The sequence below is a fragment of the Lycium ferocissimum genome, unplaced genomic scaffold (genome assembly GCF_029784015.1).
Source record: "Lycium ferocissimum isolate CSIRO_LF1 unplaced genomic scaffold, AGI_CSIRO_Lferr_CH_V1 ctg1445, whole genome shotgun sequence".
Classification (NCBI taxonomy): Eukaryota; Viridiplantae; Streptophyta; class Magnoliopsida; order Solanales; family Solanaceae; genus Lycium; species Lycium ferocissimum.
Window position 1 is genome coordinate 27,896 of NW_026715463.1, and position 72,089 is coordinate 99,984.

Below are 72,089 nucleotides of genomic sequence, written 5' to 3' on the forward strand. Positions count from 1 at the left end.
GTTATGGATGTTGTGCATGATGTAGTGTGCAAAATGGTGAAATTCTTGAGGAACAAGAATATGTGGGTGTGGCCGTGCATGCCTATAGGTGTGTATGAGATCATGTTTTAATTATTTTATTTAGTAATTGGTTGTTATTGTTGTAAATATTATGTTGATAATGGAAGTTGAATGATTTTTGAGAGGTTGTAGGTTGTGAATGATGTTGGCCGTGAGGTAGGTGTTGTGTGGCCGTGTAAGTGCAATTGTTGAGTGTGGAAGAAAATGAATAATTTTATTTAGTGTTTTGGTTGTTGTTGTGTGAGGATTTTATATTACCTATAAAAGCTTAATAATTTTGTGAAATGGTAGAAGTTGGAGACTTGTGATTGGAGTATCTAAATTGAATATTATGTTCTTACATGTATGGTAGACAATGATATTGGTACGGTGTTGTCGGAATATATATATTATAAAGTTATTATTGTTTTATTGGAAGTTGGAAAGACTTGAAGGAAGTAGTATGTTGATTGAAGTGTTAGAATGTATTTTGATTAAATATGGAAATTGTTAGTATGGTTATTGTCATTGTGTTGTTAGTTTGGCCGGGTTGAATTCCCGGATTGTTGTTGATTAAATTGGCCAAGTTGAACTTGGTGGAATGGAGTATTTATAGGGGAGGTGCTTTGCCGAAATTTCGGTAGCCAAGTATTATTTTAAGAATTCAATCCTAAAGGCACTAACCATGTTTGGTAAACATGACCAATTTGTAGATTCTGGCGGATTTGCGACTTGAATTTGAAGTGGCATAAGGAGCGAAAAGAGGTATGTAAGGCTTCACCCTCCTTCTTTGGCATGTCTTAGACCCAATAGGCTTGAATACGTGTCTCGGGGATGATTCCATTCCGAGAAATCCGAATTTGAAATGTCCTCTATTTCATTCAATAGAATTGAATTAAATTGGTGTGTTTTATTGAAATAAACGCTTAAACATCTCCAACATGCCCAAATGGAACCAAGTGACCCTTAGACTTTCATAAATGATCCCCATGAAGCTCAACATACGTGTAAATTGTGTATGTCACCTCCGTTGACACGAGGTGGGCCCACTATCCCTGAATTCTCTCTTATCGTTCGTTTGGTCTATTTTCGCATTATAATTAAAGGAAACTTTTGGGTTATCATTTTGACTACTAAAAATAGTTGTTTTAACTAGTCCATTGATTCCAAAGCTTGTTTCCCTATCTAAAAGTTTATAAATGTTTTTCCAGAATATTTATTCTTCTCCAATTAAAGTTTTACAATTTTTGAAAGTCTTTATAACTAAAATGACGACTATGATTCTATAGTGGAAATAATGATGCTGAAGATGAGGAAATGTCTATGACACTACATAACATGACATGAAATAATCTGATATGATATATGTATACGAAATATGTATATGTACATGGGGACGTGGGGGAAGGGACATATGGGAATTGGAAAGGGAACTATGCTTCATTGCCACCTGGTCAGCTGGCTTATCATCCCGGACGCGGGATGCCGGACGCGGGATATATGGGCGAGCCGATGTATTTCGGTGCTATGTGGGCGAGCCGACATTGCTCGGTGCTATGCTATGACTTACTATGCTATGACCAGCTATGCTATGACTTACTATGCTATGACCGGCTATGCTATGACTTACTATGCTATGACCGCCTACGGACCGGCTATGACTTACTATGCTATGACTTATGACTTACTATGCTATGACCAGCTATGCTATGACTTACTATGCTATGATCAGCTATGCTATGACCTTCTATGCTATGGCCTGCTATGCTATGACCCAATATGCTATGACTTGATATGATAAGACACGATACAACCCAGGTTCTATTTTCTATGTCTATGAAAAAGAAATGTTTTCCAAGAACAGACAAGCGTGCATGCTATCTGCCCTGAAAGGGCATTCCTCTGTACAGGTTACTTTCTTCTTATCTCGGATATATCCATGACCCCCGATATTGTTATTTATAACCTATGCTCTTGTTTATGTTATTTTCCATGTCTTACATACTCGGTACACTATTCGTACTGACGTCCCTTCTTGTGGACGCTGCGTTTCATGCCGCGCAGGTCAGCAGATAGGCGGACTTGATCCCTAGGAGTTACTCAGCAGTATTGCAGCAGCGCTCCAGTTGTGCCGGAGCCTTAGTTCCTTGGTACTATTTTGTGTATATTTGGGCCGGCAGTATTCGGCCCTCCCTATGTATATATGTACTATGTTAGAGGCTCGTAGATAGCTATGCACGAGAGATGTTTTGTACTTCTAGTTGTCATTGTCGCTGTATAAAAGTCCGGCAAAGATTATTAGACCAAGCTTATAATTACGCTATTAATGTTACTGTTGAAAAAAAAATATATCGTATAGTTCATATGGCCCACATAGTAATAAAAGCAACATGGTAGACAAGGGGTGCTCGGTACAAGTATCGGGTACTCGTCACGGCCCTAGTTGGGTCGTGACAGAAGTGGTATCAGAGCAGGCGGTCCTAGGGGTTTGTCTACGAGCCGTGTCCAGTAGAGTCCTGTTTAGGGGTGTGTAGCGCGCCACACTTATAAACGGAGGGTCGCAGGCATTTAGGAAAAATGACCTTCTTTGTACTCTAAATCGTGCGATAGAGCTATGCTATCAGGTTTCCATGTTATTCTCCTAATCCTATGTTATGGTTTCAGTAATCCGGTGAAGAGAAAAGCTACAGTAGCCCAGAAGGGCAAGACGGTGGCCTAAAGAGGAATCGAACGGAAGCCACCGGCGGAATTAGAAGAAGGCGAGTCTCATAACGAGGCTCCTTCCCGGCCTCCCATGCTCCCCCGTGTCGGCGGCGCGGAGAGGGCCCCCGGCTCCGGCCCCGGCACCCCGGTCCCCCGCCGGCGGCTCGGGCCGGCGGATGGCGGGGGCCATCCGGTTATTGACCCGGTTGGTCGCCGCACGGGCTCGGCGGCGGGATACGGACCGGGGAGATAGGGCGGTGAGTGCGAGGGCCCGTGACTTTATCACCCTGAGACCTCCGGAGTTCTATGGATCAAAACCGAAGGAGGACCCGCGAGTTTCATAGATGAGATGCGAGGACTGCGAGGATCATACATGCTTCGGATACGGAGTCCGTAGAGTTGGCTTCATACGGTGCGGGATGTGGCGGTTCGTGGTATAATAATCGGGTATCTTCGAGGGGAGCGAATGCACCCCTCCGGTTTGGCAGGAATTCACTGAGGCATTTCTGCGACATTTCTTGCCGCCAGAGGTTCGGCGGGCTCGAGCCGATATGTTTTGAATCTTAGGCAGGGAAATATGAGCGTCAGAGAATATAGTCTTCGCTTTAACTCATTAGCCAGGTATGCCCCTGCTATGATAGCTGATATGGGAGATCACGTACATCGGTTTGCGAGTGGGCTGGGGCCACACATAATTAAGGAGTGCTTGACGGCTTCACTCCAGGATGGGATGACTATTGCTCGCATCCAGGCCCATGCCCAAAACTTGGAGGAACAATATCAGTACGCGGAGAGGGGAGCGTTACCCAGATAGGGGTTCCAGAAAAAGAGGCCGATCTTTCGGGGCTAGAAGTGAATATAGAGGGGGGCAGGCGCAGGAGCAATTTGAGTATTCAGGCCAATCAGTGGCCAGTGCACCACCTCGATTTGCGGATAGGGGATTTGACCGCTCCGCCTATTCGGGACCAGATCAGGGTACTAGAGCTTCAGGGTCCCAGTATAGAGCTGATTCTAGCAGGACAGGGCAACCCCCACTACGGTGTGCTCGGTGTGGCAGGCCACACTCTGGGCGTTGTTACCGCGATACGGGTGCATGTTATGCCCGCGGACGGATGGACCATTTGATGCGAGATTGTCCGCTAAGGAATGAAGGAAGCGAGCTCGGCCGCCGGGTCGGCAGTGGGTTCGTCACCGTCCGTGCGCCCTCCGGGGCAGGCCTCCCAGACTCCCGCGGGTCGTGGTCGAGGCAGAGGAGGGGCATCCAGTTCAGCCGGCCCTCCACACCGTATATATGCATTAGCAGGACGGCAGGATCCTGAACCCTCCCCAGATGCTGCTACAGGTACGTTATCAGCATATTCCTATTACATGCATACGTTAAATTGACCCTGATTCTACTATATTATATACCGCTCATTGTATCATTGAGTATAGGAGGAATTCGGAGACTTAGGATGAAAACAGTCGTGCACCTAGGTACAAGGTGAATGTTAGTGATTGCAAAGGTTAAAATGGTAATTAAAAGAAAAGATGCGTCACGAAAATGCTTCAGAAATTTGTCAAGACACCACTACGCCCCAGATTACGTGATAAAGATAGTCCGGGAAGTGGAAGCGAAATTACCAGCGTTAGAACGCCGAAATGTACTAAAGGTTCGAAGTTAAGCGTGCTAAAGTGAGAGCGATCCTGCGATGGGTGACCCCCCTGGGAAATATGTTGAAAATTTCATGAATAAGGGAACTGGGGACGAATGTGAAAGTAAGTAGTTTAAAGTAAATTAGAGTGTGTGGGTATTTGAAGTTCTATAGAAGCGTGTAGGTTGGGGCGAGTTAGACTAGCAAAAAGGGAGAACGTGCTGAAATGGATATGCTAAGCGATATGTGGGATATCTACGAAGGAGACTCCCCCGAACATCATAATACGCCACGAGGCCAGTTTAACATTCGAGGACGAATGTTCTAAAGGGGGGGAGGATGTTATATCCCGCATTTTTGAGCAATCGGGTAATTCAAGACAATTGCGGGAGGACGACAAGCAAGGCCATACCTTCATCTTGTTAAGCATATGAATGGCTTATGAAGAATTTAGAAGCGGAATTATTAAGAGAGTCTAGGGGTAAAGTCGGAATTTTTGGAAACGATTTTATGAATTATTACTTGTCATGAAACACAATTGGGCTTGGATTAATTTTTTGGAAACAAAAGAGAGGCCCAACCGGCCATGGCATGGGCTAGGCCCATGAAGGGGTTTGATTTACACTAATAAAAGATGACTAAGTCATCCTTGACTCATAATTTTCTAGAAATTTCAAGAAGTGGAAGAACAAAGAACAAGGAGGAGAACCCTCAAGGGCCATTCGGCCAAGAGAAAAATTCCAAGAAAAATTACAAAAATTTTCCAAAAATCATTTCCTACCTATTCAAGAGTCCCTAGCAAGGTGGAGAGGTCTTTGGAGCAAGAAGCACATATATTCATACAAGTTGGAAATTCTAGTTAAGTGAAGAATCAAGAAAAAGGTGAGGATTCATTCTTTTATATGTTATGGATGATTTTTGTTGTGCATGTGTAGTGTAAAAATGATGAAATTCATGGAAGAGAAAAGAATATAGTGGCATGGCCGTGCATGCCTATAGGTGTGTGAGAATCATGTTTTAATTATTTTATCTAGTAATTGGTTGTTATTGTTGTAAATATTATGTTAATAATGGAAGTTGAATAATTTTGGAGAGGTTGTAGTTATGTGTGTATGATGTTGGTAGTGAGTTGCATGATGTATGCATGGCCGTGTAAATTGTTGTGTAGTGGAAGAAAATGAATTAATTTTATTTAGTATATTGGTTGTTGTTGTGTGTGGATTTTATATTGCCTATGAACTTAATAATTTTTGTGAAATGGTAGAAGTTGGAGACTTGTGATTGAAGTATGTAAATTGAATATTATGTTCTTACATGTATGGTAGACAATGATATTGGTACGGTGTTGTCGGAATATATATTATAAAGTTATTATTGTTTTATTGGAAGTTGGAAAGACTTGAAGGAAGTAGTATGTTGATTGAAGTGTTAGAATGTATTTTGGATTGAATATGGAAATTACTAGTATGGTTATTGATCATTGTTGTTGATAGTTTGGCCGGGTTGAATTCCCGGATTGTTGTTGATTAAATTGCCTAAGTTGAAGTCTTGGAGATGGTACACTTATAGGGGAGTGTCTTTGCCGAAATTTCGGTAGCCAAGTATTATTTTAAGAATTCAATCCTAAAGGCACTAATCATGTTTGGTAAACATGACCAATTTGTAGATTCGCGGATTTGCGACTTGAATTTGGAGTGGCATAAGGAGCGAAAAGAGGTATGTAAGGCTTCACCCTTCTTCTTTGGCATGTCTTAGACATAATAGGCTTGAATACGCGCCTCGGGGATGATTCCATTCCTAGAAATCCGAATGTGAAATTTCCTATTTTTCATTCAATAAAATTGAATTAAGTTTGGTGTGTTTTATTGAAATAATCGTTTAAACATCTCCAACGCGCCCCAAATGGAACCAAGTGACCTTAGACTTTTATAAATGATCCATGAAGCTCAACGTACGTAAAATTGTGTATGCCACCTCCGTTGACCTGAGGTGGGCCCACTATCCCTGAATTCTCTCTTATCGTTCGTTTGGTCTATTTTCGCATTATAATTAAAGGAAACTTTTGGGTTATCATTTTGACTACTAAAAATAGTTGTTTTAACTAGTCCATTGATTCCAAGGCTTGTTTTCCTATCTAAAAGTTTATAAATGTTTTTCCAGAATATTTATTCTTCTCCAAATTAAAGTTTTACAATTTTTGAAAGTCTTTATAACTAAAATGACGACTATGATTCTATAGTGGAAATAATGATGCTGAAGATGAGGAAATGTCTATGACACTACATAACATGACATGAAATAATCTGATATGATATATGTATACGAAATATGTATATGTACATGGGGACGTGGGGGAAGGGACATATGGGAATTGGAAAGGGAACTATGCTTCATTGCCACCTGGTCAGCTGGCTTATCATCCCGGACGCGGGATGCCCGGACGCGGGATATATGGGCGAGCCGATGTATTTCGGTGCTATGTGGGCGAGCCGACATTGCTCGGTGCTATGCTATGACTTACTATGCTATGACCAGCTATGCTATGACTTACTATGCTATGACCAGCCATGCTATGACTTACTATGCTATGACCGGCTATGACTTACTATGCTATGACCGCTATGACTTACTATGCTATGACCGGCTATGCTATGACTTACTATGCTATGATCGGCCTATGCTAGGACCTTCTATGCTATGGCCTGCTATGCTATGACCCAATATGCTATGACTTGATATGATAAGACACGATACAACCCAGGTTCTATTTTCTATGTCTATGAAAAAGAAATGTTTTCCAAGAACAGACAAGCGTGCATGCTATCTGCCCTGAAAGGGCATTCCTCTGTACAGGTTACCTTCTTATCTCAGCATATATCCATGACCCCGTGATATTGTTATTTATAACCTATGCTCTTGTTTATGTTATTTTCCATGTCTTACATACTCGGTACACTATTCGTACTGACGTCCCTTCTTGTGGACGCTGCGTTTCATGCCGCGCGGAGTCGGCAGATAGGCGGACTTGATCCCTAGGAGTTACTCAGCAGTATTGCAGCAGCGCTCCAGTTGTGCCGGAGCCTTAGTTCCTTGGTACTATTTTGTGTATATTTGGGCCCGGCAGTATTCGGCCCTCCCTATGTATATATGTACTATGTTAGAGGCTCGTAGATAGCTATGCACAGTAGATGTTTTGTACTTCTAGTTGTCATTGTCGCTGTATAAAAGTCCGGCAAAGATTATTAGACCAAGCTTATAATTACGCTATTAATGTTACTGTTGAAAAAAAAAATATATATATCGTATAGTTCATATGGCCCACATAGTAATAAAAGCAACATGGTAGACAAGGGGTGCTCGGTACAAGTATCGGGTACTCGTCACGTGACTATGATTTTCGTAGGTAGGCCCGGATTGGGTTGACGCTCGTCCGTGGGTCCCGCGATCTTCTTCTGTATAGTTCTGATGGCTTTTGAAAGAACTTAATATGACTGCTTTTCTGACCCCCGAGTATGATTATATATTTGTCTGTTGAGTCTGAAATAATGATTTCGGTACGTGACTATGGTTTCTGAAGTTCGGTTTGATATATTCCCGAGTGATATTCGAGGAAATTTGATTTGGCTATTGTCTTGGTTTGGAAATTATAGTTCGCTTTGGTTATTCTATTGGGTTTGTAATAATGATTTGTATGCCTAAGTATGTGATATTACCGCCGGGTATTTGGCCACGGTATGTTCTCGGATATTGCCGCCCCGGTATTTGTCCGCAGATGTTACAGGATATTGCGCCGAGTATTTGGCTGCGGTATGTTTCGTGATATTGCCGCCGGGTATTTGACCGCGGTATGTGACGTGATATTGCCGCCGGGATTTTGGCCGCGGTATGTGATGTGATACGAGTCCTATACACAATTTGTTTTATTAAAAAAAAAAAAAAGGGGGTGAATAAATAAACATTTTAAGGCATTTTTGGATATGTACTTACTTTAAGTACTTTTGTCTCGATTATGACTGGATTTGATTACGTATTTTTTGCTTTGCATACTCGGTACATATTCGCATCGACCCCCTTTCTTCGGGGGCTGCGTTCATGCCCGCAGGTACAGACGCGCAGTTCGGTGATCCGCCGGTCTAGGATACCTACTTTGCTGTTGGAGCGCTCCCTTTTGTTCCGGAGCCCACGCCTTGGTATATATGTTCTTCCGTTGTATATGTGTTTGTGTATTCAGGGGTACGGCGGGGCCCTGTCCCGTCATATGATTCTGTTGTTCTGTCTAGAGGTCTGTAGACATAGATGTGGGTTATGTACAGTTTTGTTCGGACGCGTTGTGTGAGCTGTGTTTGGGCGGCCCATCCGCCGTGGCAGCCTTATCGGCTGCGTGTATGTATGCTTTGATACGTTATGTATATTACGACAGCCTTGTCGGCCTCTGTGCAGTATATATATATATATATATTTGTATGCGTCAGTTTGAAGCCACGCCTAATATTATATAGATATGAGTTGTTTGTATCCGAATGCACGAATGAGCGAACGGCGCCCGGCTCGGCGCGCTAGTCACGGCCTACGGGGTTGGGCCGTGACAATACCCTAATTCAAAGAATGCCTGCACGCAGAAAAGGCCCAACACAGAAATATCCAATAATGCAACATATATATTCATATGCGAACCGACAAGATCGCTACAACATCACGAGTATCACAAAGCCGGCAAGGCTATCAGAAAAGTATCAAGAGCTCAAAATAAGGCCGACAAGGCCATACATATTATTTACATACCCCACTGTGTCCATGAGCCTCTAAGAGTAGTGGCACTTGCTAACACCGCTGAAGCTGGAAAATCCTGTTGCGGTTGCTCTTCAATAACCCTGTCGGAGCCTGCAAAGACGAAATGCAGCGTCCCATGCAATGGGACATCAGTACGGATAAAAGTACTGAGTATGTAAGGCAGGAAAGTAATAACATAATTAAGATATAATGTAACATTAATAAGGGCAAAAGAAAATTGAACATCTAGAAGTTGCACGAGATACAATGCATGATAAAATCATTTGTATGCATATATATAAATACATAACAGATAGTATCCATGCCCGGCCGTAAGGCTCAGTGTTATATGTGTAAAATCATGGCCGGCCGTTAAGGCTCAGTGTCATACATAATATCATGCCCGACCATTTAGGCTCGGTGTTATCATCATTAGCCCGCGTCCGGGCCTCCCGCATCCGTGGCAATATCATAACATGCCCAATACAGTGGTGTGCGCATCTATGCGCCATGCTCGGCCGACTATAGCGTGGAACGGTGTAATAAAATATTGCAATACATTTATCTATATACAATGCATGAGAAGTCAATAATCTGACCTTGGACTTTCGGAGTGACATAAGGTCGATAGCCTCCGAATAACTTATTGAATTCATATCAAGTCCAAAGAAGTAATCGATGATGATAAGTAAATAATATTTTAAGAATCAATCAAATAACAAGACATTAAGATTTGAAATACCAAGCATGGGAATGGAGTGGATTTGTTATGGAACGCTCGTGTTTATGTTCCAGTTGGATTCGTGCCAAAGAATGAGGGAAACGAACACCTTGCATACCTTATTCGTCAAGCCACCACATAAAGTATCCTTTACTCCAATGTTCTCCCTTCACCCAAACCTATATAGCGAGAAACATATCTTTAATCATACTTCCATCATATTCCTATCTCAACTTAGATGTACTAGTTATTGAAGACTAACTTTGGGTTACGAAAATTTGGGCAGCATTTTCCCTATATTATCTACTTCCTCCAAATACCAAAACAACTCCCAAACAATACCAACAACATCGAAAACAATATCATCAAGATTCTATGAGATAAATATGCACAATTTCATCCAAAACTTTCTTCAAACCTCAATCCATACGCTAACAATACCAAAGCAATAATTATAACTCTTATTCTTGTAAATATTCCTAAATCAATATTAATAAAAAGAGATTCATACCTTACTTTTGATAGAATAGCAAAATCTTCAATTTTTACTTGAATCCAAGTCAACTCCAACACAAAACAAAACTATAATCACAACTATACGTTACCCGAACCTCGATTAATACTCCGTCACTTGAAAATTATGTAAAATCCTCACTTTGTGGTGTATATAAGCTCTCCTATGTGGGCTGAGCTTTCTAGAATATTTGGGAAATTTATTATGGAGGAAAAGAGGGGTTTTAGCCCTTATATAGTGGGTTAGAGTCAGTTCGCACTGTAGCACTGTAGCAGCGCGCCCTGCTCTACCCGCCTAACTTGTAACGTCTATAATTCTCTACTCTGACATCGTATCGACGAGCGGTTTGTTGCGTTGGAAACTAGACTTCATGAACTTCAATCTAGGCTTTTGCCTTTCTTCAAAACTGTCACACCCTTAATCCGATAGGGTGTGATGGGCACTCGACCCTTACCTAGGGCCGAGCGAACCCGCTGACTCCTGTGACATTCATAATCATGCTGGGCCTTTAGTCATAACATAATTACAAAACGGAAATTTTTCAGAAAGTCAAACATAATTTTCATCTTGTTCAGGTCAAATAAAACTTGTAACATATGGAACGTATAATACAACACATAATAATACGTCGGCTTACATAGCCGCTGACATAATCGACATCTTATACCCACGACACTGTCTGCAAAGTCTCTAGCACAGAACATGAAACCATAACATAATAATCTGACTCGGCGACACTAGACCGAGAAAATGGAGCTCGCCAACCCCGCCGGAACATCTTCTACTAATGTCTTCAGCTCACACAGGGAGTACTACGCGCATGAAACGCAGCCCCCGAAGAAAGGGGGTCAGTACGGAATATGTACTGAGTATGTAAAGCATGCAATACAGAAATGAAATCACAACCGAAATAAGGAGTACAGAAAATGTACATGGTAGTCAGAATATCGAAGTGCATGCCTCGGTAATACATTTAGTGCATAAGGGGTTCAGAAGACAGATATAATAATCAGAATGCTCAAAATACTTAGCCTTCTTTTGAAAAACATTTCTATCTCATGTGTGTGTGTAAAATAAAACATATCATAGCAAATGTGTCCGACATTAACCGATGTGGGATTCGCCTAAACCAATGTGGGATTCGCCTAAACCAGCGCGGAATTTCGCCTCGCCACTGGGTTTGCCCCACCACTGGGTTTGCCCCACCACCGGTTCTGAAACCAGCCAACTGATTATATTCCAGATTACAGATACATAACATGTAACGTGTCCCGACCCTCCAGCGAGGGACTCGGTGAACAGATTCATCAGATTATCATATCGTCACATCAGACAGATTCATCACATTATCGTATCATCACACTAAACAGAATCATCATATTATCATATCATCAGATTGTCACATTATCAGATTATCGCATCATCAGAACAGACTCATTATATTGTCAGATTACCACATTATCAGGTTATTATATCATCAGATCAAACAGATTATCATATCATAGAGCCTATGCGGTCCATAACGGGACCCGGCGGACGGAATGTGGTCGCCCCTCCTGCCTTGGGCGCCACAACTCATCATACTTCGAAAGCTTTCAGATCTTCTGCATCTCCGGCACACATCATCACATTATATCATATCATATCAGAAACTCATCATACTTCGCATGGTACGCACGATAATAACTGGCCCGGGACTCGGCGAAGGGAATAACAAAAATGTGCACGAGCAGAATCGTGGGATCTATATGACATTCAAACATTCATACAGACTTAACGGAACAATCAGACAATTTATCTTTCACAATCCAATAGCATTAATCATAGCAACTCTCTTGCGGATATTATTCGAAAACATATCAAATAAAACTTTATCAATCATAGTTATATCTCAAAATCATATGCATACGGATTCTCATTTCATACATTTACACAGACTTAACGGAATAGTCAGGCAAATTATCATTTACAAGCCGACTGTCCAAATCAAATCTTTTCCAGATATTATCCGGACTTATCAAATAGAACTTTAGGCGTCATAATCACGTACCAGAATCATATATATACGAGTTCTTATTTCAGACTTAACAGATAAATAAGTGATCACATACGGGGGTCGGATTGTTAACTATATTAGGTTCTTTTAATAAATTGTCAGAACTACATAACAGAATATCTTGCGGGCCCACGGACAATTATCCACCGAACCGGGCCCACCTATGAACATTATAATCTTAGCACGCTATAGAACCTCCTACGGACGAATCGAAGCGATCCGAGCCTTCCTATGGAAGTTACGAACGTTCGTAGTTTCAAACTCTTTTATGATCAAATCTTTTCACGCATATTCATTTTTAATCATACAAAGGCATATAGACCACAATTTGATTACTTTATAAATACTATATCGAGAAACAAATAAGAATCACGGACATGCTCGGATCGCGTGAGTAGAGTTACCTCGAGGGATCATATCATAGCCTAATTTAACTAGGACATGCCAAAGAAAGAAAGGTGAGCTTTACATACCTTGGCCGCCCTCTAAGCTAATCCAAACTTACGCCTCAGCTTCTCACGATCCACGATAATGTCATTAGACATCCGACATTAGCCATAGACATTGAAGGACCCAATTCCAAGCCATCACTTTATCTACAAAGATTCCGGCACCATTTCCCCTATATATTCACCAACCCCGAGAATTCAACTCGGCCAATTCAACAAAGAACCAAACCAACAATCATAATAACAACATCGATAGGTAATTCAAGATGTCCAAACCAACATCTAATCTTATCCGAAGCCTTCCAACTCAACTAGAACAATAACAACACACTTCTCTTTTTCAAATCCATAAACTATATCACAATTCTATATGTTAGCAACATTATTTTCATCAAGACAAGAAGCCATATTAAAATTACATTGGCTCCCCCAAACAGCCCACACGACATCACCACCTCAACATAAGTCATTAAACTTTCATTCTCACCATATAATTCACCATACGACAACCAAATTATATCAAATAAAATTAGCCCATCTCTTCCATACAAACAGCCACCATTCGGTCAGCCCCTCAACACACACAACTTCATGCATTTCATCCATTTCAACACATTACGACATGCTCAAAACGCCCATAACAATATCAACCAAACACTAAATAAAATTTATTCAACATGCCTCCATCAACAACATGCACACGGCTACACTTCAATATCCACATATTCATGATTTTCATTCATTTCCATATACTACAATATCCACAAACCATGCACCACACATGAAAAATAAGATTGAACCATACCTTGTTCCTTCACCTCCTCTTCTCGGCTAGGCCTTGCTCTTGCAAAACGAATGGTTTTCTTCTTCCAACAACTACTCCACGTCGACGAGGACCCTCCAATTAGTAGAAAACTAGAAGAAAATAATTTTTCCATGATCACCTTCTGCGGGCAACACTTTGGCCGTGACTCTCTCTCTCTCTCTCTCTCCCCTCTTTCTTGAATTTTCTAGAACTTAAAATGATGAAAGCTTGCCCTCTTTGATCATCTCTCCATATATATATATTAATATGGCACATGACCATGCACATGGCCAAGCACATGGCCGGCCATGTGCTCTCCTTTCCTCTTTTTTTTTTCTTTTCCCTCCAAATTTCTTCAAATTTCTAGAGTTTTCCTTAGGTAATAAAAGATGAATTTGCTCACTTAGTCATCTTTTTAATCACATGTATGTTGCATCATGTGGGCCATAATCCACTCCAACTTGGATGGCCACAAGACTTCTTCCACAAGTCATGAATAATAATTTTCAAATTCCAAGTTTGCCCTTAATGCTCCATGCCAATAATGTCTACAAGCAACTTACGCCTTAAAGCAAACCGGAGAATGGCCTCGCCTTAACTTCCCGCGATTGACTCGGAATATTCCAATGTACGAAATGCGAGGTATAACATCCTTCCCCCCTTTGGAACATTCGTCCTCGAATGTTCAACTAGTCCTGCGGGGTCGCATAAGCACCTCGGGGGAGCTCCCTTTTCATAGCTATCGCCATCCTCCATACTATCTCCTAAGCTACCCAATACCATTCTCTTGTCATACTCTTTTTCTTCATACACGCCCATTTTCTGGCGTCGTATTATTCAAAGTCTGTGCAAACTTTTCACACTACCTTAAACATTATCCGGACTTTTATACACTTATTGTCGGTTTTCCCGACCTTACTAACTCACTTCAATAAAGGATCTCATTTGTAGCCCAAGCGTTCATTTCAGACACACTACCGTATCAACTGTCTCTATCTCATCCTTACATTTCTCTCACCTGCTTCCCCCCTTTTGGGGCGTACCTATACCATTATCCGTTTATACTTCGCCTCATATCCTTATTTCCAATCTCCATTAGACAACACTTTTATTCCGACGGTAAGTATCCAAGGTCCCCTTAAAATATTATCCTTATCTCAACCTACCTCGGGTGCTTTCTTTGATATTCCCTTATCATTTCTCCCACTCATGCCTATTCCTTATTCTTCGCGTGAGGGATCTTATGCTACCTTTGTGTCACTCAGAACACATTTCTTCTACATAGTCCTTCTCTCGTTTTCAAAACGTACTCTATTCCCTCACATTCATCCGTATCGTCCCAGTCATTTTCTAACGTTCGTTCTACTTCGTTTCCCATCTTTCTATAACTTGGCCCTTCACAGTCCCGTCACTTGTGGTACTTATGCCCTCCGTTACACACATCATAACCTATTACTACACCATTGTCTCGCTTCCTTCTTTTCCTTCTTTCCATTAACTCCTCTTCTTTACCGACCTGATCCGCCCGTCCTATGCGACTTTTTATGGTTTTTGTTCACTCCGTAAATTCTTATTCTCCTTAAATTAATCTAACTTCTCATTTGCCTCTTACGTCTGAATTTGTGAGACTTTTCAAAAAACTTCCCGGGGGGGTCACCCATCCTGGAATTGCTCTCACGCCAGCACGCTTAACTTTGGAACTTTGATGGAATACGACGCTTTAACGCTTTTCTGACTACGTCTATCTCACCGCACGGCCTTCTACACATAATATTAAGTATGTCGGAATCTCATCATGTTCCCAAAACGCCCTCACGACACATCCCGGCAGCTGTCTTATTAACACATTCCTATTCGTCACAATTCTTTTTCCTCCGTACCCTCGTCTTAATCACATCACTTTATCCAAACCTACCAATTTTTTTTTTCAAAGTCATCTCTTAACGTCACAAGTCATCTCTTAACATCACCAGTCCGTTCCAAATTCCTTATTACCATATCCTCATCGGCCTCCTATTTACTATTATCACTAACTCCTTGGTTAACTTGTTTCTAGAGGGCAGCCATACTTGTAGCTCAGTCGACTCCTATTGTTACTATTAACACAACTTTTTCGAAACATATTCCAGACTTACATCTCATTTTCGTATTATTTCCGTAAAAAATTTTGCGTAGTTTCTCCGTATTTCTTACTATCCCAAAACCCCGCACAAAGTAGAAATACCAACAGTGCCTCACAGGGCCATCATCATATATACATACCATATCATATTATGTCGTATCATAGCCACACAGGGCTTCCAGTATTCATAAAAGTCCGAAAATATTAGATTTACCTCATGTGCTCAACACGGCTACACGTGTCACACTTTCTTGCTTACCTTCCTTTTCAGTTTTCAACTTTGCCTTTCAATCGTATGCCAATACCTTACTTGACATATATTTTTCGTACCTTTACTTACCTGCGTGCTTTGTAACCTTCCATACCGCTGGTCGCTTCCGCCTGTCAACGTCGTTCCTCTGCCGAGATCAAAGATTAGTTCAAAGAATCTCATTTCCTATGACTTGGCTCTATAGCACGATCTAAGAGATGAAAGAAAAGTAACCATCCTAGATGCCCCGTAGCCTCCTGTTTATAAATGTGGCCGGCTTCACACCATAAACGTGGACTCTACCGACACGACTTTATGCAGACAACCCTAGACGAACTCGCTCGATACAAATTTGTCACACCCTTAATCCGATAGGGCGATGGGCACTCGACCCCCACCTAGGGCCAATGAACCCGCTGACTCCTGTGACATTCATAATCATGCTGGGCCTTTAGTCATAACATAATTACAAAACGGAAATTTTTCAGAAAGTCAAACATACTTTTCATCTTGTTCAGGTCAAATAAAACTTGTAACATATGGAACGTATAATACAACACATAATAATACGTCTTACATAGCCGCCGACATAATCGACATCTTATACCCACGACACTGCCATCGCAAAGTCTCTAGCACGAGAACATGAAACCATAACATAATAATCCGACTCGGCGCACTCCGAGAAAATGGAGCTCGCCAACCCCGCCGGAACATCTTCTACCAATGTCTTCGCCACTGGGAGTACCGCGCGTATGAAACGCGACCTCACGAAGAAAGCGGGGTCGTATTAAATATGTACCTTATATGTAAAGCATGGAATACAGAAACGAAATCACAACCGAAATAAGGAGTACAAAAAATGTACATGGTAGTCAGAATATCGAAGTGCATGCCTCGGTAATACATTTAGTGCATAAGGGGTTCAGAAGACAGATATAATAATCAGAATGCTCAAAATACTTAGCCTTCTTTTGAAAAACATTTCTATCTCATGTGTATGTAAAATAAAACATATCATAGCAGCTGACATTAATCGATGTGGGATTCGCCTAAACCAATGTGGGATTCGCCTAAACCAATGTGGGATTCGCCAACCAAGCAGGATCATTTCGCCTCGCCACCGGGTTTACCCCACCACCGGGTTTGCCCCACCATCGGGTTTGCCCCACCAACCCGCCCAAAACCAAAACTAACCGATTATATTCCGTATTGGCGATACATAACATATAACGTGTCCCGCCCTCCGCCGAGGGACCCTGCGGGAACGATTCTTCGCATTATCATATCGTACATCGTATACATTCATCACATTATCGTATCATCACACTAAACAGAATCATCAGATTGCACATCATCAGATTATCGCATCATCGAATGTATCTATTATATTGTCGATTATCACATTATCGTGTTATTATATCATCGATCGCGCATTATCATATCATAGAGCCTATGCGGTCCATAACGGGACCCGGCGGACGGAACGTGGTCGCCCCTCCTGCCTTGGGGGCCACAACTCATCATACTTCGGAAGCTTTCAGATCTTCTGCATCTCCTGCACACATCATCACATTATATCATATCATATCAGAAACTCATCATACTTCGAAAACATATCATATCATATTAGTCGCTCATCATACTTCGGAAACTCATCATACTTCGCATGGTACGCACGATAATAACCGGCCTGGGACTCGGCGAAGGGAATAACAAAAATGTGCACGAGTAATCGCGGGATCTATATGACATTCAAACATTCATACGGATTCTTAATAACAATCGACAATTTATCTTTCACAATCCAATAGCATTAATCATAGCAACTCTCTTGCGGATATTATTTGAAAACACATCAAATAAAACTTTATCAATCATAGTTATGTCTCAAAATCATATGCATACGATTCTCATTTCATACATTTACACGTACTTAACGGAATAGTCGTGCAAATTATCATTTACAAGCCGATAGCATCAAGCAAATCAAATCTTTTCCGTATATTATCCGGACTTATCAAATAGAACTTTAGGCGTCATAATCACGTACCGAATCATATATATACGAGTTCTTATTTCGTACTTAACGATAAATAAGTGATCACATACGGGGTCGGATTGTTAACTATATTAGGTTCTTTTAATAAATCGTCGTAACTACATAACGTAATATCTTGCGGGCCCACGGACAAGTATCCACCGAACCGGGCCCGCCTATGAACATTATAATCTTAGCACGCTATAGAACCTCCTACGGACGAATCGAAGCGATCCGAGCCTTCCTATGGAAGTTACGAACGTTCGTAGTTTCAAACTCTTTTATGATCAAATCTTTTCATGCATATTCATTTTTAATAATACAAAGGCATATAGACCACAATTTGATTACTTTATAAATACGATATCGAGAAACAAATAAGAATCACGGACATGCTCGGATCGCAGGAGTAGAGTTACCTCGGGGATCATATCATAGCCTAATTTAACTAGGACATGCCAAAGAAAGAAAGGTGAGCTTTACATACCTTGGCCGCCCTCTAAGCTAATCCAAACTTACGCCTCAGCTTCTCACGATCCACGATAATGTCATTAGACATCCGACATTAGCCATAGACATTGAAGGACCCAATTCCAAGCCATCACTTTATCTACAAAGATTCCTAAGCAAAGATTTCCCCATATATTCACCAACCCCGAGAATTCAACTCGGCCAATTCAACAAAGAACCAAACCAACAATCATAATAACAACATCGATAGGTAATTCAAGATGTCCAAACCAACATCTAATCTTATCCGAAGCCTTCCAACTCAACTAGAACAATAATAACGCACTTCTCTTTTTCAAATCCATAAACTATATCACAATTCTATATGTTAGCAACATTATTTTCATCAAGACAAGAAACCATATTAAAATTACATTGGCTCCCCCAAACAGCCCACACGACATCACCACCTCAACATAAGTCATTAAACTTTCATTCTCACCATATAATTCACCATACGACAACCAAATTATATCAAATAAAATTAGCCCATCTCTTCCATACAAACAGCCACCATTCGGTCAGCCCCTCAACACACACAACTTCATGCATTTCAACACATTACGACATGCTCAAAACGCCCATAACAATATCAACCAAACACTAAATAAAATTTATTCAACATGCCTCCATCAACAACATGCACACGGCTACACTTCAATATCCACATATTCATGATTTTCATTCATTTCCATATACTACAATATCCATAAACCATGCACCACACATGAAAAATAAGATTGAACCATACCTTGTTCCTTCACCTCCTCTTCTCGGCTAGGCCTTGCTCTTTGCAAAACGAATGGTTTTCTTCTTCCAACAACTACTCCACGTCGACGAGGACCCTCCAATTAGTAGAAAACTAGAAGAAAATAATTTTTCCATGATCACCTTCAAGGGGCAGTTCGGCCAGCTCTTGGCCGTGACTCTCTCTCTCTTTTCTCCCTCTTTTCTTGAATTTTCTAGAACTTAAAATGATGAAAGCTTGCCCTCTTTGATCATCTCTCCATATATATATATTAATATGGCACATGACCATGCACATGGCCAAGCACATGGCCGGCCATGTGCTCTCCTTTCCTCTTTTTTTTCTTTTCCCTCCAAATTTCTTCAAATTTCTAGAGTTTTCCTTAGGTAATAAAAGATGAATTTGCTCACTTAGTCATCTTTTTAATCACATGTATGTTGCATCATGTGGGCCATAGTCCACTCCAACTTGGATGGCCACAAGACTTCTTCCACAAGTCATGAATAATAATTTTCAAATTCCAAGTTTGCCCTTAATGCTCCATGCCAATAATGTCTACAAGCAACTTACGCCTTAAAGCAAAATCGGAGAATGGCCTCGCCCTTAACTTCCCGCGATTGACTCGGAATATTCCAATGTACGAAATGCGAGGTATAACAAAAACTCCTCATATACTAAAAGATATTCTTTCTCAAAGTTAGGCAAAAATTGTTGTCACGACCCAAACCGATGACTCGTGATGAGTGTCGGACCTCTAGCGACCAAACACCCCTAAACCCGTATCTAAAACATACTGAACATCAAGGGCCCAAAAATGGCATGAACCGATCTCATAAAAGGGAAACGTCAAGACTCTGTACAATCTGTATATACACATACATACTGAAGAACAGTGCAGGCCAGCTAGGCTGCTAAATATAATGTACATAAAAGAATAAAAGCCGACAAGGCTACATTATCTGACTAGTACATATAACTGTCTACGGACCTCTACTGGAGTGAAAGCTATAGAAAGGATGGGACAGGGCCCCGTCATACCCAAATTCATACACATCTCAAAAGGGTGGCATACCAAAATCCGACCGTGCCCCTCCGAATCAATTGGAGCACACCGACCATGCTAGATCTGAGGTCCTACCGAGCCGGACCACCTATCTGTCTACCTGTACCTGCGGGCATGAACGCAGCCCCCAGAGCAATAGGGAGTCAGTACGAATAATGTACTGAGTATGTAAGGCATAAGAGCAACATATATATATATATACAAGAGTCATGACTAAGATCTGAACTCATAAGCTAAAATGACCATCTGCATGTACTTGTATGAACTAGTATTTGCCTGTATCTGCATAAATCTGTGTAACTGATAATGCCACTGTAGGCACATAATATGCATGCTCATGCCTATCAATAAAGGTCATACATCTATATATGTGAGCGTATATAACGCCTAACATATGTGCGTATATAACGCCTGTCTCTTTTCTCATATCATATCGGCCTCTCTGCAGCTATCATCATAGACAATACTGCGGTATGTGCAGCCCGATCCTTATATCATCATCATAGTGCACCAGCTGATTAGGTGGTAATGCGTATATAACGCCTATCCATTTTCCCATACCCCGTATACATATAATACTCCGTATATAACGCCTTCTGGTCACGGGTCAATATACATATATATGAATGAATGTAATGCATGAATAACTTTATACATAGAGCTGGACCTATGAACAAAAGGAACCATCATAGATGGGGTACATGAACATCAAAGACTGAAGTACTTCTAATTTTCTAAGAGTAGAGTAATATGGAAGCTCGCTTACTCGTTTGTCGGTTCATATCGTAAGATCATGCCAAAATAAGGAAAGGATAGCCTTAACATACCTTGACGTATATCAAATCATCCAACTTCTACCTCTTGAACTTGCAAGTCTACAATCAAGATAACGTAGGCCTTAATTAAACCATTTACTTCGATTACTAATATTTTAAATACGGATAGAGCTTAACAAATTATGGGCAACATTTTCCTCATAAGCTTAACAACCCTTCAACTTCCCATTCACTCCAACATCAACCACAACAACAATAACAACACTTATATATCAAAAACATACTCAAATCTATCCCCAATCATCTCTTAAAATAGCCTCAAATCATTATCTTACCCTTCATCAACTTACCACTTCCATAAGTATCCCCCTCTTCACTTAAAACCACTAAGACTCTTGATAATTAACTCAAATACAAGGGTAGAAATCATTTACATACCTTGAGGGGTCTAAGATTCCAAGAATCACTTCAACTCCAACTTCCTTAGCTTCACAACCTTGAAGAAACCCTAGAATCAACCTTCTTCTTTACAAACACGAGTTTACGGGCTCGGATTTTATCAAATCTCCACTAATAATGATGAAAAATATTGGGAGAGAATATATTAGGGTTTTTTTTATTTGGAATGGAGGAAATTATGAAATAGGGTCGTGAACCACCTATTTATACTCATAATTAAAAAGGCTACAGCGGTCCGGTTCGACGAGCGGGTCGACGGCCCGTCGACGTGTCGACGGTCCATCGACCTGCGCCTGCAGATGCAAGGCTGCGGGACCCTATCGATGCCCCACATCTACGGTCCGTCGACCATGTCGACAACCCGTTGACGATGACTGGTGTCTACAGGTTTTTCTGATTCGGTTCAGATCGCGTTGATTCGATTCGTTCAACTTCTAACTCTATAAACTGCCAGGAATACCTACTGGTACCTTTGTACACGGGGTAGGACACTTTCTATCTCCAAAATTCAGACTCGGGTCTCTATTCCAAAGGCATACCTGACTAGGAAACCATAGGTTCTACCACTACGAAAATGAGGGGTGTAACAATTGCCCCTCATATTTTCCATAAAATCCAACAAACTTAATTTTCTTGATCTACTTGCCCTCTAATCCTTCCGTAGCTTATTATATGAACTTAAACCCTCGTAACCACGAGATAGGTGCATATAATCTTATATATCCTAGGAAATCCTCCAGGTCTACACTTAAAATAACTAATGCCTAATAGATTTCACTTACAAAACTACGAGGTGTAACATGTAGTTTCTGTTTTGTTACTGCATGTATCCATGTAACTGATTTGGGTTGCCCATTTTCTGAGCACCCACTTACTGTTCTTTCATTCAGTTTCTTTACATAAAAGTACTATTCTAGCGTACTTATGTCCCTTTTTCCCAGGGCTTGCATTTCACGATGTAGGTACTAATTTTCAAGATGATGGATCTGCTCGTTAGGGCATCATCGTATTAGCTAGTTGGTGAGCACCACTTACTTCGAGGTGTTGTCTTTACTTTCCACTAGTCATGTCATATTAGACAGCCATGTATGTTGGGTCCTTGTCCCAGCAACAGTTAAAGGATTGTCATCCTATAGCTGAGTGTTTTTCATTTCGTTTAGAGTCGAGTGATGAAGCTCATGATTCTGCCGTTAGTGAGAAGCAAGTAAACTAACCTTTTTTCGAAAAAAAAAAAAACCCGGACGTCGTAGTATTTTCTCGTATAATAGAGGGACGTATGTGGTCCTCAAGACAGTGACCTCACTATTTTAGACTCATATCAGAGGTCTCATTCACTAATTATTATGTCATGTTAGGTATTCAGTATTATTCAACCTTTGGCTACACTATCATATTTTCAGATTATTTTCGCACTTATGTTTTAAATAGTATTTTCAGTATTATTATGATGTTACATGTTTTACTCAGATTATTCATAGTTTGTTAATATTCCGCATCAGTACATGTCCATGTTGATTCACCAAGCAATGTGGTTCACTCGGTCACATGCAATCAAACACCGAGGGTCGTGTTACATCCAGACCCAGGTTCGGGGTGTGACATAGGCTCATGTCACATATACATAACCAATCAAGCTCACATTACATGTCTTTAGCCAATTAGGCTCTTTACCATTGGCATAACTCCGTCCGAAAACCATTTCCCATCGGACATCACATATGTTTCCTCAAGTGTAATATGCATGAGATACCATATGAAAGCATAAATATGACACGCACAATAATGAGCAACAAGGCTATATACCAAGGCGTAAACTTAGCTCTTTTTCACTTTTAAATGAGTATTTAGGAGTGATGAAAACATACAATCACACTTAAGACATGTATAACACATAGAAGAAATAAATAAGGGATCTCATGTCCCAATCACAATTCACGTAAGCAATCTACGCTATCAGTTAATGCCCAAAGCATGCCATTCAGACCGGACTATACGACTCGATTCTACATGAATAACCATAACATGGCACCGGTACTAGCTACAAGTGTTCGTCACCTCACAAGTATTGAGCCCCCCATAATTCCCCAGTACTCCCTCTTTATTAGTTCATTTTAACTAACCACGATGCTTTAAATAGAGTCAAGTAAGGTCTCAACTTGCCTGATTTGGAGTCTGACGATCATAACAAAGCTTTTCCCTTCTATAGATCCTTCGAAGATCCCAATCTATTCAAATAGATATTATACGTTAGCATACGAGTCCGTAGACACCTATATATCTATATTAAAATTTTGGAACAAAAATGTCACCCAGAATGGCAATCCCGAGCTCCGAAGGGAAAAATTATAATTCTCTCCATAAACAGTCTACACATGATTTATGAAGTCTAAATACAAAAAATGAACCATATCAGACATCAATTTGACGATCAATTGAAGAAATCTTTATTTTCAACCTATGATTCTTAAATCCAAATTTCTTATTCCAATTCATGATTTTAATGGTGAACTTCCATAATAATCGAAGGTAGAATCATAGAAGGAAGGTTAGAAACTTACCCCTGTGAAGAATCTTGAAGAACGCGCTTGAAATCACGTAATCCGAGCTCTACAACTTTAATAATGGCAAAAATAGCCTTAATTATCGATTCTGCTCATTTTATAACAGTTGAAGCCTATTTGGCGCGATCGTGGCCCATTGCGATTGCGCTTAACGTGGAGAATTTTCTCCTGCGTGATCACACCAATACAGCGCGATAGCACTGATAAGTGTTGGCCCTTTCAATGCAAATGTGCAGCTATAGTGCACTGCACTGAGCAAAACAAATCACGTAAGTAACCTACGCTATCAGCTAATTCCCAAAGCATGTGTAATGACCCATTCGATTGTTTTAGGCTTCTTACCCCATTTTACCCAAAATACCCTTCCCGTATTTTTTCTCTACATTCATGATTTTTGGGGATGGGTGATGTGGCTCCCGAGGCAATGGGGCGGGTTTTGGTTGTTTTTAAGGATTTTAGAGATCTAAGTTGAAAAAGTGAAAGAGTTGACCAAAATCAACATCGGGAGTATTCTTTTCATTTTTGGAGTCTCGTCGATTCCTTTAGGCCCGGCACATCATTTGTGACTTAGTTGAACGTTTGGTTTGGGTCCCAAGGCATTTGGGTGTGATTGGGATCATTGGTTGGAATATTGAGTTTTGGATGTTTTGAAGAAGAAAGATGGTACCACGCAGATGTGTATCGATTATCGGCAGTTGAACAAGGTTACAATAAGGAACAAGTATTTGATACCCCGTATAGACGATTTGTTTGACCAGCTTCAGGGTGTGTCGATCTTCTTTAAGATCGACTTGAGATTAAGTTATCATCCGGGCAAGGCTAATGTGGTAATGGATTCTTTGAGCCAAAAGGCAGTGAGTATGGTTAGTTTGGCGCGTTTGATTGTTGAGGAGGGTCCCTTAGCTATAGAGGTTCAGTCTTTGGCTAATAGTATGGTAAGGCTTGATATTTCAAAATCGGGCAAGGTTATGGATTGTGTAGAGGCAAGGTCATCACGCTTGGAGTAGATTAAGACTCAACAATTTGAGGATGTGAACTTGTGTAACATTTGGGATATGATTTTGAAAGGGGAGGCAAAGGAAGTAATTCTTAACGGCGAAGGGGTTTTGAGAATAAAAGGGCGTATTTGCGTTCCTCGTATGGGTGGTTTGATTAGGTTGATTATGGAGGAGGCTAACAGTTCCAGGTATTACATTCAGCCTGGCGCTACAAAGACGTATCGTGACTTGAAGCAGCACTATTGGTGAGGTAGGATGAAGAGGGATACAGTGGAGTTCGTATCTTAGTGTTTGAATTGCCAGCAGGTTAAGCATGAACATCAGAGACCGGGTTGTATGACTTAGAGAATACCCATTCAGGATTGGAAGTGGGAGAAATAGCTATGAACTTCGTGGTAAGGCTACCGAAGACTTTGGGCAAGTTTGATGCTATTTGGGTTATAGTGGACAGGTTGACCAAGTACGCGCATTTCATTCCGGTTCAAACTACCTACAATTCAGAAATTTTGGCAAGGATCTATATTAGGGAGATTGTTCGGTTGCATGGAGTGCCCACTTCTATCATTTCAGACCGAGGTAACCAGTTCACTTCTTATTTCGGGAGGACTTTGCAAAAGGAGATGGGACCCAATTAGATCTTAGTACCGCATTTCACCCGCAAACAGATGGTCAGTCCGAGAGGACTATTCAGGTGTTAGAGGACATGTTGCAGGCTTGAGTGATTGATTTTGGTGGTCATTGGGACTAGTTCTTGCCCTTGGCAGAGTTTTCTTACAACAACAGTTACCACTCGATTATTTATATAGCACCATTTGAGGCTTTGTAAGGTTGAAGATGTTGCTCTCCGATTGGTTGGTTCGATGCATTCGGGGTGAGACCTTGGGGTACTGATTTATTGAGGGATTCCTTAGATAAGGTGAAGTTGGTTCAGGAAAAGCTTTTTGCGGCTTAGAATAGGCAAAAAGAATAGGCGGATTGGAAGGTTCAGGATATGGAGTTCATGGCTGGTGATCAGGTTCTACTGAAGGTTTCACCCATGAAGTGTGTGATGAGATTTGGGAAGAAGGTAAAGCTAAGCTCTAGGTTCATTGGTCCTTTCGAGATTCCACGACATGTTAGTGAGGTAGCCTATGAGTTGGCATTGCCACCAGGTTTAGCGGGTGTTTACCCTATGTTTCATAATTACGTATCGTGCTGAAGAAATACCATTCGAACGGGTCTTATATTATTCACTAGACTCGATGTTATTTGATCAAAATCTATCATTTGAGGAAGAGCCGGCAGCAATCTTGGATAGGCAAGTTAGGAAGTTGAGATCAAAAGAGATAGCTTCAGTAAAGGTACAATGGAAGCACCGCCCAGTTGAAGAGGCTACATAGGAGACAGAGGCGGATATGCGTAGTAGATAACCCTAGCTCTTTATCGATTCAGGTATTTTCCCTGTCACGACCAATTTAGGATCGCGCAGGGCACATACCTTTTCCTCCTCGATAGGTGAAACCTCAATCGATAACACATTAATCAAGTAAAGACAATTTGAATATTCTAATAAATAACTACAATTAACAGCGGAAATCAATTATTTAATAAACTCAAGGTTGAAAATAATTACAACCGCTAAATAAATAAGGACTCATTTCAACTTCCCACGACCTAGTATAGACTAGTACAAGAGCGACTAAATGATACGGATTACAACAACACTATAAGACCCAACCTCCGTCCCGAAATGAAGTGGGAGGGGGCCTTCAAATTAGGCACCACGCATTTCCAAACATGTCGCAATCAAGTACTTGAAACACTCTACACCCGAAAAGGGTGTAGCAAGAGCAGTATCAATACAATCAATGCGTACTGAGTAAGTATCATAGGCTGACAATAGTTAGAAACACATATCAATAAAAGAAGTCACAAATAAACATGATCAGCAACTAAATCAAGTCCTACATCTATCTACCGCTCAATATAACACCAAGACCCTAACTCATTCAACTTCCGCTAATAACCACAAGCCAAATCCACAACAATATCATGACAATCATATATCATTAAACCATTCGTTTTTAGTCTAGGAGTCGACTCTTCACTATGATATCTTTAGTCTACATCCTTTAGAGACCAAACATACAACTGATCCTACGAATGATCCACAAGATAAATCAACAAGTAAAAGGCACAGATAATCGAAGCCAAGTATACATTATCGCCTAAGTAAGCAGCTAATCCCAATGGTGCCAAGTCTCAATATGTCAATCCGAATCCAACATCACAAGTAAACACCAAATCATCTCAAGCAAGCCATAATGCAATGTAATGCAATGATGTATGAATGCAATGCAATGCCATGCCAATGTTGTGTACACATGTACTACAGACGGAAATATCGACGTTTCGGTAGCACAACCCAGTGTGACTCGCGAAGTCTAAGTGCCATCCATCCTAAATCTTTGCCCAACAGATAGACAGGATCCCGAATCTTTTCCCACGGGGGGTTCTCACCGGCACCACTGCGGGGACCCGCGGAGTCCATGCACTTACTCAATTCCCGATTTCGGAACGAACATCAGATATCAGACTCTCACGCCACTCAAGTAAAATCGAGCCCAGCTCATCACAGTGTTTCATCAATATCTCAACAGTAAATCATGAAGAATGAGAGTGCGTGCAATGCATGTATCATCATCAATAATCATGCTCAATATCACAAGTACCAACATGGCTACGCCAACAACATATCAATGTCACAGGTACCAACGTGGGTACGCCAACAATATCATGAAAGACTACACAAGCCACATAACACGCTATCCTTGTATCACATTAACCCGCAAGATACTACAATATCATAATCAAGATAGAACAACAGATTCCAGTATCTACTAACAACATGTGGCATCAAGCCAATCACAATAGATTAATTAAGTCGCAATACATTATTACCATTCTTCCTTTATTAGCCTATTAGCTTAGTACAAGTAAATTCACCTCCTACTCACAAGACACTCATTACTACTCAGTCTATAACTCAATCGCAACCGTTGGTACATTTTATCCGCCCAATTATCAAATAGATTCACTATTAATGGTAGAGCACAATTAATCACATATTACGGGAATTCTCATCATGAAACATAGAAAAATAGTCAGTACCCATACTTCCAAGTCGCATAAAATCCACCAATACTCTAGAAAACCAAATCAAGAATCCTAAGGAGTCTACAGGCCACAAGCCCGAACACACAAATCGCACACAATGCCATCCTATATTTCCATCCCAAATCTCCAATTCCTACACATGCATTCTCCGTTCCTTCTAATACATGAATATGGGGAGCTAATCGGAGTCTACCGAAAGAAAAGTCGTAACCTACCTCAGGACCGAGCGGGTTCCACGAACATCCGTTGAGTCTTCAATTCGATCATCACATCGTAATCCACACGAAGGAAATTTGAGACAACATGAGGCCCAAGAATAGAAATTATCGTTAAAACCCTTCTAAGAGATTTCAGATTAAAAAGAAGGTTTGGGAACTTAACCCACCTCTAGATTTCATTCATAACTTCACTAGGCGATTTGCCAACTTCTATTCATGACTAATGTCAACTCTTCAAGCCACTAGCTAGGTCAAATTACCATTTTTATCTATCTTTAGAAACCCATTTTCAAGATTCATAGTAGAGACCCATTTGTAATCTAATAGAAAAAATGAGAAACTAGGTTAGTAACCATTTCAAGGTAATGAACAAGGGTGAAAATAACCCAATGAGTACATATTAAGAACAACTAAGTAATCATCTTTTTAAATCTTAGGAAATTGAGATACCCATTTTTTTTTTCTAGATGAGGGACTCTTACTGGGAATCATTAATAGGAAGAAATGAATGGGAAGAGTTAAAAGGGATTACCTTTCCCAACAAAATATAAATTTTGGCTCCATAAGGGCACAAAGGGCGGTGGACTCTTTAGGGTTTTGAAAAATGAGGTCAATTCCCGAAATGTCACTTAAATAGGGGAAATCACTACTCGTAACCACTGGGGTGGTCTGAGTCACCACTCCAGCGGTACCGCTTTTGCGACCGAGGCACCGCTGGGGCGGTCCTCAAAGGAAATTGCCTATACCGCTTCTGCGATAAAACTTTCGCTGCTGCGCCACCGCTAGGGCGGTATGAAGGACGCTGCAGTGGCAAAACTGGGCCCAGGTCCGATTTCTTTACTCGCAACTCGTATGATTTCTCAATTAAGCTAACGGTTTTCAGAAATGCAAGGTGGACCAAGTATGTCTCAAGGAGTTAATGCCATGAAAGTTTCAGAATTCACAATAATGACGAAACGGGTCATTACATTCCCTTCATTTATTTTTCATTCTAGGATGAACGTTTATTTAACTGGTATCTGATGTAACGACCCGTTCGGTCGTTTTAGGCTTCTTACCCAATTTTACCAAAAATAGCCTTTCCGTAGTTTTATTTCTACATTCATTTCTTACAGGGATGGGTGAGCGGTTCCCGAGGAAATCGGGTAAAGTTTGGTTAGTTTTGAGGATTTTATAGATTTCTAAGTTGAAGAAGTGAAAAGAGTTGACCAAAGTCAACATCGTAGGTATTCTTGTCATATTTGGAGTCTCGTCGATTCCTTAGGTCCAGAACATCATTTGTGACTTAGTTGAACTTTTGGTTCCGGTCCTGAGGCATTTGAGTATGATTTGGATCCTTGGTTGCAATGTTGGGTTTTAGATGTTTTAGAGTTAATCATGATCAACCCTAGGTCATGACGACCTCTTTTGAGAAATTTGAGTGTGCGAGCGAGTTCATAGCGTGGTTTATACTCAGTCTACATATTTAGTTTGTGTCCAGGAGGTTCCAGATGAGTTTCAGGTATCCATTACGGTCTGGGAGACACCAAAAAAATTGCTGGTGTCCAACTTTGGTGTCCTACTTCGGGTTCACGAGGAAGGGCCGCATTCACGAAGGAGAATGGGTTTGGGTTGGCGCAGACCCGAAGCCTCTCATTTGTGAGACACTTCTTGCATTCAGAAGGCCAAGTTCTTTGGACTGGGTTGGGCGTCATCACGATCGCGAGGTGGCTCGGCGATCGCGATAAAGGAAATCACTGAACCGGTGATTAAATTCTGAAATCCGAAAGGAGACTTCATTCTTAAATATTTTAAGTTCTAGAGCTCGATTTTGGGTGATTCCAAGTTCCAAATTCAAGATTCTTCATTGGGGTAAGTTCATAACTCTCATCTAGACGTTATTACGTGATTTCATCCTCTAATTTCCCTTCTAATCCATGAATCCACGTAGGAAAATAAGGGTTTCCATAAATTGGGGTTTTTTGACTAAATAGTAGAATTGAAGGCTAAGTTGTGATTAGATTCTCATGAAATTTAGGCTATGGGTAACATGATTTTACATTCAATTTACACTTTTGCCCGTGGGGCTCGAAGTTGGTTATTTTGGGTTCATTTTTTGTTTTAATTTAAATGTATCAATATGGGTATTGTTGGATTCGTATGACCGTATAGGTTACAAATTTGATCATGTTAAGTTCAATTTCACGATAAATTACCTTTGACCTTTTTTGCCTTCAGGGTTTGGATTTGGGTTGACTTTTGGACTCGAATCTTTTTATGGTTTATTGAGTAGCCTTAGATTCGTATTCTGACATAGAATTTATGCTTGTTAGGCTTCGATCATTCGGAAGTACTTCAGAAGGGTAAAGATTTGGTTTGAGGGTTCGTGGAGCCTGCTCGACTTTGAGGTAGGTAACAGTTTATTCTTAGACTCTGATTGGAGGGCTTATATAGTTTATAAATATTGAAGGGGTATTGGACGTGATGGGGGGTCCTACCTTGGGGTATTGGGCGTGATGGGGGTCCTACCATAGTGATTATGATGAGCACTTGGGTGGGTACCGGTGTATACTGTTGGGTAGTTAGAATAACGGGAAGCATGTTAGGCCTTTAGGCGTGGTTGTGGTGGGTACCGGTGTATACAACAGAGTGTTAACAAAAAGTTGAGGCTGCTCCTAAATCACGAGCTTTGGTGAATTTGTGATAAGATTATATCCTTTCTTAACAAGTGCATCTGCCACCGCGTTGTATTCCCTATATGCGTGATGGATGGGTGGATCAGCCACCTTGCTGAAGAAGTGTCTCGAATCATTAATGAGATTAGCGTATGAGGGATTATTTTTAAGCAGTAATGTAATAATTTCCTTAGCATCTATGCTAATTTGTAAATCATGAAAACTCATCCTATCTGCAATACATAAATCATTTAACATAGCATGATGTTCAGTTTCAAGTGAATTTGTGTGCGAGATTGAACCATAAAATCAAGTATCCAGTTGCCCAAATGATCTCTAAAAATACCACCTATCCCGAAAGTGATATTATGAGCAACTCAGTCATATGTGTTGAGCTTAACACCAGCAGTACTCACTACTTAGTAACATCAGTAAGATTGCAATATTTCTCTCTCTACACAAAAAAAACTCTTCGTACAACTTGCCCTTTATTTTATTATAACGGCTATCTTCTCTTACCTTTACGCATCTGAGTCACACGCTTTGTCCCCATGGGGACGACGGTGACACCGAAAATGGCGCGTGTGGGTGATAACATCACTGATAATACTAAAAAGATTATCACCACTGAAGAAATTCCTCCAAATTCCAACTATGCTAGAGAAATTCAAACCCCTTCTGCACAGAACCCTAAAAACATTCAATTTGGGAACCCCTTACATTAAAGCCAAATTCACTAATCACAATGGTGTAGCAGCTGTCCTCTTCAACACCAGTGAATACTATGGAGTCATGTCCAATGAATGCAAGTTCACTCTAGTCGGAAAGTTCATTAGAACCCACCCCCAAATTGAGAAACTTCGAGCACGATTTGCTGAGAAAGTAATAGTTAAAGGTACAGCTACTATTGGAGTTTATGATTATCACACTGTTTTTATTAATTTCTCTAAAGAGGATGATTTGAAGACCGTGTGGTATAAACAATCTATCAAAATTGATGAACAAGTTATGTGGTTGGAAAAATGGACACCAGATTTCAAACCTGAGGAGGACTCTTGGAATTATGTGAAATAAATTGTGGCTCCGATTGGTATCCCTCTGACCATGGATGCTGCCACTGAGAACAGAACCAGGCCAAGCATGGCTAAGGTTAAAGTTGAGGTGAATCTGACCAAGACCAAATTAACTTCTATTTTTATGGGTACTGAGGATACGAATTGTCCCCGCAAAGGTTTCTACCAAAATCTTGAGTATGAGAATGTTCCGAAATTTTGTGCACATTGCAAACTTTTGGGACACTTAATAATCCAATGTGGAAAGGTTGAAAAAAAGAGGGTTGATGAAATGGAAGATATGGAAAAGAAAAAAACCAAGCAAGCCAACAATATAACAGACGGAGAATTTATCATGGAGGAAAAGGAAAAAGAAAGTTAGTCAACAAGAGATGCAGAAAGCCAAAAAGCAACAGGAGAACTATGAGCACAAAGTAGGCCAACAAAAAGGAGAAAGGAATAAAGAAAAGAAAAAACCTACAGAGAGTAAAAATAGCTCAACACTAAAAGAAAATCTTGACGGGATCAAGAAGAAGAAGAAGAAGAAGAAGAAAAAGCCACCAAAAAAGAGAACTAATGTTAAGATCAAGCTTGCTCAAAAGAAAAATGGTAGCAGCACTGACATAGAAGAAAAGGAAGGTAAGGAATTACGCTCCATGGGAAGTCACAAAATAACCTCTAATAATGAGAAGGGTAACAAAAGCGTGGAAAAGGATCAACAAGAAGAAGAAAGCACTAGAGATACTAGAGAAAACCAACAAAATAGTGACAAAAGTGTACAAGAGGTTGAAAAGGAGGCTAATATTGGGAATGAGGAAGGAACTGAGGATAATTTGACATTACATTGTGGCAAGAGTGTATCCTCTATTTTACCATCCCAGCTAAAAATATTGTCTGGTATCAATTTGGATGTTGACTTGAACCACAATGTTATGGATAGTTTTAGCACCCGAGATATGGTTGCAACAATAAATGTGGAGAATGCAATGACAATAACAAAAATATGGCTCAGACTGAGGACTGTCTTCTAGATGTTGATGGTCAACAAGATCTTCATGATTTGTGTGATAAAACTGGGGTCTCACCTCCTAGGAGGGGTAGAAGCAAACCCAAGAGGGGAAATAGAGAGAAGAAAAAGAGCAAGATAACACTGCCCCTCCTAGCTTAAGGGAGGAAAAAAACAACTCCAATCAAGATGTTTCTTATGATTAGTGCAATCATATGGAACATTACGGGGTGAGGTCTAAAAATGCCATTCAACGACTCAAAAGACTTGTTAACAAGAACAAAGTTGATATGGTTTCTATCTCATAACCATTAATAAGCATAACCAAAGTGGAAGGTTATAAAAGATTTTTGGGGTTCAACCACTGCATGACTAATTCAAAGGGTAAGATTTGGTGTTTCTGGAGAGACAATTGTACTGTCTCTATCCTACAAAACCATGAGCAACATGTTACCCTTAGCATCCATAAGAACCATGGTAGTGATAAGATATATGTCACAGCTGTGTATGCAAAGTGTACTAATACTGAAAGAAAAGACCTATGGAACAGCTTGGAAGATCTGAATAAGTTAATTAAAGGCCCATGGAGTATTGGTGGGGAGTTCAATGTCATTCTTCATCCAGAAGAAAAGCTTGGAGGATTATCCCACAAAAACTCCAGAAGCTTTGATTTTACAGAATGTATGGATTCATGTGGTATGTCAGATGTTGGTTTCAATGGATCGAGGTATACTTGGTGCAACAACTGGAGACCAAACAAGAGGATTTGGATGAGGCTAGATAAAGTGTTTATTAATGATGATTGGGCCACCAAGTATGCTAACAACTCTGTCAGGCATTTAGCTAGAACTAGCTCTGATCACAGGCCATTGCTTTTTAAATGTGACAATGGACAACTATGTGGTCCCAAGTACTTTAAATTCCTGGATTTTTGGACTACTCAGAATCATTTTCTTGAGATTGTTAGAATGGACTGGAGCCAAAATGTTACTAGGAACCCTGTGCGGATTCTTCAAAACAAGCTTAGAAGTGTGGCTAAAAGACTTTCGGCATGGTCAAGGGAAGAAATTGGTCATGTGCATGATCAATTTGATACGTAGGAAACTAAAATGCAATATCTAGAAGATGAAGATCTTATCCTTAGACCGGAGAATAGTAGACAAGAAGTTAACAAAGGGCATGCTGAATATGTCTATTGGCTTAACAAGCAAGACTCTATCCTGAAGCAAAAGGCCAAGATTAAATGGTTTGAAGAAGGAGACACCAATAGAAAATATGTCACGACCCAAACCGATGAGCCGTGACGAGTGCCTGACCCTTACTAGCCGAGCACTCCTATACTTGCATCTATTTCTCACTGATTATCCTGGGCCTATACACAATCCATAACTGAGTTATACTGTCTCCTGAACAATCAACACAAGAAACACCATCTTGAGAACTCACGGCCAACGTATACATATCAACATAATTATTGAGAGTAACAGCGCAAGCCGATTAGGCTGCTACATATACTGTACAACAAAAATAAGCGCCGACGAGGCTGCATAACATCACGGCTACACATCACTGTCGACAGACCACTATGGAAAACAGACTGTAGAAAGGACAGGACAAGGCCCTGCCATACCCAGATATGTACATAGCAGAACAGCATACCAAAAAGGGCTGAAGCACCAATCCAAATAGAGCTCACTAGCGGAGGCTGAGGAGAGGCCCTACAGGTCTGGCTCACTAGGCTGGCTGCCAGAATCTGCGAGCATGAACGCAGCATTCACAAGAAAGGACGTCAGTACGAATAATGTACTGAGTATGTAAGGCATGAATAATAACATAGTAAGGGATACAGAGCATGAATAATAACATGATGGAAATATAGAGCATATCATGAGATAAAAGAGTAATCTGTACATCTGAGTGTCTCTTAAGGCAGAATAATGGATGCTCACTTTTATCTTTAGAACATATCACACATACATACATACATAAATTGTCTGAATCAATAACATCATTAGCCCGCGTCCGAGGTAATCATCTCACGCCGCCCACTAGTGGTGCTGCCCGTGCCATATAGACACGGTGTTATCATTATCTATCATTATCATTATTAGTATTCACCTTTCATCTGTGTGTATGGCTACCTTCCATCCTAGATTTCAAGACTCCCAATGGTAGTGAAAACACATTGGTCGCCGTTTGCCGTTACTTATAAATACTTGGTTAACGGTCCCCTTAGGATTTTCGCTTGCAGCTAATAAGTAATGACCTACAACAAGTGCACATACATAGGAATCTCCAATAAAGACTCATATACCTGTAGTCGATCAGTTTCTAGTCTGATCTGGTGGACTATAAAGTGAAGTGTGCTCTTCGTCATCGTCTACCCACCATCTGCTCGTCTGGCCTTCATTATCTCTCTCATCTGAGTCCGAGGGACATGGATAATCGGGCAACTTCTGGTTTACCGACGGCCAGGATAAAGGGCTAAAGTAATCCGTAACTCACCGGGGTAGCTGGTCTGACGTAGTGCTCTGCCACAGGAGCAGCTGGTACGGCCTCGGGGATCTCCTCCTCCGGTGTCCCAGACGAACCCTCAGATGGGTCCGTGTCATAACTGTCCCCTGAGGGGTCCTCCTCCCTGGAAGTCAAAAACTCTGGAGGAATCGTCGCTGGGTCCTCCGAGGGATCAGTCTCAATGGAATAACTGAGGCTCCTCCTGCTTGGTCCTGGAGCCTGGGGTCCTGGATCTACTCTGGGGGCCTTCTTAGCACCCCCACTGTCCGAGGCTGATCTCTTCATCTTTCGTCAGTCTGCACTTACCTACAGGAAAAAGGGTCAGAAACGATCTCTCCTAGACTCTGGCTCTATCGCACGATCTAAGATAGAAAGAAAGGTCAATGATTCCTAAATGCCCTGCAGCCTCCTATTTATAAGTGTGGCCGGCTTCACACCCATAAACAGGACTCTACCGGACACGGTCTGTAGACAATCCCTAGGACGAACTACTCTGATACCACTTTTGTCATGACCCAAACCGATGAGCAGTGACGAGTGCCTGACCCTTACTGGCTGCGCACTCCTATGCTTGCATCTATTTCTCACTAATTATCCTGAGCCCATACACAATCCATATCTGAGTTATACTGTCTCCTGAACAATCAACACAAGAAACACCATCTTGAGAACTCACGGCCAACATATACATATCAACATAATCATTGAGAGTAACAGCGCAGGCCGATTAGGCTGCTACATATACTGTATAACAAAAACAAGCGCCGACGAGGCTGCATAACATCACGGCGACATATCACTGTTTACAGACCTCTATGGAAAACAGACTGTAGAAAGGACAGGACAAGGCCCTGCCATACCCAAATATGTACACAGCAGAATAGCATACCAAAAAGGGTTGAAGCTCCAATCCAAATAGAGCTCACTGGCGGAGGCTGAGGAGAGGTCCTACAGGTCTGGCTCACTCGGCTGGCTATCAGAACCTGCGGGCATGAATCCTGCGTCCACAAGAAAGGACGTTTATACAAATAATGTACTGAGTATGCAAGGCATGAATAATAACATAGTAAGGGATACAGAGCATGAATAATAAAATGATGGAAATATAGAGCATATCATGAGATAAAAGAGTAACCTGTACATCTGAGTGCCTCTTGAGGCGGAATCATGCATGCTTACTTTTATCTTTAGAACATATCACACATACATACATAAACTGTCTGAATCAATAACATCATTAGCCCGCATCGGGGGTAATCATCTCACGCCGCCCACTAGTGGTGCTGCCCGTGCCATATAGACACGGTGTTATCATTATATATAAGCCGCCCCCTACGCCCACCACAGTGGTGCTACCCAGCCATATAGGCGCGGTGTAATCATCTACAAGCCGCCCACTACGCCCACCGTAGGGTGCTACCCAGCCGTATAGGCGCGGTGTAATCATCATAACATAAGCATGCATAAGAGCCCAATCAAAAGCTATGACTCTATCGGAGTGACGTAAGGTCGGTAACCTCCGATTGTGCTATGGAATAATCATGACCGTCATGTCTCACCTTGAAGGAACTAGCATTATGAGGTGAGACTATCAATGAAGAATAACATCAAGGGAAAGCATGGAATAAGATCATAATTCTCATAAAGCGTCAATTTATACAGTTTAGAGATCTCATAAAGCGTCAATTTATACACTTTGGAACCTTTAGAAAAAAGTGTCATCATCCATGAATAAAATTGAGGATCAAGAAACTGTTTAACATTCTCATATTCATATTAACAATGAAGCCACAAGCTTGAGACCTTTAAACATGAAACCATCATCGTCATCATAATCCTCATAGAAAACATCTTTTCCTTGGTATCATAAGAAACTTATTAAGAATCATGAACATCTAACTTTTGGAGGTAAGAAGAGGATGGAAACATATATGGAATCATAACTTAGGAATCATGCCTTTGAAAGAAAGGGACGAGCCTTAACATACCTGTTCGGTCTCTTAATACCTACACTTATCCTTTGGAGCGCATAAATCTACATTCGAAAGAATTCATACTATCGTTAGGCTCATCGTCGTGTCCTTGTACTTGAGCTTTCAAATTAAACTACTTTATATCCTGCCAAAAATCGGGCAGCATCTCCCCTGTTTATATGGCTAGCCCGAAATTATTATTAAGCAACCAACAAAAACAACCACAACGACAATAACATCATTATCAACACCAAAATATTCCATAAAACACCCTACGTTCCATAACTAACCAATTCTCCACACAATTGTTTAACGACTTTACCTCCATAAATAAACCGAAATTAACATTAATAATAAGAGATGCATGCCTTACTCCCAATATTATTGCTATATCTTCACTTTCCTTCTTGGACTTAAGCCAAAACGCGCCGCTATACGATTTTATAATCGCAACTATACGCTGTCTGGACTGGAATTCAAAAATTATACTTTGATTTGCGTGAAAATTAATGAGTGGAAGTTGGTGGAAGTTTCCAGAGGTTTGGGGAGGCTTAGAGGGTGTTTGGTTGCTGTTTAAGAGGATAAATTCCCTTTTATAAGTTTTTAGGCTCGGGTTGCACCGACCTAAAAAATGGTCAGCGCGTTCGCGCTGGCTTATTCCACTGCCAGCGCGTTCGCGCAGGCTTCAGTAAAAATATCATAACTCACGATCCCGATATTTTTTGAGGTCCCACAACCTATGGTTGGAAAGATAATTCAATTATCTACAACTTTAGTTTTTGGTGTGTTTCCAAATTCCAAACTTATAATGGCGTTGTGGCCTCTTTAAGTCAGATCACCCGAAAACGTATCCTTAAATCACCTTTTTGGAGGGCTTATGCCCACATTTGGCTTAAAGGTCCTTCTTAATACTTGCTCAACTTCCCATGTACTACTCATATAATTTTTCATATGTCCTTTATAAAACGCCGGCATGTGGGCCCCACTTTACGGTTACGAGGGTTTTTCATCAAATAACGTATGAACTGATTCACACCATATGGTCTTCAAATGTCATATATATATATATATATATATATATACACACACACACACACACACATATACACACACACACATATACACACACACACACACACACACACACACATATATATATATATATATATATATATATATATATATATATATATATATATATATATATATATATATATATATATTCTTGTACTCAGATCATATAATCTTCATCCCTAACCCGAGCCTAAAATTTGCTCAGCGCGTTCGCGCAGGCTATTTTCCTGGCCTGCCATCCCAACTTGTAATGTCCATATCTCCTTACCCCAATGCCCTATTGAGGAGCAGTTTGTTGCATTGGAAACTGGACTTCATGAACTTCACTCTGGGCTTTTGTTTTGTCTCAAAACTCGTCATGTTCCAACAGATATCCTTCCTCCAAGTCGGACCATCAACCCTAGTTTTCGAAATTCACCTGCTTTCCAATCCTTTCGTGGCTTATCACCTGAACTAAATCTTCATAATCATAATTTAAATGCATGCAACCATACATGCCCTTGAAAGTAACTCCAAAATCCACACTCGGGGCGGCCGACACTTCGAATTTCAATAGATAGAACTACGGGGTGTAACATTCCTCCCCCCTTAAAACATTCATCCTCGAATGTTGCAGTATTGCCAACCCGCGACATCATCTTTGATTCCTTAGAATGGTTATTCTTCCTTTAGGGTCTGATCACCATGTACTTGGGTTATACATTGGATTGGTCCGTCCTCGTTCTCTCTCAACTTTTTCATTGGACTAATCTATGCGTTCCATCACCTCTTTGTTTTTATGTACATCATCAGGTATCAACTAGTATCTCGCTCTCGTTCTGTCTCCATTATCGTAGTCTTGACTTGCCGTGCCATAACTATTCATCGTCCTGCAAGTACTCCCTTTTTCTCGCTCCTTGTTTCCCTATTAGTGGTTAGCTTCCTTGCTCAAATACGGCACCTTTTTGCGCTCATTCCTTTAATGCCATCTAGGGCTATCTCTTTTTGTACCCATTGATCTCAGATACGCGCTGTACTAACTCCTTGTAGCTCATTAGTCAGACCCTCTGATCCTTTACATACTCGTCACAATCTCTCTTATCCTGTCACCCCAAATGTTGTGTAACATTACTTTATCGCTACTCAATCCCAATTCGTCTCCAAGATCAGTTATACCAATATCCTCACTATAATGTTTTACATGCATATATACATAATGTTCCCTCACTATTTATTATCCTTCGTAGTACAGTTACACTTATGACAAACTCATAATCCGAGCTCCAACTATTTTCATAGCTCACAACATTTTTTTAAGCCCCTACCAAACTTTTCCTTTAGTTTCTTTTCTTCAATTCTTGCGATGTGACTTGTGATGATAGGGCTATGGCAATTTCACACTTTGCCACATCTTCCTTCCAATATATTTGCACTTATCCGTGATTCCCCTATACTGGTGATCGCTTAATTAGCTGTTATCCCCTGTTGACTTGCCAGTGTTGCCTTTGTACCAATTTAATTGGGCACAACCTCACGTTGATGGGTCCATAGTATTCCATAGTACAGGCCCTCATATTCAGCATAATTCTTATAATCGGTGATACTGTTTGCCAAAATTTTCATCCTTTCTCACACCAAAACTTCCTTTTATTGCCACCCAAGGTGTTCTTTGGGTTCGTCATCCTTTTCATTATTGTCTGTGAAAGTAGCTTGGATACCTTCCTTATTTTCTATTATTACCCTTTAAGATATATCGCTGCGTATTTAGGCGCAGCGCGAATCTTCCCAGTACAAGGGATTCGAACCACGGTCTAATAATGTCATGACTTGTGTTAATGTGAAGCGTTCTCTTGAACTATTAATCTCCTTATTTTCTATCATACTTTCTCCCTCGGCTAGCCTCATGGTATATTTATCTTCAATCCGTTTCTTTCCCTGCTTAATACCTTCTTGGTACGCCAATGTTTCAAACTTTGAACTCAGGCTAATACATTTCTTCTTCTGGGGATTGGGAACGTCATAATTCCTTTCAAGTCTACCAAGCCCTTCCCCCCTTTTTAAGGAGGTCCTTATACACCAGTAGCCTTCGAGTACCCATCATTTTCGATAAATATCTGCCACCCTTCATGATCTTTTTAAGACCGGAGTTCCTATATCGAATGGTTTGACTCGTCTGCTTTCTTACTAGTTGCGATCTTGTATCCAGTCGGGATACTTATACAGGTCAGATTTACTTCCGATGCCTTCTTTACTGTCTTTTCACACCTTTGTCCTGTATGATTACTAATTTCTTCAACCTTCGAGTTAATGAGGACTTTAGGATTCATTACGCCCTTTACGAAGTGTTCGAGTATGCTCTACTCTTTTACCCTTCGTCTTTCTTCCCGTCTTCGCCTATAGCATCTCTAAATTTTCATTTTCTCACTTTGAGTTCCCTGTTTCACTTTACGTCCGTACCATACTATTAAGAGTCAATATTCCGTTTCCACTACTAATCCTTTCATTCTCTTGGCCCACTTATCTGTAATCCTCCCTAACTACTTGCTTGCATCACAGCTGCGCGTTTTATTTCTTCCAATTTTCTGCTACTTCTTATTCTTATCACGAAATCCTTACAATTTACACTCTCTTCCTTTTTTCGTTTATCGAGCCTTTATTTTTCTTTCTGACGCTACGGCCGGTTTGTCTTCCATACATATTCCATTCTATTTCCTCTATGATTGAATCTCTCGGTCTTTACAGGAATTCTTGTTCCATGTCCTTAATTTTCTAATTAATTGTGTCGACACATCATCCTCGTTCTTATCTCGATGATTGATCGGTTTCTTATGGCCAAATCATTAAGGTATCCTTCTTACTCCCGTGGTTAAAGATTTCCAGTTACCTTACTCCTAAATGCTCTCCTCTTCCTTCGATCAGCCCATTAGTATACTTTCCCTACTTTCATCCTTAACCTTCCTTGGGTTCCTTCCTCCTCGAGCGCCCTTCTCCTCTTGTTATTTACAGTATCGACCCTGAAGTTCGTGAAATATTCCTTTAAACGTGCAAATCCGTTCTATTCTTAAGTCATCTTTTAGGAAAGCTTCTCCATGTCCGAGGCAACCATGTCAATATGACTACACATTTATCCCTTTATATACCTCTCAAGAGCTGAAAATCTCTTAGCATCGTTGCAAGGCCTGATCATTCTTTCTCTTACTTCACATTCCTAGTTGTGGTCACTATCTTTTAGTCCCACTTATCGAAGTCTGTTCTCTGACCCCACACATTCCTCTTTTGTTCCATACTACCACACTTTATCCCTTTCGCATGCCTACCTTCGAATCTTATCCAATAGTCCCTTGCCTTGCTCGTCGTCTCTCTTGGAAGCTTCACTCACCCTCGTTTCTTACATTTTTTTTTGTCGACATTTTGATCTCCTTACCTTTCCCTTTCCCGGATGTCATTGCATTAGAACTTTCCAAACCTAACTTGTAGTGAAAATAACAACAGCTTACCTGGTAACGTTTGTCACTTAAACTTCACTACCCTGTTCGATTAATGCCTTCCATATTGTTACATCCCGTATTTTGAACGACGGGACGATTCGGGTTAACTACGAAAAGTTAGGGTTAAGACCATTCCGGGATACGAAGTCGAGACGTTTGACCTCCGATTTTGTCGTGAGACCTAAGTGTGTATGATATTATTGGCATGGGAACATTTTGAAAAATTTGGGACCAAAAGTGGAAGTCTTGAAAGTTGGAAATTATTGGGAACAAAGGGGCCATGTGGCCGGCCACTCTTGGGTGGGCCATGGCCACATGGTTGGCCATTAGTTGTAATAAAAGGATGACTCAAAGGGACCATTTCTTCATCATTTTCATCACCTAGAAAAATCAAGAACCTTTGAGAGCAAAAAACCTCCCATTCGGCCATAGTTCCAAAAAAATCAAGACCAAGATTAAGCCTTCCCAAAATTATTTCTTCTAAGAAAATCTACTAATTGGAGGGTGCTTGATAACGTGGAGTTGTTGTTTCAAGCGTTGGATTGTTCGTTTTCATCCTTGGCCAACTTTGGACAAGTTGAGGATTTGTGAAGAAAGGTAAATTCTAATTATGTTTTATGAGTTATGGAAGGTTTATGTGTGTTGTTGTGTGTTCATATGGATGAAATTCATGGAAATTTGGTGATTGAAGTTGAGGCCGTGAGTATGGAAATTGGCCGTGCATGGGTGTGTGTTGTTAAAAGTGGTGCATGACTTCTATGTAGTGTGTTTGGTTATTGTGGTGTGTTGAAATGAATAAAAATCATGAAGTGTGTATGTTGTTATGTTGGCCGAATAAGGCCCTTCATGTGTGCCAAGAAATGAATCAATCTTTCTTAGAGTTTTGGTTGTTGTTGTTATGTAGATTCTATGTTGGAAATAAGAGTTTAATGATTCGAATTGGTATTGTAAGTGTTGTGGGCTGTTTTGGAAGATTTTGTGTATTTAGTGTAATTTTTATGTTTATGGAAATGACATGATTAAAGCATGGATTGTTGGAGTAAATTATGATTTGAAACCGAGAAATGTGTTAGAGTTGAGGTTCTCGGGTTTGGGGACCATTTCGGGTGGATTGGAGTATTTGTTGGGTTGTTGGAAATATTGTATGAATTATTTAAAGAGTTCTTGAATGGTTTTGGATTGATAATTGAATATGCGTTAGTTTGATTACATATTGGTTTGTAAGTATGTAGTTGTGGTAAGCATAATTGAAATGTTGTTGGAATGTGTGGAGAAGAATCTTTAGTGTTCAAATATGTTTGAATTGATTATGGATATTATTGGAATGATTGTTGGTGTTGTTGTGTTGTTGAATTTGGCAGAGTTGAATTCTCGGGGTTGGTCTATTTATAAAGGAAGTCTTTGCCCAAATTTCCGTAGGATTGTGTGTTAGTTGGAAATGAACTTCTAAATGCTTGGTTGACGTTGGTATTTATTGATGTTATGTAGATCTTGGAGAATTCGAGATATAAGTTTGATTTGGATTACCGTTGTGTGCAAGCGAGGTATGTAAAGCTTAACTCTTCTTTCTTTTGGCATGTCTTAGTTGAATATAGGCTACGATACTAGCCTCGAGGAAATTCCATTCTCACAATCCGAGCATGTCTATGATTCGCGTTTGTCTTTTGGTACTCGTATGTTGATGTGGGAAAATATTGGTTTTGATGTTGTTGGAAAAAAATTGATTTTAAAGTTGCATAAAAATTTGGTTTTCAAAAGAGTTTTATTCTTAAACGATGTTGAAACTACGAACGCTCATAACTTTCGACTAAGGGCTCGGATTGCCTCGATATCGTCGTGGGAGGTTGTATGACGTGTGATGAGTATGTTTTCCATAGGCGGGCCCGGCTCGGGTTGACACTCGTCCGTGGGTCCCGCGACCTTCCTTTGTACTTTTCTGATGACGTTTGAGAGAGTTTGGTATGACGATTTTCCCGATTCCCAAGTACGGTCATTTTACTTACTTTTTGAACCTATGATAACGATTTTATGCATATGGTTACTCACGACTCTGCTCGTGCGGTTTGTTGGTACCTCGTTCGCCGGTTCCCGGGCCGGTTATGTTGTCGTGCGCACTATGATACATTCCGGCGTTATGCTGTGTTACGGTTCCCGAGACCTCGCCATAGGGCCGGGTTCCGTTTATGAAGTTATGCTGTGATATGGCTTATGATGTGTTGTGATGATGTGTTGCGTTCGGGGTTGTACGGAGATTTGAAACCTTCGGTGTTATCTTTGTGTTATGGCGCCATCGACGGGCGGGCGACCATATTTTTACGTATACTTTTGCATGCTTTCTATTTTGAAAATAAACATTTGGCATTTTGGAAATGTACTTACTTCCGGTACTCTGTTTCGAGTGTGACTCGATTTATTTCTCTTGTATTTTAACGCTTTGCATACTCGGTACATATTCCGTCGACCCACTTTCTTCGGGGGCGCGTTTCATGCCCGCGGTACGGACGACCGGTTTGGCGACCCGCCGGTTTAGGGAGACCTATCTGTGTGTTGGAGTGCTCCTTTTATCTCGGAGCCTACGTCTTGGTACATACTCGTTCGTTGCATATATGTGTGTGTGTTCGGGGGTACGGCGGGGCCCTTTGTCCCGTCATATATGATTGTTGGGTTGTTTAGAGGCCTGTAGACGTATATGTGGGTTATGTGCCTATCCGGTACAGGTGTGTTTGTATATTATATGTTTTGGGCCAATGCGCCATCGGATAGCCTTGTCGGCTTTCGATATATGTATATATATATGAATGGGTTTGAGATGTGTTTGAAACAGTTTGATTTTTTTGCATACGCGTAAGTCAGCTGTGTATGATTTGGGTTCGATGAGTGTGTTTGGGTGCCCAACTCGGGCACTAGTCACGGCCTACGGGGTTGGGTCGTGACACATATACCGCAACATCGGTTGCTGGGATGCACATACCCGTTGATACAGCCACATATGGGATATCATACGCATATATATATATTTTTTCTAACGCCTCGCTTACAAAGTACTTCCGAATACTTTTCAAACCTATCCTAATTCTAAAGCTGTGATGCACCTTCTTTCTCTTTGCCGGTCAAATCTGCCTCATCCTTCGCGATCATTTAAAGTTTCCAACCACTCCGCATACTCCAATTTCCCTTAGATTACTCTAATTTCCCATCTGCCTCTTATGTCTGACTTTGTAGGACTCTTAGTACACTTCCCTGGGGTCACCCATCCTAGTATTTCTCTCACCCCAGCACGCTTAACCTTGAAACTCTGATGAAATCCGGTACGTCAGTGCTGGTATGATCGCACACACCTTACTACATGACCTTCATCACATCATCTAGAGCAAGTTGAAGTCTTAACAGATTTCAAAACATTCTCGTAATACATCTCCCTCCAAATTAGAAAGGATCTCTTACTCTTCCGACCAAACAAATACTATTTTGGCCTTTTTAATCCTCAATATTAACCTTTCATCTGTGTGTATGGCTACCTTCCATCCAAGATTTCAAGATTCCCAATGGTAGTGAAAACACCTTGGTCGCCGCTCGCCGTTACGTATAAATACTTGGTTATCGGTCCCCTTAGGATTTCCGGTTGCCGCTAATAAGTAATAATCTACAACAAGTGCACATACATAGGAATCTCCAATAAAGACTCATATGCCCGTAGTCGATCGGTCTCTAGTCTGATCTGGTGGACTATAAAGTGAAGTGTGCTCTTCGTCATCGTCTACCCACCATCTCGCTCGTCGGCCTTCATCATCTCTCTCATACGAGTCCGAGGGACATGGATAATCGGGCAACTCTGGTTTACCGACGGCCGGGTTAAAGGGCTAAAGTAATCCGTAACACTCGCCGGGTAGCGGTCGGACGTAGTGCTCTTCCACGGGAAGCGGCCCAGTACGGTCTCGGGATCTCCTCCTCCGGTGTCCCCCGACGAACCCTCGGATGGGTCCGTGTCCTCTTGTCCCCAGGGGGTCCTCCTCCACGGAAGTTAAAAACTCTAGAGGAATAGTCGCTGGGTCCTCCGAGGGATCAATCTCAATGGAATAACTGAGGCTCCTCCTGGTCGGTCCTGGATCTACTCTGGGGGCCTTCTTAGCACCCCACCGTCCGAGGCCGATCTCTCTCGTCTTTCGTCGATGCGCACTTACCTACGGGAAAAAGGGGCGAAACGATCTCTCTGAACTACGGCTCTTGCGCACGATCTAAGATAGAAAGAAAGGCCAATGATTCCTAAATGCCTGTGACCTCCGTTTATAAGTATGGGCTTCACACCATAAACGGGGACTGCGGAGACGGTCTTAGACAATCCCTAGGACGAACTGCTCAGATACCACATTTGTCACGACCCAAACCGATGAGCAGTGACAAGTGCCTGACCCTTACTGGCCGAGCACTCCTATGCTTGCATCTATTTCTCACTGATTATCCTGAGCCCATACACAATCCATAACTGAGTTATACTGTCTCCTGAACAATCAACACAAGAAACACCATCTTGAGAACTCACGGCCACGTATACATATCAACATAATTATTGAGAGTAACGGCGCAAGCCGATTAGTGCCGCATATCTTGTACAACAAAAACAAGTGCCGACGCAGTGCATAACATCACGGCTACACATCATTGTCTACGGAGACCTCTATGGAAAACGGATCAGAGAAAGGACGGAGACAAGCCACACATACCCAAATATGTACACAGCAGAATAGCATAACAAAAGGGGCTGAAGCTCAAATCCAAATAGAGCTCACTGGCGGAGGCTGAGGAGAGGTCCTACAGTTCTGGCTCACTCGGCTGGCTACCAGAACCTGCGGGCATGAACGCAGCGTCCACAAGAAAGGACATATATACAAATAATGTACTGAGTATGCAAGGCATGAATAATAACATAGTAAGGGATACAGAGCATGAATAACAACATGATGGAAATATAGAGCATATCATGAGATAAAAGAGTAACCTGTACATCTGAGTGCCTCTTGAGGTGGAATCATGCATGCTCACTTTTATCTTTAGAACATATCACACATACATACATAAACTGTCTGAATCAATAACATCATTAGCCCTCGTCCGGGGTAAGCATCTCACGCCGCCCACTAGTGGTGCTGCCCGTGTCATATAGACACAGTGTTATCATTATCCATAAGCCACCCCCTACGCCCACCGTAGTGGTGCTGCCCAGCCATATAGGCGCGGTGTAATCATCTATAAGCCGCCCACTACGCCCACCGTAGTGGTGCTGCCCGGCCATATAGGCGCGGTGTAATCATCATAACATAAGCATGCATAAGAGCCCAATCAAAAGCTATGACTCTATCGGAGTGACGTATGGTCGGTAACCTCCGATTGTGCTATGGAATAATCATGACCGTCATGTCTCACCTTGAGGGAACTAGCATTATGAGGTGAGACTATCAATGAAGATAATATCAAGGGAAAGCATAGAATAAGATCATAATTCTCATAAAGCGTCAATTAATACACTTTGGAACCTTTAGAAAAAAGAGTCATCATCCATGAATAAAATTGAGGATCAAGAAATAGTTTAACATTCTCATATTCATATTCACAATGAAACCATAAGCTTGAGACCTTTAAACATGAAGCCATCATTGCCATCATAATCCTCATAGAAAACATCTTTTCCTTGGTATCATAAGATACTTATTAAGAATCATGAACATCTAACTTTTGGAGGTAAGAAGAGGATGGAAACATATATGAAATCATAACTTAGGAATAATGCCTTTGAAAGAAAGGGTCGAGCCTTAACATACCTGCTCGGTCTCTTAATACCTACGCTTATCCTTTGGAGCACGTAAATCTACATTCGAAATAATTCATACTATCGTTAGGCTTATTGTCATGTCCTTGTACTTGAGCTTTCAAATTAAACTACTTTATATCCTGCCAAAAATCGGGCAGCATCTCCCCTGTTTATATGGCTAGCCTAAAATTATATTCAGCAACCAACAACAACAACAACAACCACAACGACAATAAGATCATTATCAACACCAAAATATTCCAAAAAACACCCTACGCGGTGTTTTCCAATTTCCATAACTAACCAATTCGCCACACAATTGTTTAACGACTTTACCTCCGTAAATAAACCGAAATTAACATTAATAATAAGAGATTCATACCTTACTCCCAATATCATTGCTATATCTTCACTTTTCTTCTTGGAATTAAGCCAAAGCGCAGCGCTGTACGATTTTATAATCGCAACTATATGTTGTCTGGACTGAAATTCGAAAATTATACTTTGATTTGCGTGAATATTGATGAGTGGAAGTTGGTGGTAGTTTCCAGAGGTTTGGGGAGGCTTAGAGGGTGTTTGGTTGCTGTTTAAAGGGGTAAATCCCCTTTTATAAGTTTTTAGTGTCACGACCCGACTAGGGGCCATGACTGGTACCCGGGGCTAACCACCGAGCACCACCCATTCTATTACTCAACGTGCTCATCCTGCGTTCATTCATTATTCTCATGCTTATAATCATCGGAGAACCATTTTCACTTGAAACATATTTACCTTTATATACATAAGCCCTTCGTCTATCAAAATAGTATACATACAATAGGGACATCGTGAGACCATACTACCCACACATACGTATTTACGAGCCTCTACTAGAGTACTAGACATATGGACGGGACAGGACCCCGTCGTGCCCAAAATATGTATACACAAAATATTAAGCAATGGCACCTCCGGAACATACAGCCAAACATACGGCCAGTATATTTTATACGACCAGTATGTTGGACCGTATAATGCTTGACTTTTCGAAACTCATTCTCGTCGACTCGTTTGATCTCCAATCCTTATGGAACCTTATTAACACTTGTTTAACACCTCATTAACAATCTAAGGGACATTATAACTCTTCTCCAAGATATCATTAAGTCATCATTAACTTGTTACTCGTAAATCTTTCCCGATACATAACGTATACCTTGCCTTTCTTGACAAACTTTCTTCTCTTACCTTGAATGTCTTTGAAATCTCAATTAGGATCATCAAATGCTATTTCTTACTTATTGAAACATCGCATACTTCGTGCCCTTCGTTAGTCTATTCACTGTGCATCCACGAAAAAAAATTTGAGGTGTAACATTCTCCCCCCCTTTCGGAACATTCGTCCTCGAATGTTAAGCACTCGGGAACCCTACGAAAATTTTGCCAGAGTTTTTCCTGTAATATGGCACTACCATCCTGTCACAACAGCCCATAATAACAATGCCTCACAGGGCTACAACATAATAGCAATAAAGTTTGGCCACACACAACCCCAAAGCATAAAAAGAAAACATACATACCTTATAATCTTGACATTTCGTCTTGGATCTCTTCCGGGGTTTGAAATAAGTGCGGGTACTTGGACTTCATATTTTCTTCCGCTTCCCAAGTCATTTCTTCTCGGTTTTTTTTTCCTCGATAAAACCTTAACTGAGGCCACTTCTTTGTTTCTAAGTCTCCGTACTTGCCTATCTAGTATAGCAATGGGTACCTCTTCATAAGTCAACCTTTCTGTCCCTTGAACCTCATCTACTGGCACGTTCCTAGTAGGATCTCCAACACATTTGACGAGCATTGAGACATGGAAAACCGGATGGACGATTCCATTACGAGGGTAAGTCCAATTCGCAAGCTACTTGTCCCCGCGGACAATCCTATAAGGTCCTATATATCGAGGACTCAATTTTTCTTTCTTACCAAATCTCATCACTCCTTTCATTGGCGACACCTTTAAGAATACCCAGTCATCAACTTGAAATTCTAAGTCTCGCCGCCGGTTGTCCGCATTACGCGACTTTGGGCTGTCAATAGTCGGTCTCGGATCACCTTAACCTTTTCCACTGCTTGTTGAATCAACTCAGGGCCTATTAGCTATACCTCTCCTACTTCAAGCCACCCAATTGGAGATCTACACTTCCTTCCATATAGAGCTTTATACGGAGCCATTTGGATACTGGAATGAGCATTTATTGTATGCAAACTTAATAAGGGGTAAGTGGTCATCCCAACTACCCATTGAAATCTAGTACACGTACCCGTAGCATATCTTCCAGGTGCGAATGGTACGTTCGGCTTGCCCATCGGTTTGCGGATGAAATGTTGTGCTAAGCTTTATTTGAGTACCCAAAGCTTTTTGGAAAGATTTCCAGAAATTAGCTGTAAATTGTGCTCCTCTATCATAATAATGGTCACCGGGACACCATGAAGTCGCACAATATCCTTAAGATATAACCTGGCATAATCTTCTACTGAATATGTAGTTTTGACTGGAAGAAAGTGAGCTGATTTGGTGAGTCTGTCCACGATCACCCATATGGAGTCATATTTACTTCGGGAACGAGGTAACCCCACGATAAAATCCATGTTGATCACTTCCCATTTCCAAGTAGGGATCTCTATTGCTTGCAATAATCCTCCTAGCTTTTGATGCTCGATTTTCACTTGTTGACAGTTTGGACATTGAGCTACAAATTCTGCTATGTCTTTCTTCATTCCATCCCACCAATACATTAACTTAAGATCATGATACATCTTTGTTGCACCTGGGTGAATAGAATACCGAGAATAATGAGCTTCTTCTAGAATTCGACGACGTAATTCTGTAACATTCGGAACACATAGCCTGCCTCGGTATCTAAGAACTCCATCTATAGAAGTTTCAAATGGAGACTTCTTTTTTTCATGAAATGTGTCTCTATAGTGGCTCAACTGAGGATCTTTATATTGACGCTCTTTCACCTCCATGTTCAAGGATGAAACAGTTGGATTATTGATATCAATTCCTACACTGCCTGAATCAATTAGACGAATCCCAAGACTAGCTAGTTGGTGGAGCTCACGAATTAATTTCTTCTTCTCCGGAGAAGCCTCACATAGACTACCCATTGATCTATGGCTAAGTGCATCGACTACTACATTTGCCTTTCTGGGGTGGTATAAAATACTCACATCATAATCTTTCAGTAGCTCTAACCACCGCCTCTGCCGTAGATTTAACTCCTTCTGATTGAAAATATATTGAAGACTCTTGTGATCCGTATAGATATCAACGTGAACGCCATACAAGTAATGTCTCCACATCTTTAGTGCATGAATAACTGCAGCCAATTCAAGATTATGACTTGGATAGTTCTTTTCATGTTTCCGCAGCTGTCTCGAAACATAAGCAATGACTTTGCCGTGCTGCATTAATACAAATCCTAACCCAACACCAGAAGTATCACAATATACAACATAACTATCTGGCCGCATGCAGGGAGTGTCAAGGCTTGGAGGGAGGTTGTCTGTCTTTCAACTCTTGGAAGCTGCATTCACAAGCATCATTCCACTGAAATTTAGTTGATTTTTGGGTTAGCTTCGTCAATGGGGCCGAAATAGATGAAAACCCTTCCACGAATCTCCTATAATAACCTGTCAATCCCAGAAAACTACGGACTTCCGTGGGCGTTGTAGGCCTTGGCCAAGTTTTCACAGCTTCAATTTTTTGAGTATCCAATCGAATGCCATCATCTAAAATAACATGGCACAAAAATGTCACAGAATTCAGCCAAACCTCGCACTTTGAAAACTTTGCATACAATTCTCGAGTCCGAAGAATTCCAAGAACTATACGTAGATGGTCTGCATGTTCTGATTCTGTCCGAGAGTATACCAGAATATCATCAATGAACACTATCACGAATAGGTCCAAAAGAGGCCTAAATACATTATTCATCAGATTCATAAACACTTTCGGAGCATTAGTTAACCCAAATGACATCACCCGGAATTCATAATGGCCATATCTCGTTCTGAAAGCTGTTTTGGGAATATCTTCTTCTTTAACTCTCACTTGATGATAACTTGACCATAGATCTATTTTGAAAAACCACTTGGCACCCTCTAATTGATCAAACAAATCATCAATTCTCGAAAGAGGATATTTATTCTTTATCGTCACCTTATTTAACTGCCTGTAATCAGTGCATATCCGTACAGAACAATCTTTCTTTTGCACAAATAGGACTGGTGCTCCCCACGGTGATGAACTAGGCCTAAATGAATCCTTTTTCAAGCAACTCTTTCAATTGTGCCTTTAGCTCTTTCAGTTCTGCAGGAGCCATTCGGTAGGGAGGAATAGAGATAGGCTGGGTGTCTGGAAACCCATCAATAGCGAAATCAATCTCTCTTTCCGAAGGAAGACCTGGAAGTTCATTTGGAAATACATCCGGAAACTCATTCACTACCGGGACGGATTGGAAAGCTGGCGACTTTGCTTCGGTGTCATGAACTCGGACTAGGTGATAAATGTAACCTTTTGCTATCATCTTCTTTACCTTATGGTAGGAAATAAACCTACCTCTCGGAGATGCTGTGTTACCCTTCTATTCAAGCACGGGCTCTCCCGAAAATTGAAATTGAACTACTTTCATTCGACAATCAACATTAGCATAACATGAGGCCAACCAATCCATACCTATAATTACATCGAAATCTAACATTTCCAGCTCAACTAAATCAACTTTAGTCTTGCGGTCACATATCACAATTACACAATTTTTATACACTTGTCTAGCTATCACGGGATCACCAACCGGAGTAGATACCTCGAAAGGTTTAATTGGCTTGGGTTTCACCCCAATACAACCAACAATATACGGAGTGATATAAGATAACGTAGAACCCGGATCTATCAATGCATACACATCATGAGAAAATACAGATAGTATACCTGTAACCACATCCGGGGAGGACTCAAGATCCTGTCGTCCGGCTAAAGCATAGATACGGGGCTGGATACCACCTGAACTAGACACTCCCCCTCTGCCTCTACCTCGACTGTGGAATACGGGAGTACGCCTACCGGCGCACGGAAAAAAAGCCGGCCCGATCACGTGGGGCGAACCCCAACTCTAACACTCATCAATGGGCAATCTCGCATCATATGTCCAACCTGGCCACAGGAATAGCAAGCATCTGAACCTCGGCGACACTGACCAGAATGTAACTTACCGCACTAACTACATCGCGGTACTGGTGGTTTCCTCTGACTATAATCACCCCCAAACTGAGAACCTGAGGCTCTCGAACTCTGACCCTGTCCTGAACGAGTGGAGCGGTCAAATCTCCTTCCTGCAAACTAAGGAGGTGCACTAGTCGCCGACTGGCACAGTGTCTAGAATATGACTGCCTCGATCCCCATCTATAGTTACTACCGGCATCCATAGATCTGGACCTCTTACTTTGCCCTCTATCAATATCACGCTCACCCCTTTGTGGATGTTGTTGCTCTTCTAAGTTCTAGGCATGGGCCTGAATGCGGGAAATATCCATCCCATCTTGCAATGAAGCCGCTAGACAATCCTTAAATAAATGTGGCCCTAAGCCACTCACAAACCTGTGCACCCTATCTCCTATGTCGGCTACCATAGTCGGAGCATATCTAGCGAATGAATTAAACTGGAGGCTTTACTCCCGGGTACTCATACTTCCTTGCTTCAATTTTAATAATCTATCCGCTCTAACTCGACGGACCTCGGGTGGTAAATAGTGGCGGATGAAGGCATCTACAAATTCTTGCCAAACTGGAAAAGAAGCATTCTCTTTTCTTGAAGATATCCAATTATTATACCAAAGTACCGCCACATCTCAAAGTCTATAAGATGCCAACTCCACAGATTTACTCCCGAAGGCATGAATAATCTTCAATATTCTCAACATTTCATCAATAAAACCTTGTGGGTCTTCATCCGGCTTTGACCCGAGGAGACATCAGATAAAGGACAACCTGTAACTGACTGTCAATTTGATAGAAATAAAGCATGCTAACTCACTTCATAAACATTATCATATCATGTATGCATATCTATATAAGTTGCCCGACCATATAGGTACGATGTGATCATCATTAGCCTGCGTCCAGGCCTCCTGCATCTGGGGTAACCATCTCATATCGCCCACTAGTGGTGTCTGCCCATGCCATCTAGGCATGGTGTATACGCTGCCCGCCTTAGCGGTGTCTTCCCGGCCATATAGGCACGGTGTAATATCATCATCATATGCTTATCATAAATCATTCATAGAAACTCGCATACAACTATACTCTATCGGGGTGACGTATGGTCGTGAACCCCCGATTCCATTGTGGAGCAATCATAAGCATTCTGCCTCACCTTGAAGGAATTAGCACATAAGGTGAGTGTACCCCAGTGAACAACATCACATAATCGTAAATAGGAGCATTAGCTTTAGAATCTTTAGATTGAACTCCTCATCATCATTGTCATGCTCATAACATATCTCGTTTCTTTATCTCATGAAAAGCTCTTTATAATCATACTCATAACTCCCGATAAGTAGGAAAATCATGGAAAGATAAGAATATTCATGCCACAAGAGTCATGCCTTAGAAAGAAGGTACTAGCCTTACATACCTTTTCGTTTAGCTATCCTATCGCTTGATCATTCTCCTTCAATGCTCACGTTTCTACCTTCAAGAGAGTTCGTATCAACATTAGATAATTGATAGCTTAGCATACTTGACTAAAGCTAGAGAAAATTGGGCAGCATTTTCTTTATTTATACAACTTTCCCCATATCATATATCAACTTCCAAACGTCTATAATAACATTCACAACATCATAAGCAACAATCTTCATACACCTATATTATCCACATTTCCCAAATTTCACTTCAATTCATCCATAACCATAGTCATAGTGCACTATTGCATTTGCTCACAATGTAATGTTTATCCCATGTTCTTAATATCATTTATAACATAATTATAATCACGACATATCAAGAATCATGACTCATTCCAAACTACTACCTAAAAATGCAACTATTCTCACATTCATGACCCATTTTCTATCTCCTTCCACAATCCAAGTCTTTCAACCTCTCAATACCTTAAACAACATGAAATGATCATAAAAATTACCTTAGATATTGTGGGAATGAGCCTTGAGTGGAAATACTTTACTTGAGCCAAAACCCTAGTTCACTTCCAATGGGATTTCTTGCCTTGGATGAACCCTAATGAGTTTCTTACACTTGATTCTCTTGGTTTGATGAAGTTGATCATTAATTTCTCTTGAGTTCTTATGGATGAAGTGTGGAGAGCTCTCTAGAGATTTCATGAGATGTAGAGTGAGAAAATGAAATGAATTGAATGAGGTTGGGGTCTTTATATTAATTTTAAAACCTGCCCCGACCCAGTTCTACGGACCAACATGCGGTCCGTATCTTTTATATGGACCGTATGTCTGACCGTATCTTTGGTCCAGTGGAAGTCCCCATTCTGGGCAAAACATACGGCCTAACATGCGGCCAGTATATTTTATACGGCCAGTATGTTGGATCGTATAATGCCTAGCTTTTTCGAAACTCGTTCTCGTTGACTAGTTTGATCTCCAATCCTTATGGAACCTTCTTAATACTTGTTTAATACCTCATTAACAATCTAAGAGACATTATAACTCTTCTCCAAGACATCATTAAGTCATCATTAACTTTTTACTCGTAAATCTTTTCCGATACATAACGTATACCTTGCCTTTCTTGACAAACTTTCTTCTCTTACCTCGAATGTCTTTGAAATCTCAATTAAGATCATCAAATGCTATTTCTTACTTATTGAAACATCGTATACTTCGTGACCTTCGTTAGTCATTCCTTTCACTGTGCATCCACGAAAAAATTTCCGAGGTGTAACATTCTTCCCCCCTTTTGGAACATTCGTCCTCGAATGTTAAGCACTCGAATCCTACGAAAATTTTGCCGTAGTTTTCCACTCGTAATATGGCACTACCATCCTGTCACAACAGCCCATAATAACAATGCCTCACAGGGCTACAACATAATAGCAATAAAGTTTGGCCATACATGACCCCAAAGCATAAAAAGAAAACATACATACTTTATAATCTTGACATTTCGTCTTGGATATCTTCCAGGGTTTGAAATAAGTGCGGGTACTTGGACTTTATATTTTCTTCCGCTTCCCAAGGCATTTCTTCTCGGTTTGTTTTTTCTCCATAAAACCTTAACTGAGGCCACTTTTTTATTTCTAAGTCTCCGTACTTACCTATCTAGTATGACAATGGGTACCTCTTCATAAGTCAACCTTTCTGTCACTTGAACCTCATCTACTGGCACGATCCTAGTAGGATCTCCAACACATTTATGGAGCATTGAGACATGGAAAATCGGATGGACTGATTCCAGTTCTGAGGGTAAGTCCAATTCATAAGCTACTTGTCCCACCTTAAGTCAGATTACCCGAAAACGTATCCTTAAATCACCCTTTTGGAGGGCTTATACACACATTTGGCTTAAGGGTTCTTCTTAAGACTTGCTCAACTTTCCATGTACTATTCATATAATTTTTCATATGTCCTTTATAAAATCCCGACGTGTGGGCCCCACTTTACGGTTACGAGGGCTTTTCATCAAATAATGTATGAACTGATTCACACCATATGGTCTCCAAATGTCATATATATATATATATATATATATATATATATATATATGTATATTTTAATATAGGATCATATAATCTCCATCCCTAACCCGAGCCGAAGATTTGCTCAGCTCGTTCGCTCCCCGTGGTGGCGCGTTCGCGCTGAGTTGGCCCTTGGCCTCCTGCACGTTCGCGCCACTCCCTAGCGCGCGTTCGCGCGGTCGTTTTCCCCGGCCTGCCATCCCAACTTGTAATGTCCATATCTCCTTACCCCAATTCCCTATTGAGGAGCGATTTATTGCGTTGGAAACTGGACTTCATAAACTTCACTCTGGGCTTTTGCTTTGTCTCAAAACTCTGCATGTTCCAACAGATATCCTTCCTCCAAGTCGGACCATCAACCCTAGTTTTTGAAATTCACCTGCTTTCCAATCCTCTCGTGGCTTATCACCTGAACTAAATCTTCATGATCATAATTTAAACGCATGCAACCATACATGCCCTTGAAAGTAACTCCAAAATCCACACTTGGGGCGGCCGACACTTACGAATTTCAATATATAGAACTACAGGGTGTAACAAAATATTTTCACTCTATTATAAGGGATAGAAAAAGGAGACTTGGGATCAATAGAATCAAGAACAAGAAAGGCAAATGGATTTCTGGTAACTCAAGAATTGCTAAGGCTGCTATAAGGCACTTTGAGCATATGTTTAATCTCAAGGCTAGAAATCTTGATCCTAGAATCCTTGATTGTATTCCAACCTGCATAAGCCAAGAGGATAATGATTTGATCTGCAGTTGCCCTCAAGAAGCTGAAATCAAATCCACTATTTTTTATATGAGTTCTGACAGTGTTGCTGGACCAGATTGGTTCTCAGGTAAGTTTTTTTAATATTGTTGGGACATAATTAAGAAGGAAGTAATAGAATTTGTTCAGTCTTCTTTTTTAAAGGAAAACTGACCAAATTCTTTTCACATACCCTCTTAGCTTTAATCCCTAAAGTGGAATCCCCTGCTAATTTTTCTGAACTCAGGCCTATTAGTCTCAGTAATTTCTCCTGCAAAATTATCACTAAGATTCTTTCTAAAAGGCTTAATCCTTTGCTCCCTTATATTATTTCTGAAAATCAAAGTGGATTTTTGAAAGGGAGACTCATTACTGAAAATATTTTGTTAACTTAAGAAATTGTTCAAATTATTAAAAGTAAGAATATGGGGGGGGGGGGGGGGGGAATGTTGTCATCAAATTGGATATGGCCGAAGCATATGATAAAATGTCTTGGCCTTCGATCTCTTTTTTTACATAAATTTGGTTTTTCTGATGAAGTCATTAAGCTGTTCATGGGAAACATTTCTAATGTATGGTACTCCATCATAATAAGTGGCACCAGAAATGATTTTTTTCACTTCTTCCCAAGGACTCAAGCAAGGTGATCCTCTTTCCCCTTCTCTTTTTATTATTGTTGTTGTGGTTCTGGCAAGACTGCTTAATAAAATTTTACATAGTGATCATTTCATTCCCTTCTCTATGTCTAAGAGAGGGCCTGTCATTAATCACCTTTCTTATGCAGATGACATTGTGATCTTCACTAGTGGTAATTCTAAGTCCATTAAAATGGTTATGAAACAGATACACTGTTATGAGAAGAGTTCTGGTCAAAGGATGAACAAGAACAAATGTTTTTTCCTCACTGCTCATGGCACTAGGCCTAGTAGAATTAATAAAATAAGGAATTCTACTAGCTTTCTTGATAAACAATTCCCTTTTGAGGATCTTGGTTGTCCTATTTACATAGGAAGGAAAAGAAATGAGTACTTTGAAAAATTGTTGTCCAAAGTCATTAAGAGGCTTAATGGCTGGCAAAGTAGTATGCTTTCTAATGGGGGGAAATTCATTTTGATTAAAGATGTTCTCCAGTCTCTCCCTATTTATATTCTCACTACTCTGACGCCTCCCAAATGTATCATTAAGTTGATGGAAAAACATTTTTCTAGATTTTGTTGGGGCTCCTCTTCTGATAAGGACAAGTACCACTGGAGTTCTTGGAAGAACTTTTGCTTTCCTAAGAAGGAGGGGGTTTGGATATTAGAAGCATGAAGGATATTAGTGATATTCTCAATATGAAAAAATGATGGAGATTCAGAGAGCAAGACTCTTTGTGGGCTAAGCTCACTGTTGCTAAGTATTGCGTGAGAGCTTATCCTGTTTCTAAAGTCTGGGTCTCTGGTGACTCTCACATTTGGAAAGCTCTTACTCAAGCTAGATCCATCTCTGAACCTCATATGATCTGGAATGTTCATCAATGGCATAGCAGCTTTTGGTGGGACAATTGGACTGGTTATGAGGCTCTAGCCACTTACTATCCAGATCATAGTCACCCCACTAGAACTCTTGTGAATAATTTCTTTGTCAATCAGGTTTGGGATAGACAAAAGCTTTAAAATCTTCTTCCTAACTAGTTGGTTGACCACATCATTGACATCAGGATTGGATCCTACACTAGAAAGGATTACATGGTCTGGAGTGGTTCTAATGATAGTGCTTTTTCTAACAAATCAGCAGGGGACATCATAAGGGGAAAAAAGAGTGCTAGATGCTCTTATTCACATAGTTTGGCAGAAAAGTGTTCCACTTAAAATTTCCTTTTTTTCATGGAGAATTCTTAAATCTAAACTGCCTTTTAATGATATTATTTGCAGGCAATGGAGGAGAAATCCAATGGATTGTCTATGCCCGACGACCTACACGAAAACTATCGAGCACTTGTTTATTGATAGTGAACCTGCTAGGAAGCTGTGGAAGTACTATGGGCAACCTCTTGGGATCATTTACCAGAGCAAACCAGTGAAAGGATTCATGCAAGATTGGTGGCAAACTCCAGGAAAAAATGCAATTCATAGGATGAAGATACAAGATATACCTTTATTCATTTTTTGGGTGTTGTGGACAACAAGATGCTCTTGTAGATATGGCAGTCAAAACAGATTCTACTATACAAGAATGGAATAACAAGTCTATTGGTTGATCAAATCATCAATGGACAAATGTTTCCTTTGTGCAAATTTTTGATGCAGTGGCCTAAGTTGTGTGAGAAGGTGGAAAAACTCAGACCGTAACTTATCACAAAGTCTGTAGTATGGAGCATGCCTCAGAGGGGGTACTTAAAGATCAATACAGATGGTAGCTTGCTGGATATGAATAGGAAAACTGGAATAGGAGGAATAGCCACAGATAGTAAGGGTGATTTTGTGTTTACATTTGCCTCACCTGTGCATTGCAGAGATCACAACATTATTGAAGCTCTTTAACGTGCTCAATTTGCAATGCATCTGTGTATGCAAGGAGGTTATCATCACTGCATCATAGAGATGGACTCCCAAATTTTTGTAGATATGTTGAAGAACAAAAGTTCCCACAATATTTACCTCAAGATTGTTGTGGATGATACTACAAACAGAATCAACCATGCTGATATTACTTTTGCTCACTGCTATAGAGAAGCCAAGAAAGTGGCTGATTTTTTTTTGCTAAGTTTGCCACAACATTGGATGCACAGATTCTTTATAACAACTATGATCAGATACCATCTGGTGCTAATGGTCCTTTTGTACTAGATAGGATGCAGCTGCCTAACCTTAGAATCAGATATGACAAAGCCAATTTCTTTGTCAGCTAAATGTATAAATATAGAGATTAGAGAGAATGTACTGCTTGTTTTTTAGTAAACATTCTCCTTTTTGCCTAACTGCACTGCAGTCTGTGATGTATTCTTGGGGTGTTGGTCTATCCCCCCCCCCCCATGCTTTTGTGTTCTTTATTAATAAATACATCACCACGAGGGATAGAATCCTGGTACAATTTAAAAAAAATCTTAATACCACCATGTGAATGTGCTTCTCATTTGAGATGTACGACAGATGTGGGGCTAGGGATATTGGACAGATTTGTGAGATAATGAAGTTCCCCAGCTTGTTGGAGTACAACATATGCTTCAGCATGTCGAGTTTCGGAAGATATTTGAAATGTCTTTTCTTGAGCCGAAGGTCTTTCAGAAATAGCCTTCCTATCTCCCAAAGTAGGGGTAAGGTCTGCGTACACTCTATACTCCCCAAACCCCACTTTGTGAGAATATACTGGGTATGTTGGTGTTGTTGTTGAGTGGTCCATAGGTTCCAAATTTTGCAAGGAAGAAAAAACCCTTTGGAGTTTGCTAAATGAGTGAGAATGTCTTGAAGGCCATTTGTGAAAGTGTGATCGCGAAGGATGCAAGTAGCTTGCGATCTTGTTCTAGTGATGGCCAAAGTTGGATTGCATTTGTACACCGGGAAAAAAAGTTCTAATGACTCATCATGAGTTTGACAAATGGAGCACGTCGGAGTTGGCACTATTCTAATTTTACATAGGTATTCATTTGTTAGCAATCTATTATGGTAGCATAGCCAAATGAAATAATGTATTTTCAGTAGTATTGGTAGGCACCATATCCGTTTGAATTTCGAAGGGTTGGCATTTGAGCATCGAGTAGTATATGAATTTGGTAGAAAACCTTTTTATTTTATTTTTTAATTTTGGTAGAAAACTTATCATCTCTAGTGAGTGCTTAGATGATGGAATCTGTCTATTGCACTTAGATAGGAATATTAGTACTGAGGATATTACTTAAGAGTTGCTATGTTATTGGAAAAGGTAGATCATGTAAATTTCAATTACCACTGGAAAGATAAGAGGAGATTGGTTGGTTTATGTGGTTTTTTGGTAAAAGGCCAGTTAGCATGGAGCTCAAAGGAGAGTTCTCACGCAGCCACGATTCATTCCAAAAATTGAGATGAGTCCCATCTCCAATGCTCCATTTAATGCCCTTTTGACACGAGATCCATCCTTGGTAAAAGTTTTTCCAGATGAAGGAACGGAAGCCCAGAAGGAATGTTGGTCATGGATGAGTCTCCAAGCTAGACTAGCATGCAAACCTTGAATTTTGCACTTGAGATTTTAGATCCCCAGGCCTCCTAGGTCCGTTGTAGTTCTTACTTTGGAACATTTAAACAGATGCAATTTCTTTATTTTGATTAGTATTACCCCAAAGAAAATTAAGCTGATTGAGGACAGATTGGGGAAGTTCAATGTATTGCATGGCATGATGATCTATTGAGAGTTGATTTAATAAGAGTGGCTCGCCCTGTTAGAGTGAGCAATTTAGTTTTCCAACCCGCTAGCCGACTCTTGAAACAATCCATAAGGAATTGAAAATCACCCTTTGTAGCTCACTGGGTAAGGATTGGAAATCCAAGATATTTACCGAAAGAACACCCCTTAGAGATGTTAAAAGACTAGAGGGCATGGGCCTTAATTTGAGGAGAGAAATTATTCGAGAAGAAAAGCTTTGATTTGATAAAATTGATCCTCTGTCCAAAAGCTGCGCTAAATGCCTGGAGAATGTCAATTATTGCATGGCAACTCTTTTGAGTGATGGCAGAAGTTAGGATGATATCATCGACAAAAAATAAATGTGAGAGTTTAGGACCATGTCGCCTAAGGCGAATGAGGTTCCAAAGTCAACGGTCTATAACCGTGTTTATTTTGCAGGATAACATTTCTATGCATATGATGAATAAATACGGGGATATAGGGTCTCCCTCGCGAATGCCCCGCGTAGGGGAGAAGAAAGGAGTTCTAGTTCCATTAACAAGGATGAAAATAGAGCTCGTCGAAACACATGACATAATGAGTCTAATTAGAGGCTCAGGAAAATTGAAAAAGGTGAGAGCTCGATATGAATGAAGGTCCATTCAAGGCGGTCAAAGACCTCCAAATCTAACTCAACAATAAATAAGCGATTTTTCCTTTTTTAGCCTTCAAAGGATGCATAATTTCCTGGACAATGATAGCATTGTCCAAAGCCCGCTTATCCTTTTGGAAACTAGATTGTGTAGGGCGGTTTAAGGTTGGGCATCAATGATTTGATGGGGTTCACAATTACTTTAGTGATTAGTTTGTAAATGGTGCTGCACCAATTAGGCGGTATTCGGAAATGGTCGTGGCGTGTTTAACCTAAAGAATCAGACAAATGAAAGTTTTGCTGATGACTTCTAGGATCGTACCATTTTGAAAGGCGTTTTAACAAAGTGTAAGACGGACTGGCCTATATAGTGCCAATATTGTTGGTAAAAATAAGTATGTAAGCCATCAGGTCCCGAAGCTTTGAAAGGCTGAAAGGAGTGGATGACTTCTATGACTTCATTAATCGTTGGTGGCAGAGAAACTCTGGCAACAGATCCTGGAAGTAATGGACGACAATATGCTAGGCCTTGAGGACATAAGGTAGTAGAAATTTCAGTTGTGAAAAGATTAGTCTAATGATAGCACTTATTTCCTACTGCATCTTTTAGAGCGGTAGTGCGGTTCCTACGTCGTCTTTAAAGAGTAGATAAATGGAAAAACTTGGGGTTCTTGGGGTTGGCGTTGCCATCATTTAGCTATTGAATACACGATTTGAGTTTCCAAAATTCTTCTTCCAAACAGAGTATGTGATTAAATTGCTCAATTAAATTTTTCCATGATTTTGGAGGAATAGACTACATGAGTAATTGGTGATTTTTGAAGACCACCTAGTCGAGCAAGAATTTGTTTCTTTTGTTTAAAGATATTTCCAATAGTGTCGATATTCCATTCTTGAACATTGGCAGTAAAATAATCAATAGCGATTAGGAGAGTTTGAATTTCCCTCCAACTATCTTGGACAAGATTGGACAATTCCGGGTGAGTTGTCCTAATCGCTTTAAATTGAATTTTTTTTGTTGGGGGTTGTAGAGTAGGATGTAAGGTTAATAGTAGCAGATAGTGATCCGAATGAGTCCTAGGTAAATGTCTAACAGCTGCTTCCGGGAAAAAATTTAGGGACAACTACGTACATATAGATTTTAAGGAGAAATATTTTACGAAACGTGACGATAGTTTTATATTTACAAAACATAACATTACAAATCCTATACAAAAAAAATATTTTTTTATTTTAAAAAAAAAATTAATTTTTTTAAATTTTTTTTTCGCTTAAAAATTTATGTATGAAAGTTGTATGAAATGTGTATATCTCGCTCAAGGCTTAAAAAGTTCGCTCAAAATTTAGTGTCTGAAAACAGTATGAAAAACGTATGAAATGTGTATATCTCGTTCAAAGCTTAAAAAATCAGCTCAAAATTGTATGTATGAAAACATTATGAAATTTATATCTCGCTCAAGTCTTAAAATTTTGCTCACATTTTCGTGTATAAAGTTCATTTTAGATTTCTCTAAAATTAATACAACTACAACAACATTGTATACAACTTTAATACAACATTCAAGACTTAAAATAATCACTCAAATTTTTGTGTATGAAATGTGTATATCTTGCTCAAAGCTTAAAAAGTTCGCTCAAATTTTATGTATGAAAAACGTATGAAATGTGCATATCTCGATCAAGGCTTAAACATTACGCTCAAAATTTTATGCATGAGAATGGTATGAAATGTGTATATCTCGCTCAAGACTTAGAATTTCATTCACATTTTTCGTATATAAAGTTCATATTAGGTTTCTAGAAAATTAATACAACTACAACAACATTATAACAACTTTCATACAATATTCAAGGCTTAAAGTTTTCGCTCACAATTTTGTGTATGAAAATTATATTAAAAATTTCGCTCAGACATACACATTTCATACATTTTTCATACACAAAAATTTGAGGTAATTTTTTAAGCCTTTGAGAAAAAAAATTAAAATATAAAAATTATTTTTAAAAAAAATATATAAAAAATTATTTTTAAAAAAAAATTAAAATATTTTTTTTTAAAAATATATATATTTTCTGGAAAAAAAATTAAAAAACGAAAAATATATGAAAATCTGTTATGTTTCGTAATATATCGTTATGTTTTATAAATAAAGAAAACTATCGTCCCGTTTCGTAAATATTTCTCCTTAACATGTATATATACGTAGTTTTTCCAAAAATTTAACAATCATAATTCGCGAGGATACGATCAAGCCTTTCTAGAATACTACTAGATGATGAAAGCCCGTGCTAGGACGGGCCCAACGCAAAAAATCGTACCACACTTTTCTTTTTAGTCTGTCTTAAAAAGAATGATATATTTTTATGTTTAGAAATCATTTAACTTGAAACTTCCCCTTTTACCTTTAATGAACTATAACTTGTTTTAGACCACAAGTTTCGAAGATCTTTCCTTACTTTTTAAATTTTATGCTAGTCAAACTATGCCACATAAATTAGGACAGATAGAGTACCTTTTAGTAATATAATTATGGAATTTTTATTATAGAAAGTATTATAATTCAATTAATTGAAAATATCAATAAATTATTTTACTTAGTCCGCTTCTCCCATATATGACTTTCCTGGTTTGGTTCTCCAATTGAAAGATCACCTTCTCCTACCGAGTTTCATGTCATCATCTCTTTCTACTCAACAACACTGAAAGGCGCGTTCATGTGTTAGCATCTGTTGTAGTCTTAAATTTTTAAATATAGACCAACTTCATCATTTTAAGAAAATATGTGTATACGTTTCTTGACCGTTTATATTTCGTCCTCTTGATGTTATTCCTCATTATTTGTGTGAGACGTATGTGTTCTTGTGTTCAATTTAAATTGTTATTTCTTTTTTCATGAATTTCTCTTCTTTAAATTTTCTCTAAGCGTACCTTTACCATTTTCTGACCTTATTATTATTATTTAAATGTCCTTTTCTTTTTTGTTTTTTGCAATTGTCTCCTAATTGTTCACATGGACCCCACCTTATTTTTTTTTAAATTTCTACTATTGTGGAAGAGTATGCCCCACCTTTTTTTTAATTTTTTTTTTTAACTATATTAGAAGAGTGGGTGGACGACGATCCAACCCACTCTTCTAATATAGTAGAAACTAGCACTTGCTTGTTTGTTAGTCCATGTAAATCCGTTACCTTTATATCAAATCTATTAAATTACACAATAGTTAATGCAGCGCGAAAAATGATTAGTATGTATTAAGCTAATAGGTTGACCCCCAAACTTTTCCGCAGAACGACTAGTATCATTAAAATCACCTCCTATTAACCAAGATCCTTTATAGTTATCATGTAAGTGCATAAGCTTTTGCCATAATAATAAACATTAGAAACAACAGTATTAGCATATAGGGTTTGGCTCCGCTCCATTAGTAATTACTTAAGTAATTATCAATGCAACATTGGGGTGGCTAATACGTAGACTAATTAGCATGAAAGGTTCGGATTGCTTTCTATTTAATTTTCTTTTTTTGGTTGTATTCTTTATTAATAGTGCGGTTAACTATACGTCCAATTTGGGGTTACTTTTTTTTTAGGGTAGCATTGCAGTTGCTTCATAATCTTATTAACGGGAAGGAATCCTGGAAAGTTTTGCTACTTATCTCCTTAGAAAAGTTTCATTCACTTCCAAGAAAGCAAACATAGCAAGTTGTGCCCAATGTCATGTTTTATTTTTTATTTTACATTTTAATATTTATTAGTAATTATTTATAGAATTAAACTTGGTTAATATTTTACATGAAGAAAATCAATAATTAATGTTATAAATTGATAAAATAAAAACTCAATGCACTCTATGCATACTTTGTCTTACTCAAAGTGATATTCCATAGTTGGTGAGAGAATTCACAATTGATACCATTTTCAGTTAAAGAATTGGCTCCTTTTATAAAAATTAAAAAAAAAAAAAAAAAATCAAGGTCACTAGGTGGGTTCGAGTGACTAATTTTTAATTTAATTCAAAACAAACAAAAAGAAGTTCAACTAGCATAGAATTGGCTCATTATCTTTTAACATTATCATTAATAAAAAATAAGCTAGAAAGCAATCCGAACATTTCATGCTTATAAGTTCACGTGTCAATCATCCGGAGGTGCATTTATAATTACTTACCAAAAGACTAATGAAGTGGAGCAGAACCATAGCTAGCATACATAGAGCCCGTTTGGATTAGCTGGAAAAAAAGGTGGCTTTTAAGCATAAGTGCTTAAAGTACTTTTTAAGTGTTGAAAGTTATTTTATAAATAAGCGGTTATATGTTTGGAAAAAGTGCTTGAAGAATTTTTAGAAGTAAGAGTAGTATTGGAATTAGTAGAAAATATAAGGGATAAAAGGGTAAAGTTGTTAGTCAAACCAAAATGGCTTTTAAGTCAAAAAAAAAATAAGTTGGGGTTGAGCAACTTGGTTTTGGCTTATTTTAAGCACTTTTTAACTTAATTTAGAGCCCGTGTGGATTAGCTGGAAAAAAGTGGCTTTTCTAGAATACGTGCTTAAAGTACTTTTAAGTGCTGAAAGTTATTTTATAAATAAGTAGTTACCTATTTGGATAAAAGTGCTTAAAGGGTTTTTAGATGTAAGGGTAGTATTGAAATTAACAGAAAATATAAGAGGTAAAGGTAAAGTTGTTGGTCAAACTAAAATGTCTTTTAAACCAAAAAAAAAAAAATTGGGGTTGAGCAACTTCTTAATTTGACTTATTTTAAGCACTTTTTAATTTAATTTAAGCTATTTTCTATTTTTGCTAAATACTCAAATAAGTTAAAAATAGCTTATAAGCTGGTTTAACCAACTTATAAGCCAATCCAAATGGGCTTTAAGCTGATTTTTATTTTTATTAAACACCCAAATAAATTAAAAATTGCTTATAAGCTGATTTGATCGAAACGGGCTCACAGTAGGGAAAAATAGCCATTTTTGAGGGTTAGGAAATAGTGTCAGCGTTTGAGCACAAGTGTAGGACAGTCAGCATCAGCGGCACCTCTTTCTCCGCCGAAATTCAAATGTAGGTTTCTTTTCTTTTTACTAATCTCATTAATTTCTCCACATATCTCTTCAAGTTAAAAGATAGAACTATTTAACACGGTATTCTGGACTATTAATTCGTGATATCCTTAGTAGGCGTCTGGCCATAGAAACTAAATATTTTTCACTTTATTTGAAATTTTTGAAGTTGGAGTCGTGTTTGGTTATAATCTTTGCAAAGAATTTTTGGTTGTTTGAATGTACTGAAAGTGAAAACAGGGTTTTAAGTGTTTTCCAAATTTCAAATAAAATGTTAGGGTTTTAAGTGTTTTCATGGCCAAATGCTAGTTTTCAAATAAAATGAAAAAAAAAAATCTGGAAAAAAGGTGAATAATTCTAATGGCCAAACGGGTCCTTAGTTTGACCATGCAGTTTTTATTGAATTAAGCGCATGTGCAAAGAAAAAGAGTGATCTCTAGGCGTGGCATAAATTTTGTTGAATCTGTTGGATGTTAGACTTGACCACTAGTTTTATGCGTGGAAATCAAAATAGCCGTCTATTGAAATTGTATGGCTTTCCAGTCAGTTGCTAATTCAGTTCATTGATGAGCTTTCTTGAGTAAAATGAAATAGTCTAAATTCCTTTATTTCCATATGGAGTAAAATGAAATAGTCTAAATTCCTTTATTCATTTTTCATTTCCTTTATGGCAGTAGACACTCATTCGTCCCTAGATGGGCCGTCCAATTAAAGTTAAATAGTTTCATCATACTTTTCATTTGTAGAAACTGCTAACATGTTTTTGTTTTATCCAAATGACTGCACAGTTACAGCTATGAAGGAAGCAATGCCAATTGAGGTAGATATCTCATCTGGTGACTCATCTTCCTCTGATACAGATCACCGTAAACCAGAAAGCAAAACGCTGAAAAACAGTAACACCATTGATCAACCTGTTTACGACTTTAATTCTGAAGGTACTGAAACTACGTCTTATAATTCACATAATTGTCAAGTGGAGTCTTATTTCTTAATCTACTTGCTGAATAAGTGTCTGTATATGTTTCCTTAGTGGCAACAGACTCTAGTTGCTCTGTCATTGCCAAAAAAAAAAAAAAAAACTTCTCTTGATTAAGCTTGGGATATGTTGTAGGTAAAGTTTTAATGTTTCCCCTCAATACTGAGGATCTTATTTGGCTGTTAGCGTAACATTGCATGTTTGTTTTATTTAGGCAAGTTTGCGTCCTCTTTTGACATGGGAACTTGGGAATCAAAGGTGCAGCTAGGAATTTAGTTGGGCCAAGATTTCTCACATCAAACTGTTGATTACTGAAGTGTGATTAGCAAGCAGTTCATGCGTGAGTAAAGATTGGTAGACTATGGTAAAGAATATGTAAAATAAGTACAAGATAAGCTTCGTTAACTCCTAATGCAAAAATTTCCTATTCCAAAACTGGGAGATAACCGAAACCAAAAAGTTGCCTGCTAAGCTGGAGTAAGAACGCTAATAAAATCTAAAAGGGGGATAACATCATTTATGGGGGGGTAGGTTGCTCCAACTGAAAAGATTCATCAAGCATTAAGCTAGTGTTTGGCCATAGATTTTGGATCAGGTTTGAAAATTTATCTTCAAATATCTTTTTGGCCATAGATTTTGGATCAGTTTTTGAAAATTTGTCCTCAAAAAATTTTCAAGCTCCAAAAACTAGTCCAGACCACTTTTTGGGTTTCTGGGACTTCCACTCACAAAACTTCAAATTTTTTTCCAAGTAAAATGCATGTCCAAACACAACTTCAAATTCCAAAAATCACAACTTTAAAAACTCAAATTTTCAAGTTTCGAGTTTCAACTTCAAAATCTATGGCCAAACGGGAGATTTCAGGAACATCTGGAAGTTGAATGGCATAAAAACATATGCGATTCTTTCTATCCATATACACCAAAATATACGTGCTGGGATCATCTGCCAGATCTTCCTGATGGTTCAGTCAACTTTCCAAAGACTCCAACTTTCAACTGCATCCTTAATGTTCTGTGGGGGCGACCAACTGGTGCCAAAGACTGAGCAACTGTACAGTGTAAAAATAGATGGTTTATTGACTCTAGGCTATGTTGGCGCATATAGCATCTATTTACCAGCTGAAAGTTCCTTCTTAAAGGTTTTCCTGGCTCAAGATAGCATCTTTAGAGCTGTCCATGTAAAAGTAAAACACATGGCTTTTGTGGGAAGTTTATTCCTCCATTCAGCTTCCACGACCAATGCTCAATCATTCCATTGATGTTCACAGTTTACTCTACCTTGCCTTGTACTGTGTATGTGGCCTAGTTTCTCCTGAATTGGGGGTTCCATATGTTCCCTGCTCTGTTTTGAGCTATTGTGGAGTCAGGGTCTCTAGCTATTGAACCACCTGTCCTTCAAAATTTAACAGAATCGCCGTTCCCAATCTTGAAGGACACCTCTTGAAAGAGTTCATCCAACTCCATGTGGGGCTCTGCTCTACTTTGTACTCCAATTATCTTGCTTCCCATATTTGGCAGTTACAACCTCCTTCTATATGCTTGTTGTTTCTTGAGCATACCTCCACCACCACTTCATGAGCAAACTCTTGATGTGTTTGTTGAAATCTCTGATACCCAGCCCATCTTCTTTTTGGCATTACTTTTGACTACTTCATTGGATGTTATTTATGATCTTCACTCTTTCTTATCCAAAGGAAACATCTTCTGAATTTGTCAAGTTGCGTTTTTCACCTTGCTTGGCATAGGGAAGATGGATATAATATATGTTGCAATACTATCCAGAACAGTATTGGTTAATGTCGATCTTCCACCCATAGACAAATATTGCATTTTCCATGTTGCCAATCCTTTCTCCACCTCCTCAATAACTCCATTCCAATTTTTTGTGGCTTTGTCCTTGGCTTCCAGAGGGAGGCAGGACTACAGAGGGAGGCAGGACTAAGTATGTTGCTGAAAAAGAGCCAATGGCACAACCCATAATGTTTGCAGTTCTTCCAGATTAGACACTGTATTCACAGGGTTCATCACACTTTTCGACATACTAATTTTTTGGGGTACGTTGCACGTGTGTCCCATGCAAGTAGTACATTCCGTATGAATCATAATTAAACTACAATGTAATGAGTAACATAAAATTTAATGTGGAAAAATACACACAAATTAATGAACAGTCAACTATTTTGAATTACTTTCCTTGTTGAACAACAAGTGATTAGTTATTGTCTGAACATGCAAAGTTGAACAACTAAATTTAGTTAGATAGATAATTAAAATGTATAATGAGTTACATTTTGATGTTATTAGCTGCAACATATTCATATATTATCTAATACTTCCTTATAGATGTTGTTCTTGGTGTATGTTCCACTTCGACGTTTTGATTGTTACGTTGTAACCGGAAACACTATTACTTTGCATCAAGTAAAAAAGAGGCTACTTTGCATCAAGACACTCTATCACCTAAGAATAATTGAGTCTCAGTTGGTTGGGATGAAAAGAAGGGCTGGTGGAGTGGAAGTAAAAGAGGTGTACGTTTTTTTTTTTTTTTTCCTGCTTAGTCGAAAATGAGAAAACTGGATGGGAAAGGGTTAGAAGATACCCATCCATGTCAAGTCTGTTTTGCTTCCTTTCCATCTGTACCAATTGACTGATAATCTCTGGCTAGAAGTAGCTTTCATTTAATAGAAACTGGATGTTCCCAAGAAAAGCTCGTGCACAAATCTGTGTCCAGTTAATTAAATAAAGCATCTCCTTTCTGATGTGAAAGTGCAAGTTGAGAGGTCGCTGATATGATATGTTTCAAAGATTTTGTGTTCAAGTCTTGGTTCAAACTAGTTGCCACATGATTGAATACAGTGCAAGGTTATCTTCACTTCATGTATTATTTCCATATAACTAAGTCTTGCAGGCTCTGCATTTTAGATTCGATGATCAGAAAAGCAAGAATGTACCAAGAGTACATGCAGATGATCCCTCTTCCGACAAAGCGTGGCTTTGTTACCCCTTTCACCTCATGGGCTGGATTGGCTGCATCTATTAAGGAGTTATATGGGCAACCCCTGCATTACCTGACCAATATCCAAATGAAGCAGTGGGATCAAAAGAGGTTTGGTGCTGATGATGAAGACGTCCCATTAGACACCATCATCCATCCTACCAAAGCTCAAGCAAGCATCTGGCTTATTGAAGATGTTCACAGGCGTTCAACATCTCCTTATTACATTGCTAGACTTTGGCTTGCTGATCCAATGTATCATGCCCATGTTGATCCTATTTTCCCAAAGCTGCAGAATTCATCAAAATAGATTCTCTGCCAATATATCTTCATTGACTTGTTTCAGATTCGTGAACCTTGTACTTGAAATCAATCTCATCTGCATCACTCTTCCCGAAACAACTATTTTATATTAAAAATTGTACATCATAT

The 72,089-nt window shown here is 39.8% G+C and overlaps 2 protein-coding genes across 3 annotated transcripts; both read left to right on the forward strand.

Annotated features, from left to right (window-relative positions):
- Window positions 1–33,673: 33,673 nt before the first annotated feature.
- Window positions 33,674–34,405, forward strand: LOC132042271 (uncharacterized). The gene has a single exon (XM_059432866.1). It carries the CDS (start codon window positions 33,674–33,676, stop codon window positions 34,403–34,405), a length of 732 nt encoding a protein of 243 aa, XP_059288849.1.
- A 33,155-nt stretch (window positions 34,406–67,560) lies between these two features.
- Window positions 67,561–72,086, forward strand: LOC132042270 (protein RDM1-like). Of its 2 annotated transcripts, none has more exons than XM_059432865.1 (3): window positions 67,561–67,681; window positions 68,469–68,618; window positions 71,585–72,086. In XM_059432865.1, exons 2-3 carry the CDS (start codon window positions 68,477–68,479, stop codon window positions 71,965–71,967), a joined length of 525 nt encoding a protein of 174 aa, XP_059288848.1. In that variant the 5' UTR covers window positions 67,561–67,681; window positions 68,469–68,476; the 3' UTR covers window positions 71,968–72,086. The 2 variants fall into 2 exon arrangements, with proteins under 2 accessions (XP_059288848.1, XP_059288847.1); XM_059432864.1 differs by lacking the exon at window positions 67,561–67,681 and adding an exon at window positions 67,997–68,209.
- The last annotated feature ends 3 nt before the right edge of the window (window positions 72,087–72,089 follow it).

Excerpts from the sequence above, each read along its gene's own strand:
- LOC132042271 (XM_059432866.1), top strand. The coding sequence starts at position 33,674 with ATGACTAATTCAAAGGGTAAGATTTGGTGTTTCTGGAGAGACAATTGT.
- LOC132042270 (XM_059432865.1), top strand. The coding sequence starts at position 68,477 with ATGAAGGAAGCAATGCCAATTGAGGTAGATATCTCATCTGGTGACTCA. Across the intron at positions 68,619-71,584 it reads TTACGACTTTAATTCTGAAG|ATTCGATGATCAGAAAAGCA; the intron begins GTACTGAAACTA and ends TCTGCATTTTAG.